Source organism: Stegostoma tigrinum, chromosome 34 (genome assembly GCF_030684315.1).
Source record: "Stegostoma tigrinum isolate sSteTig4 chromosome 34, sSteTig4.hap1, whole genome shotgun sequence".
Taxonomy (NCBI): domain Eukaryota; kingdom Metazoa; phylum Chordata; class Chondrichthyes; order Orectolobiformes; family Stegostomatidae; genus Stegostoma; species Stegostoma tigrinum.
The window spans coordinates 16,158,940-16,231,028 of NC_081387.1; the positions used below are offsets into that span (position 1 = coordinate 16,158,940).

Below are 72,089 nucleotides of genomic sequence, written 5' to 3' on the forward strand. Positions count from 1 at the left end.
TAGAGAAATCTCCAGCGTCCTGGAAGATCGCTATGCTGAAGATCAGGAAAGTAGGAAAAAAAACTGGACAGCAAAAAGTAGTATTTTTAAGTTTCTAAACTCTGATTGAATCTGACGTAGTTTTTCAGCAGCAACTTTGGGACACATTTCAGTTACTGACATTGCTGTAGATAATCCGTTGTTATTTTTTCACCCCTGCAGTCTGCTTCCACAATTTCCATCAAATTAAACATCGCGTTGTCACTTGTTGCCTCCCGTGTACGTCTCACTACATCAGAAGAAGACGAAATGCTTGCGGCAAAATTTCTTTTGGGAAAGAAAGTCAATGCCGAGTTTTGCTTTTATTGCTCTCAGAATAAAAAAGGTCCAAATAGACGAAGGTTACCTTTTATTCTTAGCTCCTAGATATAAAACATGATTGTTCATAGAACCCGTCGATATAGAATGGGGCCTATCGGTTTTTGCTATTTATTCAAAATGTCCACTCATTTAATCCGCCCTCCTCGCTATTTCCTTTCATTATTCATATGTTTTTTCTTTAAAGCTTATTTCGAACTCTCTCCCAGCAGCTGTTCGAAGAGGTCCCTCAAATTGACAGCTATTCGTTAAGTAAACGAAAACATTCCTCGCAGCTCAGAATCAGCAGGAGGCAAGCTTACGGGGCGATCAGTGACCCGGAAGCGAGAGGAGTTTGAGTGAATTGCGGACAGCCAAACCAAAATTGAGGAAACGAAGTCAATGTTTTGAAGAATTAGCAGAGAAGTTTGATGAAGACAATGCAATGGGTGCTGCTGTTAAGTAATTTAAACATCCTTTAACAACACTGTGGCCGAACTCTTGATACCTTCCTAAAGTATTAATCTCCAAATTGGAAACAATGCATTCAAAACACTACGCTGGGCGCAATAAAAGGAGCGATAAAGATGGCACGCTAACCTCAATGCATCCCTTATGGGAGGGATGTGATTGCACTGGGGAGAGTGCAGAGGAGATTTACCAAGCATGGTGCCTGAACTGGAGGGTCAGCTTTGCAGAGAGATTGGACAGATTGGGCTGCTTTCCTTACAGCAGAGGAGATTGAGAAGGGAGATGATTGAGACGTACACAATTATGAGGGGCATGGAGAGAGAAAAAATGCCTTGATGGAGGGATCAAGACGGCGGGGGAGGGGGGGTGGGTAGCGCATAGATTTAAAGTAGGGTGCAGGAGATTTAGAGGTAGTTGGGAGGACAAGCTTTTTCATCTATCCGTTGTAGGAATCTGGAATGCACTGCCTATAAGAGTGAGGGAGGCAGGAACCCTCATAACGTTCAAGTAGTATTTAGATGCGCACTTGCGATGCCAAGGCATACAGGACTATAGGTAAGTGTAGGAAGATGTAGCTATAATAGTTAGGTGGCTGTTTTTGACCGGCACGGACGCGATGAGACGAAGGGCTATATCCTGTGCTTTACATATCTATGACACTATACCTGTAACTCCGTGGAAGTCTTCATTTGCATTGCCAACAGCTGTTGTTTGCAGTGCTGAATTGTACGGGGATATCTGGCTGCGCTGTCCGGACGCTCCCTCTCTCTGTGTTTGCGTCACCACTGTGGATTTTTCTGCAATAGTGTGCGAAAGTCTTTCAAGCACAAGGGTAATTGCCTCCACTCACCAAGTACATCTACAATACGCAGTCAAGCTAATTGACATCAGAATCCAATACTGTACAAAATGTGAGCAGATTCAGCCTGTCCATTCATCTCTCATAGCAGCCGATTTCGCCTGCCGCATTCTAATTTAACACAAACTTACCAACGCGGAAAGTTGGAAACAACTTTCGCTTTTCTTTGAAGGTTTCAATCGGTTACTGAACAACAACAGAACGAATTGAGAAACTGAGTTATATTAAACATTACTTATGGGTGTATGTCACCTTCCGACAAGAGAAAACTATATTTGTAGTCACCTGCTCTGGACATGTTGGCTTGTTTCAACAAACGGCGATTAAATATTCCAACCTGCTCGAATTCTGAGCTGAACCCACAGCCTGTTGTAGTAAATGCGGGCGCTTTTCAGCATCCTCTAAAGTTGCACCAACGCTGCAGATAGACATAGAGGTTAAACAAAAAAAAACACTAAGAATGGTGGTATTGTTGATAACTGAATTCTAACCGTTTGTAAGGATAAAACGCATCGATAGATTACTCGCACATTAAACTCTGCAAGCTGAGGAAGATGTGACATGTTCCACGAACAGGCAACGTGAACTGGAAGGTTAGTTTTCAGACATTTCGTCACCATTCTAGGTAACATCATCAGTGACCCTCCGACGATGCTATTGATGTTACCTAGAATGGTGACGAAACGTCTGAAGACTAACCTTCCAGCTCAGCGAGCAAACTCACATCCAGAACCTCAACCTGAGCTACAAATCTTCTCAAAACTCGCTAGGCAACGTGAAGTCGAATATATATGGTAACGGACTTACAGAGACCGGTGTTTGGGATCGAACACACGAAGAGTTAGCAGTAGAATTCACAAAGCGACGTCGTCGGGAAGAAATACCAGAAATGCTGATCTGCACTTCACCCGCCGTGGGAATTATTCAGCATCATTTGATAGCCGTAAGGTAGGCTGTTTAGATCCCGAGTTGATATCAGCTCGCATCACCACCGCTCCTTTGATGCTATTCCTTTTAGCAAAAAAAAGTGATGCCCTGCATCGCACCGTTAGACCAGAAATTAGCTCATTAGGTCAGCATTGAAGAACTTTATTTTCCTCTCACTGGACGGATGTGGGCGTCGCTGGTTGGACCAGCATTGATCTCCCGTTCTTGAATCGCTGTTGAGAGGGTGCCTAATCGGATTTTGCTTCTGAAAGCTGCATTAATTAAAGGTCAAATTACAAAAGTTGACATTGTTCTATTCCCTCTTTGGTCGCTGTTACCACTCACAAATACTTAGCATGTTCTCATCCCTCCAGGAATGACAGGCTATTGCCCTGTTTTGCAATTTCAGAAAAACAACAGGGACAAGAGGAAATTCCACCAGGATGCCTCCCATCCAGTTCCGTTTCATGTTCATTTGTGAGTAGGGGCGTATTGTGCTTCGTTCGCATCAATTTGACCCTTCGTTTAGTTTGTTTGAAATTTATTCTGGGGACGTGGGCGCTTGGTTAACTCAGTTGGCTAGGAGTGAGTGCAGGAAAACCTCAAAAGGCGCTTTCGATCCTCCTCCCATCTGGTTGATGGAACTGGACAGATGTAAGCAACCCTGGAGTAAAGACCAGGCCGCTACACCGAGGGAGGGAGAGGTTGAGATAGAGAGGGCTAGACGGTCGTTGTTTTAGTCTATCTCGAGTTGCCCGAGACAAATTAATGGCGAACGTTTATCTTATATTTTTGCAATCTTTATGGGCAAGGTAATTCACAGTCCGACGAGGGAGACGGTTTCAGTGTGTTATTGTTTTAAGGTGGAGACCTGGTGATTTTGCCTAAGTCAGGATGATTTTATTTGGTATTTAGTGAGCCTTGCATGAACTGACTACCTTATGTTCCACCTAACCGTACTTGCAAACTTTAATAATATGGTGGTATCTCCCAATCAGAGATAAGGAGGGCCAGAGCAGTGGATTCAGCATCAAGGCTTGCTGACTGTATCCGTGAGCAATCCTGTAGGCTCCAGTTCCTTGAATCTTGAGGAAGTGAAAAATCCTGTTTATTTTCCCCTTTGCATGATTTATAAATGTATTGTGAGAGCTGAACAAACTTGCTCCGTGCAGTCTTCTAAAGTGTAAGTTATTTCTATGATTTGCATTTACAGTGTAAATAGCACTAGCTTTCAGTGGTTTGGCTTCACACGAATACTGTATTTATAGTCTAAATGTAGCCCTTGGCACGTGGTAGCTAGGATTCAACCAAATTGCTGACTAAAAAAATACTTCCTGATTTCACTCCGGAGTGGCCCAGTTGCAAGTTAAATATTGTGCCTAATTGTTCCAGATTTCCTCAATTCGGGAAATAATGTCTTTGTCTCTGTCCTACAGATATATTCTAGAGATAGAAACAGTTTAGCCAAGCCTTGTTTTTAGAATTCAAAGAATATTATTGAAAATCACCCAGTCTTTCCACATAATTTGAATATTTAAGTATAAATATCTTTCTGTTGAATCTATGATAAGGTCCTTTGAAAGCTGGCACTATTGTTTTAACAAATTGCAGTGGCTGAGATAACAAGACGTAGAGCTGGATGAGCACAGCAGGCCAAGCAGTATCAGAGGAGCAGGAAGGCTGACGTTTGGGTCTAGACCTTGCTTCAGAAATGTCCGAAACGTCAGCTTTCCTGCTCCTCTGATGCTGCTTGGCCTGCCGTGTTCATCCAGCTCTACACCTTGTTATCTCAGATTCTCCAGCATCTGCAGTTCCTACTATTTCTGAAACTACAGTGGCTGTTGTCAGAATGAGGCTTTCTACAACTGGAACAACTGTGGCAGAAGAAAATTACTGCAGATGCTGGAATCAGTACAGAAAACAAACAGTGCTGGAGGTCACTGTGGATCAGACAGCATCCATGGGGATAGAGCAAGCTAATGCTTTGAAGTATAGATGACTCTTAGTTAGATTTGACATGAAGTGTGGAGAGGGCAGCGTTTATGTTATAGTTTGGGGGGAGGGGAGGGTGTGGGCGTATTCACGGTAGGGTGCTTGTGGAGAAAAGATGTTGATAGTTCAGATTAAGTGACCAGCATGGCAGAGCAATGGTGTGTCGTCTGCCAGACTTGAAAGGACAGATAGTCCCACTGGGATGAGGGGGTGGGGAGACAGGACATAATAACAGAATGTAACAAGCTAGAAGGGAAGAAATGGTTCACAATCTGAAGTTGTTGACTTCAGTATAAAGACCAGAAGACTATAAAGTGCCAAACTGAAGATGTGTTAAAATGACCAGCTATGGGCAGGTCCGTGCACAGACCAGAGGTGCTTGCAAAACTGTCACCCTGCCTGCGTTTGGTTTCTGCAATGTAGCGTAGGCCACATTGGGTGCAGCAAATACAATTCTGTTATCATGTTCTCTCTCCCCTCCCCCCATCCCAGTGGGACTGAATGTCCTTCCAAATCCGGCAGGAGACAGGCATTTGAGAGATGGGTAATGTACACATGAATGCAGAAGATGTTGACAGGCTCTTAATGAGCCTCTGTTTGCAAGAAAGAGAATGGAAATACAGGCATTCTAGTTAAAGAGGACTGTGAAATGTTAGACAGAATACTGTAATGTGAAACAATTCATTGACAAGGAATTAACTAAACCCCACCTACAGGACTAATGTGGCTACAATAGCAGGTCAGAGACTGGGGGTTCTGAGTTGAGTAACTCATCTCCCAACTTCTCTGAAACCTGTCTGCAATCTACAAGGCGCATGTCTCCTGGAATACTGTCAGAAATTGTGAGCTATTGCTTTTTTCAGTTGTGTAGATATATCTGTACAATCGTTCGGTTCCCCGGACACTTCAACACCATGACACATGGGTTGAAAGCCAAAAAAACAGACAAACAGAATACCTTTAAAAATAAACCCAGTCAAAGAGACCACAAGCCTATGTCTGGCCATATGTGTGACACCCTAGCTCTTATGATTGGCACACGTCTCACCTCTGCTTCGTTTTGTTTCCTGCAGTTGATGCTGCAGCCTTTAGGCCTGTATTTCTGCTGTTTGAAGCATGAGAGATGATCTCATTGAGACATACAAGGGTAGATGGTAAAACAATCCACTTCTGGATCTATAAAGCCCGCAAGTGCAGCCTTGTAATATAGGCCTAGTCTATTGCATGAGAAAATAAATAAGCTATTCAAGTAAGTGTACACCTTTGGAATTCTCTATCCCAGAGAGTCATGCATGCTTACTACCTGAAGAGATTTTAGACTAGGATGGACTCATTCTAGGTGCCTGGAAAAAGTAAGGGTATGGGGAGCAGGTAGGAAGGGGGTGTTGCTGTTGAAGATCAGCATGGTCCTACTTGCTAACAGGGCAACCTTGATAGACCACATGGTTCACTCTGCAATGTTATGCAATCGAAGAATGAAGTGTTACTTGAAAAATATTTAACAGGCCTTGCTTGTAGTTTGAGCAGAGAAAAAAACATCTCAGGTGCTAACCACTGAGCCACTGTGCCATCCTGCTAAATGCCTCCTGGTGTTCCAATTTCTGTCTGCTATGAACAATAGTCAGTAGCGTGATGGGATAGTCTTCGCTTGCTTAGATGTGTTCAACTCCAACCACACACCAAAACCTCCATAATGTACTCATAATCCATTGATTAAATTTACAGTTCATTCCGTTTCTGACGTGGGCACACATAATGCTGAGGAGCTACATTTATACCAGGGTAACTTCTCAAGTAAGTAATTTTAAAAATATAAATATAAGTGAGGTGTGTTTGGCCAAAAGAACTGCGGATGCCATAACTCAGGAACCAAAACAGAATGGTTCTGAGGAAGGGTCACTGGGCCCAAAACGTTAACTCTGATCTTCTCTTCACAGATGTTGCCAGGCCTCTCATAGAACCCCTACAGTGTGGAAACAGGACCTTTGGCCCAACAAATCCACACTGGCCCTTGCAGCATCCCATCCAGGCCCATTCCCCAAAAATCCACACACCCCTGACCACTACTCGCAATTTAGCATGGCCAGTCCCCCCTAACCTGCACATCTTTGGAGTGTGGGAGGAAACCGGACCACCCGGAGGAAACCCATAAAGACACGGGGAGAATGTGCAAATTCCACACAGACAGTTGCCCAAGGCTGGAATCAAACCCAGGTCCCTGGCGCTATAGAACATAGAATATAGAATATTACAGCACAGTGCAGGCCCTTCGGCCCTTGATGTTGGGCCGACCTGTAAAACCAATCTGAAGCCAATCTAACCTACACTATTCCTTTATCATCCATGTGTGTATCCAACAACTATTTAAATGCCCTCAAAGTTGTTGAGTCTACTACTGTTGCAGGCAGGGCATTCCACGCCCTTACTACTCTCTGAGTAAAGAAAGTACCTCTGACATCTGTCCTATATCTATCACCCCTCAATTTAAACCTATGTCCCCTCATGCTAGCCACCACCATCCGAGGAAACAGGCTCTCCCTATCCACCCTATGAGGCTGCAGTGCTAACCACTGAGCCACCGTGCCACCCCACCGTACCCACTGAGCTTTTCCAGCTGCTTTTTTTTCTGTTGCTTTTGACCCGTTTGTGTTTACCAGATCTTTGAGAAGTGATCCATTTTGTTCTGTAGGTGAGCTTGCAGCTTGGATAGGTACCTGGGACTTCAATGTTGTGGCCATTTCGGAGACATGGATCGAGCAGGGGCAGGAATGGATGTTGCAGGTTCCAGGGTTTAGATCTTTCATTAAGGTCAGGGAAGGTGGTAAAAGAGGGGGAGGTGTGGCTTTGTTAGTCAAGGACAGTATAACGGGGGCTGAAAGAACTTTTGATGAGGACTCGTCTACTGAGGTGGTATGGGTTGAGGTCAGAAACAGGAGAGGAGGCGTAACACTGCTGGGAGTTTTTTATAGGCCCCCGCAAAGTTCCAGGGATGTGGAGGAGAGGATTGGCAAAACTATTCTGGGCAGGAGTGAAAAGAGCAGAGTGGTCATTATGGGAGACTTAACTTCCCTAACATTGACTGGAAATGCTATAACTCTAGTACGTCGGATGGATCAGTTTTTGTCCAATGTGTGCAGGAGGGTTTCCTGACTCAGTACGTCAAAGGGCCAACAAGAGGGGAGGCCACACTGGATCTGGTACTTGGTAATGAACCAGGCCAGATGTTTGATTGAATGGTAGGTGAGCACTTTGGAGAGAGTTTCAAATTTGCATTTGGCCCGTTTGTGTTTGCCAGATCTTTGAGAAGTGATCCATTTTGTTCTACTCCCCTGCCATTCCTCTTAAAACCCGCGCCTTTCCCTCTTCCAGTTCCCCATTGAGAGTTGCCAATGTACTGGCTTCCACCATCTTTGTGGTGCCTCAATGCAACTTCATATGGTGCAGGGCCAGTGTCCATTCAATTGGCCCAGAAGCTCAGGGTCACCCTCACCAGGCCGAATGAGCTTGGGAAACACTACTTGAGTGAAGACAATTGCACAGCCTCACTCAGGGCATATGCTGAGCCAATGATCACTCGGTCAGTTCGCAGCAAAACCCCAAAACAAAGTCAAGCCTCAGCCAAATGGCGAAAATTTTCTTCAGAATCTGGGCTGCCAAGCCATTGTAGTTGCTGCTGGTATGCAGACTCGAGACCACAAAGATGTCCTACTACGTCAAAGTTCAGTAAAATAGTTCATGGGATGGTATCCAGGAGAGTTCAAACCCTCGAAAGTGCACCTACATCTGGTTTGGAGCAGTTACATTGCTTAGCAATATCTAAATCAGAATCAATCAAGAGAAATGTTCTGGTTAAATGGTCATCCGGTTCTAAGGGAGGTAGATACTGGTGCAGCAGCATCAGTGATCACAGAACCTGCTTTTAATAAAATTCACTCTGGACTCCAACCCTTAACTTTACATAAGACCTTAGCTCGGCTGAGAATCTATACTGGGGAACCTTTACAGATTAAGGGGACAACTTCAGTTACAGTCAGTTATGACAAGCAGCTTGTTCAGTTACCATGATTGTAGTAAAAGGCTCAGGCCCAGGCTTGATGGAGCAAAACTGGTTGTGAGAGATTCACCGAGTTTGACTTAACATTTTTCAATTAGAAAATGGCTACCTGAGTGAGACCTAATTAGATACCCGAAGGTTTTCCAGGAAGGTCTAGGGGTTGTCAGAGGAGCCAAGGCCCCCTTGTGGGTTGACCAGGAAGCAATTCCCCTAATTTTGCAAGGGCCCGCCCCTAATGTCATTTGCCTTGTGTGCAAAAGTCGTGGCAGATATCAGAGCACTGGAAAGTGAAGGAATCATCAAACCAGTCCAGTATCGGGAATGAGAGATAACAAGGTGTCGAGCTGGATGAACACAGCAGGCTAAGCAGCATCTTAGGAGCAGGAAAGCTGACGTTTCGGGCCTAGACGCTTTATCAGAAAAGCGTGGAATGGGCAGATTGTGAAGGCTGACTGGTCGGTTCGCCTTTGAGGGAATTTTAAACAAAATTAAACAGACAGGTGGATAAATACCCAATCTCATGGATACAGGATTTATATGCAGGGAAGCTGTACTTCACGAAGCTGAACATGAACTGGACCTACTTGCAATTGCATTCAGCCCAGGATCCCCAGAAATGCACTACAATAAATGCCCATAACAGCTTATTCCAATATGCAAGGCTGTCATTTAGGATATCATCAGCCTGTTCAATTTTTCAGCAGACATTGGAGGACGTTTTGCAAGGTCTACCTCAGGATGCCACTTCCCTCAGTGACATTTTAAAATAAGGAACACTTTGAAATCTTAGATACAGGGGATGAGATTTAGTGTAAGAACCATGGAATGATCCCTCATAGGTAAGGGGCATGGTTGACGTGAGGTCAGGATCAGTGGTGTACAAAGTTCTGGAAGGTGCAACGGTCCCGAACAAGCAAGTGGACCATATGAAAGTTGCAAATTCGCAAACGGTGCGGGAACAAACTATGCCCTTCAGTCAAAATATTTGTAAATGCTGCCGGAACTTAAGGGTTCACACTGTCCGTCAGGTATTGGTAAGTCCTCAGAATTAGGGATGGACATGGCGGATGGAGCCGCCTCACACCTTTGACGCCGGAAGAAGAGAGTGAAATTTCTACAGAGGCATTCCGGGTCCATCAGGTGAGCTCCCATGTGTTAACGCTGCCTGTATCAGATGAGTCAAAGGAACCTGAACTGGTACTACCAGGTCCCTGGAGGCTTTCTGAGTAAAAGTTATGTTCACGGATTCAGAGGGGGAAGGTTATTGTGATTGTAACAAAGTCAGCCAAGTGGATCTTATGGAAAATGAGTTCCCTGATTGGAGCTGTTAATCAGATCCAATCAGTGAGCCCTGGCTGATGGATATAAACAAGAGCATCTGAGATATTGACACTCTGATGCTTGACTCTGTATGAGGCAGCACTATACTTGAGGACTGTTCATGCATAAATAAAGAGTGCCTTGGTGATAGGATACTGATCTCTGTGGAGTTATTGTGCAGTGGAGGCTCTGATGGGTCAGGCCTGCATTTACTGGATCTATTCTGCCACCAAGCAAAGGAGTAGACAATGAACCCAAAGTGCTTTTTAACCGAAGAGTCTCCCATGGTGAGTGGGCAGTGGGCTCTGGGTCTGTGCATTGACTTGGTGCAAAGAAAGAAACATTCAGAACTCAGTCACTGACTGTGTGCAAGGGGAAAAAATCAGGATGCCTAGAGAGAGTGAGGTGATTTGTAGTTTTAAACCTGTCTGGTTGGGTGACGTGGTTGATCAGATGTTGGTGCGTACAAAATATGCAATATGCCTTTTATGTTTCAGATGTGCTTTGTGTGTGAGGGTGAGCTCTTTTCGATTGAGTTCATTGTTGAAATATGTGGGTATGGCTAATTCAGTAGCATTTGAGGCTACTTTTTTTTAAATTCATTGATGGGATGAACTTATTGCCCATCCCTAATTCAGCTCAGAGTCAACCATGTTGCTGTGGGTCTGGAGTCACATGTAGGCCAGACCAGGTAAGGATTGCAGTTTCCTTCCCTAAAGGGCATTAGTGATCCAGAGGGGTTTTTCCTGACAATCAGCAATGGATTCACAGTGGTCATTATGTTCTTAATTCCAGGTTTTTGTTAATTGAATGCAAATTCCACCATGTGCCTTGGCATGATTCGAATCCGGGTCCCCAATACATCGGATTAACAGACCAGTGACAATACCACAAGGCCATCACTTTCCCTGTTGCAGATTGGCTTTCACTCACGCCAAGGGAGCATCTTGTGGAAGTATCCCTACCTCCTAGGCTGAGAGATCTGGGGTCAAGTCCCACCTGCTCCGGAAGTGTGTAATAGCATCTCTGAACAGGTTGATCAGGGAGAAAAAAAAATTAACTGGTGCCAAGGGAAGGCAAGGATAATGTGCTGGTCTGGTGAGCCTGAACCCAGCTTAATGTTTTAGGGGAGGTGATGGCCCAGTGTAACAGGAGAACTTAATTTTTTATTCAAATTAATGCCTCCAAGAACCTACTGGAGACCTGAGTGAAATCACAACCCATACATGTATCTAGCCTGGTACTGGTTCAATTTGTACAAGGCCACACCATCATCTCTTTCCCTTGCGCCACTGCTATTGTACATGAGCTTCGCCAAAACAGTTGGTTGGACCCAGATACAAGGCACTATAGAATATTGCATCACATTAAGACCACCATATCATAATGAAGCCAAATTCATTAATAAAAAGGCAACATTTGGTCACGTCCAACTTGTCTGTGATGATTGCTCCCAAATCTTAAGTACACATTCCCCTCAGTGACACTGACCTTGGGCATTTCTTCCTCTACCGGCTGCAGGGATGTGTCAGTGATGGACCAGACTGTGCTCCCATCTCTGATCTTGCTAATGTACCCACTGAGATGTCAATATCGGAGCTGGTGGAGGGTGCAGGAAAGGCTTGCTGAAGGATCTGTGGCTTCTTCCTCAGAGGAGAAGGTGCTACGGACAAGTTTGAGGCACTGTTCTCTTGCAGTTGAGAGCCTTGTGGGTGTCACAGGTACCTGCTTAAGACAAGGGGAAGACGGAGTTACACAGTAGGGATAGAAGCTTGAGCACGTTAAGGGTTCGTTCACAGCGTTGGCAATGAGAGATTTGTGCATCAGATCACAAATAAGCTCACTGAGAAACAGTGATAATGGCACTGCAGATGCTGGAGAATCCAAGATAATAAAGTGTGAAGCTGGATGAACACAGCAGGCCAAGCAGCAGCTCCTGAGATGCTGCTTGGCCTGCTGTGTTCATCCAGCTTCACACTTTATTATCACTGAGAAACAGGAAGCTTCAGTGAGATGAAAGTGGCTGGAAGAACTGTTAATTCGAGCATGAACAGCAGATGTGGTGACATGTCACATGTGCATGAGTAGCACAGTCGACAAGGAAGGCTTTGTTGATTGGGGGATGGAGTGGGAGACAGCCTCGAGGAAAGATACTGTGAGCAATGTTGAGAGTGATAAACCAGGAACCTGTGTGCAGTAACAGAGTCAGTGTGAGTGTGAAGTTTCAGAGAGGGAAAGTGGCACCTCTCCTTGTGCATTACTAAAAGTTATTCACCTTCCTGCATTATTGCTGCCCGCTCCTCTGGACTGTAAAATTTGCACTGGCTTCAGGAAAGGTTGGCAGCATCTGGTGCCATGCTGTACTTTGTCAATCCTAAGGAAAGGGATTGACCCTCCTCTTGTATAAGACTTTGGTTCGGCCACACTTAGAGTACTGTGTACAGTTCTGGTTGTCACATTACCAAAAGGATGTTTACGCTTTGGAGAGGGTGCAGACGAGGTTCACCAGGATGTTGCCTGGTATGGAGGGTGCTAGCTATGAAGAGAGGTTGAGTGGGATTATTTTCATCAGCAAGACGGAGATTGAGAGGGGACCTGATTGAGATCTACAAAATCATGAGGGGTGTAGACAGGGTGGATAGCAAGAAGTTTTTTTTTCCAGAGTGGGGGACTCAATTACTAGGGATCATGATTTCAAAGTGAGAGGAGGAAAGTTTATGGGAGATATGCATGGAAAGTTATTTACGCAGAGGGTGGTAGGTGCCTGGAACACATTGCCAACGGAGGTGGTAGATGCAGACACGTTAGCGTCTTTTAAGATGTATCTGGACAGGTACATGGATGGGCGGGGTGCAAATGGACACAGACCCTTAGAAAATAGATGACAGGTTAGACAGAGGATCTCAATTGGTGCAGGCTTTGAGGGCCGAAGGGCCTGTTCCTGTGCTGTAATTTTCTTTGTTCTTTGTTCCACCATCCCATCCAGCAGGACCTCTCAGGCCCAGGCTGCGAAACCATGGCATCAACTTTGTTGTCGCAGCCACCGCCTTTAGAATTGCGCAGCAGTTCCAGACGTTCAGTGTTTGATGGAACAGAGTTCAGAGGTAGCTTATCAGGGGTACCCTCAAAGCCTCACTGGTGAGAGGCAGCATTCCCACAGAAACCTGGGAGTCACTGGCCCAAGACCGTTCAAAGCAGAAGAGGAGAATCGTCTGGGAAATTCGCTTTGAGACTTTCCATCAGGAAAAGGCAGAAGCTGGGCGAAACGAGGGAAAGGAGCGCACTGCCACACCAATGCCCCACCCACCCCTTTCTGTGACTATTCTCTGCCCTAAGTGTAACTGAGCCTGTGATAGCCGTATTGGACTGCAGTCATCTACAGACTCATCCTGAGAGTGGAAGAGAATTATCCTCATCTGCGAGGGACAGCCAATGATAATGATGATGTTTGCTGATGTGTTCAACTGGGTTTTCACTACAATGATGCTGTCAGTTGGTACCAGAATCTGCCAGGATCTTCACCTCTACTAACTGTGCAAGCGAGTATCATGTAATCTGGATCCATAGTTAATAAGGTGAGCAACTGAGAATTGCTTGGGGATACTCTGTAAGTCTGGAGACCAACACCACACAAAATTCACATCCCACACTGAAAAATGGGAATATTCAGCCCAACAGCTTTTGAAATGCTGAAGTAGTTGTTCTCGTAATGCTCCAGTACAACCCCTCACCCTCTGCTCACTGCATCAAACATAAGCTGTGGTTGATCAAGCTCTACGTCCTGCTGAACCTGACCAGAAATTATCCTCACTTTCCAAGATTTCTGCTTTCACTTAATTACGGCATTGCTACAGTGGAGAAGGGGGCTATTAGACCTATCATATCTGCCTCAGCTGTCTGAATGGTTGTCACATTATGGTGCCATTCCCATGCCCACTGACCATTATCAATCACTGAATCCCTATAGTGCAGAAACAGTTCATTTAGCTCATTAAATCCACACTGATCTTCCAAACAGCATCCCATCCTATCGCCCTGTATTTTCCATGGCTAACCCACCTAGCCTGCACACTGTGGGAAATTTGGCATGGCCAATCCACCCAAACCTGCACATTTTTGGACCTTGGGAGAAAGCAGGAGCATAGAAACATTGAAGATAGGAGCAGGAGGAGGCCATTCAGCCCTTCAATCCTGCTCTGCCATTCTTCACAATCATGGCTGACCGTCCAACTTAATAGCCTACTCCTGCTTTCTCCCTGCAACTTTTGATCTCCTTCACCCCAAGTGTTATATCTACTCACCTCTTGAATACATTCAATATTTTGGCATCAACTACTTTGTGTTGTAATGAATTCCACAGGCTCACCACCCTATGGATGAAGAAATGTCTCCTCATCTCTATCCTGAACAGTCTGCCCTGAATCCTCATACCTGTGGTTCTGGACACACCCACCATTGGGAACATCTACCCTGTCCAGTGCTGTTAGAAATGTATAAGTTTTTACGAAATCCCCCTCATTCATCTGGGCTCTACGAAAACAACCCCAGCCTGGTCAATCTCTCCTCATACATCAGGCCACAGGGAGAATGTGCATGTATACACTGCATAGGTAGTCACCTAAGGCTGGAATCAAACCAATTTCTTTGGTCTATGAGACAGCAGTGTTAACCACTGAGACACAAAACATGCGTCACATTATTTCAAATGGAATAATAATATAGCGCAGGCTTGAATGCTTCAATTTAAGCTGTCCCCAACACTCTTACAAGCACTCACTGTTTGAAAGTGTCCAGCAAATTTCATTTCCTACTTTGTAAATTGTTTTCAATCTGCGCTGTAGTGCACTGGTCCCACGTTCACTTCAAACGTGAAAAGTCCTGATACAAAACTGTGCCAAAAACTATAATTCCACTAGGCAGACCAAGAGGACTAGACAGGCAATGCAGGAATATCCTCTGGCCATTCCCCTAGAGATATGAGGAGAATGGCGTACAGGGCAGGAGCAAAAAGTGTGGAAATGCAACAGTCATAGGGGATTCAATTGCACAGGGAATAGATGGACTTTACTGCAGCTACAAATGAGCAGGGTGCTATGGTGCTAGGTTCAAGGGTGTCTCAGAGCTACTGCAGCAAATCTTGGAGAGGAGAGTGAACAGCTAACGGCTGCGGTACACATTAGTACTTACGACACGGGTGACAAAAATGGATGAAGTCCTAAAAGTAGAATATAGGCAGTTAGGAAGCAAGCTGACAAGTAGAACCTCAATAGTAGTTAGCTCTGGATTACTGTTGGTGCCACATGCTAGTTAGAGTAGACATAGAACATAGAACACAGAACAATACAGCGCAGAACAGGCCCATTGGCCTGCGATGTTGCGCCAAACTGTGAACTAATCTAAGCCCCTCCCCCTACACTACCCCATCATCATCCATATGCTTATCCAAGGACTGTTTAAATGCCCCTAATGTGGCTGAGTTCACTACATTGGCAGGCAGGGCGCTCCACGCCCTTACCACTCTCTGAGCAAAGAACCTGCCTCTGACTTCTTTCTTAAATCTATCACCCCTCAATTTGAAGTCATCATCCTCGGAAAAAGATTCTCACTGCCCACCCTATCTAATCCTCTGATCATCTTGTATGTCTCTATTAAATCCCCTCTTAGCTTCCTTCTCTCCAATGAGAACAGACCTAAGTCCCTCAGCCTTTCTTCATAGGGCCTGCGCTCCAGACCAGGCAACATTCTGGTAAAGGGAGAGAGAAACATTCTGGTAAATCTCCTCTGCACCTTTTCCAATGCTTCCACATCCTTCCTGTAATGGGGCGACCAGAACTGCACGCAGTATTCCAAGTGAGGCCGCACTAGTTGCAGCATGACATCACAGCTCCGGAACTCAATCCCTCTACCAATAAAACCTAAAAAACTGTAAGCCTTCTTAACAGCACGATCAACCTGGGTGGCAACTTTCAGGGATAGAAAGACATAGCAGATGAACATATGGCTAAACAGATGGTGTGACAGGGAAGGTTTCAGATTCCTGTGGCATTGGAGCCAATTCTGGGGGAGGTGGTCCCAGTGCAAACTGAGGAAGGGTCACCGGACCCGAAAGGTTAACTCTGTTTTTTACCTTCACAGATGCTGCCAGGCCTGCTGAGCTTTTCATGTTTTTGTTCCAGTGCAAACTGGATGGGTTACACCTGGGCAGGACCGGAGCTGATGTCCTCAGGCCATATTTGTTAGAATGGGTAGGGGAGGGTTTAAACTGAATTGGTAGGGCAATGGAAATGGATGCAGGCACCCAAATGACGAGAAACCAAGAACAAAAGCAAAAGACAGAAAAGGGAATTAAAAAGTGATAGGCAGAACATTCAAAGGCGAGATTCAAAAACAATCAAAATCAGACCGTAGTGAAAATATTGAGAATGGGACATTACAAAGACAAGGCTTAAGGTTTTGTGCCTGAACACATAAAGCTTTCAAAATAAAGTGAATAAACTAATTGTGCAAATAGATGAAAACAGGTATGGTATGGTTGGGATTACAGAGATTTAGCTGCAGGGTGATCAGGGCTGGGGACTGTACATCCAACATTATTCAATGTTTAGGAAGAAGAGGCAAAAAGGAAAAGACAGTGATGCAGTCTTGGTTAAAGAGGATATAAACACGACACTGAGGAAAAATATTAGCTCAGTCAAGGTAGAATCTGTGTGGGCAGAATTGAGAAATACTAAGCGACAAAAAAAATTAGTGGTAATGTAATACACACAACCAACTGTAGTCATGTTGTTGGGACTAGTGTTAAAAAGGCAATCACATCGTAAAGGAACAAAGGTAATTATAGGTGAGGTTAATCTCCGTATAGATTGGGCGAGCCAAATTAGTCACAATACCACAGAAGAGGAATTCCTAGAATGTATACAGAATGGTTTTCTTGACAAACTGGAACCAACTGGAGAACATACTATTTTAGACCAGGTATTATTGCAACGAGAAATGTGTAATTGGTAATGTGAGAGACTCCTTGATGATAAACAATCATAATACCTTCATCAAGATGGGCAGTGAGGTAGCTAATTCTGGGACTAGGGTCCTGAATCTTAATAGGGGAAACTACAATGTTATGAGGTGTGAGTTGGCTATGATACAAAAAATGCGAGAGAACGCGGCCACCCACAAGTCCCCCTCCTAGCCACATACCGTCTTTGTATGGAACTATATTGCTATTGTTGCCAGGTACAAATTCAGGAACTTTCTTCCTGATAGAATAGTGGGTGTTCCTAACATTGCAATGTCTCAATGTTTAGGTGTCTATGTTATGCTCACATGTGCAGAGTGCATTTGTACCCTCATGAACATTGATGCTTGCTATCCATCTGCTTTTTTTCTCACTGGTGGCTGATGTTGAGTTTGAGCAAACATCAAGCTTCCAGTCACAAAGTCTGGAGAAAAGACAGTTGGAGAGTGAAAGAGCCAGTCTAAACTCACCAAACAAGAGGTAAAGTTATTAAACCAACAGACAGTTCAGTCAGGGGCAACTGAATTTTCAGCCTGCAACCTGGTGGCAAAATTCTTACCCATTACTTGGAAAACTCCCTTTGGCTTCCTGGGCTGGTCCCTGGCTGCAAAAGAAAGTCTGCGGAAGAATGAGGTAAAAGGCAACACTGTTTCAAATTTCCTTCCCTTTGTTTCTGCCCCAATAAACTTGGATTGATAATGTTAAATCTTTAAAAAAACCAACCTTCCCACTATTTCACTGAGAGACTAAACTCAGAGACTTCAACTGAGGTAATTTAGCAGAAGGTGCTCCAAATGGATAGGAATAAAGCTGGTCCAATAACCTTGGTTGCTAATAAAACAGCTCAAAAAATCCAAGTAATAAATGACCTTGATGAGATCTGTTCTGGCAGAGCTGGCATCAGTGGCGGCAGGAGGTGGCACGGGCACAGGGAAACAAACATACTTCTGCCATTTTAATGAAGAATAGTACAAAGAAATTACAATCAAAACTGCCTTCACCAAGTTAACACAGTTCCAAGTAAATGTATTATTTGTGATGAGGAGCTGCTGGTGATATAGAAGGGAAGAGATGCACTGATCTGCCACCCAGGGGCACAAAACACCAGGAATCAGAAGAGTGAGAGGGAAGAACACCACAAGTCATTGTTTTTAATTAAGAGCCAAGAGCAACCAGCATAGCAGCAAGTGTTTTGGCATTGAAATAATCAGAATATTTGCTGAAAGAGGTGGATTGGGCACAGTATTTTTCAATTGGGTCTGATAGCTGAGACAACGGAAATATATTCTTCCTGGTTATGGCGTGTTGCCACCTGCAACAGACTGAATTAAAGTTTGCTTGCCACATCCTGAGATATTTTCTGATCACCCTGTTCAGAGATGTTGTTGCAATGAGAAGGTAAATGCGAGAATAGCGACATATCTCTGCAAAATTTGCGAGAGGAATTGACTCAGCATTTACAATACTTCTTCTTATGCAACTGACAATGTCGCTGTGAACTTTGGAAAGGAGAAGTCAGTGTATGAGAAACTCAACTGACTCAAGCACAAACTCATGACTGACTGCTACAGGTGAGGTGTAAATGTAATATTATCCATAGCTGCCTCAAACATGGGATGAAGTTCTTACAGTTTAACAAGTGGACAATCAGCCTCAAAGTTTACAGCAAGTTTACTTCATCAGCCAAAAATAAACAGACTCCTGAACTCTAAATGTGTTTTTTGACATTTAATACAAAAGCACTTTGCACCTACTAATGTAGTGACTGTCACTTCTGTCCATAATTGAATGAGTACTACAAAGCTGGTTTGGAGTGAGGACAAACTTCTTATCAGAATCACAGAGTAATAGTATCATACAATATGGAAACTGGCCCTTCAGTCCGACTCATCTGTGTCAACCAGATGTCCCAAACCAATCTAGTCCCATTTACCAACATTTGGCCCATATCCATCCAAACCCTTCCTATTCATGTGCTCATCCAGATGAGGGGATAGAAGAATGTGTGAACATTTTTTTCACAAACATGTGTGAACAATAACTTGCACTGCTCTCAATTGACAATACTGTAAAAATGATCTGACTTGGAGGCTGTTCTACAGCATTACACATTGACAACCTGTAGGATGACTGTTGGGTTATAATCAAATCATGATATAGTCTGAAAGGAGAAGAGAATAGAACAATGATGGGTGGAGCTTATCAGACAAATGCCAGAGAGCAGTGGCAGCCTAATACTGAAACTGGGATAACACAGTGTGGAGCTGGAGGAACACAGCAGACCAGGCCACACCAGAGGTGCAGAAAAGTTGACATTTTGGGTTGGGACCCTTCTTCAGAAAGTACTGAAACTGGTCGCTTTTGCACTTTCTACTCCTGTATCCAATGCCGAGTATGAGTTTTCTGCTTAATGGCAAGCTGAGGTGCAAGATTTGAGTGATAGCATTGTAGAAATAGAGCTAGTAGTGCCATGAACTTCAGTATATACTGTGCAGGCTTCTATGAGTTGCTAATAAATTTTTTTAAAAAGTTGTTAAACAACAGCAAGGGACCAGTGATTACTTGGCAATGTATTTGCATTGTGAGAAACATCTCTAAGTAAATTTGAGTGTTAGTAATTTTGCACTGAATAACAATGATGATGACAAAGCTATATTTATACGTTTCGAGATCACCAGCTTGTTAAACCCAATGGAAACTATTGTCAGTTCTGCCTGGACTTTATGCTGTATGTTCAAGATCAGAGGGATAGTCAAGAATGATTGTGTTTTTTGAAATAGCCAGTGTTCTAGCCAACATTGCCCCAACAAGTCAACTGTCTCATGGGGGCTGATAGAACCGTATTAAGCTTTTCCAACGGAAGTGACCAATTTCAGAAGCGTCTTGTGAATTCTGTAAGGAGCTGTCTGAATGTAGTTTTATTTTTCTTTCACTTACTAAACCAGTAAGTGATGAGTGTTAGACCAGAGACTCTTTGATGGGCATGTGTGCCAGTGCTGTGAATGTAGATTAAAACAGAAATGTGCCCACGCAGTACGCAGTCGGCGATGCTTCTTCTTTTCTGATTTTACAATAAATAGGTCACTTCCAAATTAGGGCAGAAACGACTGGGCTGCAGAAACTTCAAAGCGTTTATAAACCGTCAAGACTTCCCTGGGTGGAGTTTCCCGGATCAGGCTATACACACCCCAGTGATTTACAGTAAATCTTGGTTGTTGCGAATACCTGTGTCGTTGTGTTCCAATAGCCGGTGAAATAGTAATGAATGACAATATAATAGTGCTCCTAAAGGAGTTATTACTCAGCAATGGCTTGGGCGCACGCACTCTCTTTGGGACAGTACTGTTCCTAGTGCTTTCTGGATTGGAGGAACTCCTGGAAAGGCAGATGCCGTGTCCGTGTACTTCCCTGGATTCAAATCATACATACACTGGTCTATTCTTTGGATTCCCTGCAGTAATATTGCTTTTGATCAGTCTACTGCTGCAATTTGAATTATATCAGTTCCGTTTCTGTTGCGAAAGAGGCTCAGGAAACACAGGGGCACACCAAGAGACTTCGATATTTGAGCGTCAGTGCTGTTTTCTTGTATGCAAGAGTTTGCTTTTGCTGTGGAAAATTTTAATTCCCCCAATATTATGGATTAGCATATTGCTTTTGGATGGCGATTACTATGCATGTGCTAAGATCGATATTACAGAAGTGGGCAATACGACGTGTGCCAAGTTCCAGTGCGATCGCGGCCTCGGCAGTTTCTTAACTGGGCAACGACATCATTGTGATTTGTCGCGGGTGAGTAAAAACTTCAGACATTGGTGATGATGGGCGAGTGACGCCTGTTGTTTTGGGGGGATACCAAGACTGAAGATGCTAGAGTCAGAGTCAACATGGTGTGGAGCTGAAGGAACACAGCAGGTTAGGCAGCATCAGGGCAACAGGAATAATGGGAACTGCAGATGCTGGAGAATCCAAGATAATAAAGTGTGGAGCTGGATGAATGCAGCAGGCCAAGCAGCATCTCAGAGCACAAAAGCTGACGTTTCGGGCCTAGACCCTTCATCAGAAACAAGAACACATTTTTACTGATGAAGGGCCTAGGCCCAAAACGTCAGCTTTTGTGCTCCTAAAATGCTGCTCGGCCTGCTGTGTGTTCATCCAGCTCCACACTTTGTTATCCCCATCATCTGCACCAGCTTTACAAATATTGTGAAACAGTAAGAACTTAATAAAAATGTTGTGTCTTGGGCGAGACCCGAGTGCAACTCATTTTGAAAGGAGAGAGATTTTTCTGTATTTTAATATTTTGCTGGATTTGAAGTAATTAAAATGTCACCTTACCTGGAACTCTCCGTATTACTATGCTGCTGACTTTCTTCATTGACCATACTATGTGTGATTGAGTTCCTTCTTTCAAAAGCCCAAACACCGAACTTTATTTCTTTTCTGCTGGCTATAGCCCCAGCATTCTGGCCTAAGATTAATAATAAATACTTATTCTAAGATCATTTGTTGTTTTAAACTCCTTTCCTTCGTAACACTGTTACTTTGTCAAGAAACTTCAGAGCATTTCAGAGTTTGATACATACAGTCACATAGGACAGAAACAGACGCCTCGGTCCAACCTGAACATAATCACAGAATCTCTTCAGTATGGAAGCAGGTCATTTGGCCCATCAAGTCCACATTGATCCTCCAAAGAGTATCCCACCCAGATCCATCTCCCTACCTTTGCCTGTAAACCTATATTTCCCATGGCTAACATACCTAATAAATATATCCCTGAACACTATGGACAATTTAGCATGGCCACTCCACCTAACCTGCACATCTTTGGATTATGGCAGGAAACTGGAGCACCTGGCAGAAACCCACTCAGACATGGGGAGAACATGCAGACCCTTCACAAGCAGTTGCCCAAGCGTGGATTGATCCCAGGTCCCTGGCATTGTGAGGCAACAGTACTGAAAAACTGAGCCGCTCTGCTGCCCTATAAATAAGGGCTCATCTAGGACTTGAGCCTGTGATCTCTCGCAGTTCTGCACCGTACAAGGCCCTAATAAGTGGTAATCACAAATTAAACTAATCCCACCACCTGATCCTGGCCCATATCTCTCCAAAACTTTCAATTCATGTATCTATCCAAATGTCTTTTAAATGTAATTGTACATGCATTGACTACTTCCTCAGAAAGTTCATTCCACACACAAACCACCCTCTGTGTATGAAATTGCCTCTCACATCTTTTGTGAGCTTCTCTTTTAATGATTCTACAGCATAGATTGAGCAATTCTGGATATATTGCCCCTTAAACTTTCCATGTAGTCCCATTGGATATATGAGTAACTTCTGCTTTCTTGGGGTTATGTTTTTTTTGGTAAATAGCTAATTGATAATTCCAAAAACACAGCTAAACACACAATTAAATGCAAAATACTGCAAATGCTGAGAATCTGAAACAAACACACAGAATGCTTGAGAAACTCAACAGGCCTGGCAGCATCTGTGGAGAGAGAAACTGAATTAATGTTTGGAGCCTGGTATGATCTTCTTTAGAACAATTTGTCTGTTCATTTCGGAGATCGATAATAGTTAAGATGAAAAATTGTACAGCTTTGAACTATGAGATTTAAATTGTGCTCAGACAGTGAGTCTTCATAATGTTTGAGTGGGTAATGAGGGAGTTAAATCGATTTGTAACATAGCTTTATGAATATGGAAGTTTGCCTAAAACATGACTAATTTCAAAAGATATTGATTGGATTGGGATATCTTGGGGATTGTGACAAGAAGCTGTGATGTAAATGGGGTGGAGGAACAAAGCATCGATCACAGTTTCAGAACAACAAATCTTTAATACCTGACCTGAAGTGTTACTGTGATAATGGGAACTGCAGATGCTGGAGAATCCAAGATAACAAAGTGTGGAGCTGGATGAACACAGCAGGCCAAGCAGCATCTCAGGAGCACAAAAGCTGACGTTTCAGGTCGGCCGGAAACGTCAGCTTTTGTAGTCCTGAGATGCTGCTTGGCCTGAAGTGTTAACTTGTCTCTTTCTCCTCTGGGGCTGGCAGATGTGCCAGATATTTTCAGAACTGAATTTGCAGTGACTACAGTGTTCTGCCTTTCATTATCATATATATTTCATTGAGTTGAAGTATTTGTGTTCTGATGCTGCATATAGACTTGTACATTTGAGAAATGAACTGCATTTTTTTCCTACCTTCCAAAATGCGTGATCTCACATTTATCTGTTTTGAACGCCATTTTCAAATTATTTGACAATTTGCATATTTATTCATGGCCTCCTGCTAGTTATTGTGGTCCTGCTCAATATTGACAATCTCACTGCAATTTTGATGTTATATGCAAATTTATTATTGTCACATGTACCTAGATACAGTAGACTGGCACTGAAACATAATGCCTCTTTGCAAGCTCTCTTATAATCATTCTACGTGTTTAAAACTCAAAAAAAAGAGTATTTTCTCTTCTTCCAAAATCCAAATTTCTAAAAGGAGTTGCGGACAGCAATGTTTCTAGCAATGATCCTTGTGAAACATCACTTCTCACTTTCAACTACTCTGAATGACTACAGTTAGATTCCACCAGATTGCAACCCACTAGCTAAACAACAATTCACCCATTGTGTGTCTGAACCAGCCTTCATATTGTCAGAAATTTGTGCAGTTTATCATTTACTTAAGATATTTATAAATTCCAGATGTTCTTTGAGATTTGCTCTGCATAGGAATTCCGTTATTTATCAGCTTGTCACTTGTAAGCTGTGTAGATGACAGTGGGAACTGTAGGATGAGCAAACTGATCATGGTAGAAGCAGTCATTCAAGTGGAAAGAGGAGATAGGATTGCAGTTCTGATAGGGCACAATGTACTTTGGCGAATAGATATTGTTGTTTGCAACTGTGATAATGTATTGCTGATCTGGTGTCAGGGTTAGGACATCCCCAATGGGGAGAAACTTGGAGTAGGAGGGCAGGAGTACAATTGTTGTCATCCACATTGGTACCAATGATAGCAATAGGGCTAGAAATGAGATTCTGCTGGCAGACTTTAAACAATTAAGAGCTAATTTAAAAGCCAAATCTCTAAGGTAATTATCTCTGGATTGGTATCTGAACGATGGACAAACTAGCATAGGGTGAATAAAGTCAAAGAGTTAAATGCGTGTACATTGATTGGTGCGAGAGAAATCATTTCAGCTTATGGGGCATTAGCACCAGTACTAGAGTAGAAGGGAATTGTTCTAATGGGACAGGCTTCACATGAAATGTGCTGGGACCAGTGTCCTGGAAAATCGAATTGCAAGGGCCATAGAGAGGGCTTCAAACTAATCAAAACAGGAGGGTTTGGAGGAGTGAAAATACAAACTGACAAACCCAAAGGATATGGTAGGATTATGGAACATCTGTTTGGATGATGACACTCAGAATGAGAAAGGAAGGAACAGATTGTACAAATGTGCAACACAGAAGCACTTAAAGTCAAAATGAGAAAACAAAAAGGTTAAAAGCAAAATTAATGGCTTCCTGCCTGAATGTGCATGGTATTTGGAACAGAATAAATAATGACCAAAATATAGGATAATGGGTATGATCTTACAGCTACTCATGAAAACATTTTTATAAGAAGATTAAAGCTAGGAACTAAATGTTCAGAGGTATGTGACTTTTGAAGTGACAGTAACTGGTGACCATAGACCATTGACTTCCACCTTTCTCAATCTATCACCATTTAGATAATAATTTGCCTTCATAGTTTCGTTACCAAAGTGGATAATTTCATAGTGATTCACATTATACTTGACCTGTCATGCAAATGCTCACTCGTTCAAATAGTCTAAATCACGCTGAAGCATCTCTGCAACCTCCTCACAGCTCCCCTTTCCACTCAGCTTCTAGTACCTGCAAGTTTAGACATATTACATTTCGTTGCCATATATAAATCATTAATATATTTTGTGAAAAGCTGGGCTCCAAGGACAATCCCTGTGATAGCTATTCGATACTGCCTGCCACTTGGAAAAGACCTGTTCATTCCTATTCTTTGTTTCCTGCCTCCCAGCCAGTTCCGTATCCATGTGAATACACTAACCCTAACCCGGATATGTTAATCTTATATGCTAATCTCTTACGTCGGATTTTATCAAAAACCTTCCGAGAATTCAAGTAAACTGCACCAATTGATACCCCCTTATCAACTCTACTAGTTACATCCTCAAAAAATTCCAATTGATTTGTCAAGCATGATTTCCTTTCTATACATCCACGCTGACTCTGTCCAATCCTGTCACTGTTTTCCAAGTTCGATGTTATTGAATCTTTTATTATGGAGTCGCACATTTTTCCTTCTACCTGTACCTCACTAACTGGTCTGTAATTGCCTGTTTTCTCTCTAATTCTGTTTTTGTTAAATAATGGAGTTAAGTTAGCTCACCTCTAATCCATAGAAACTGCTCCTGTGTCTACAGACCTTGTGGTCGGTTGGCTTGCTGAGCTGACATTTCATTACCCTGTTGATAACATCATCAGCGCAGCCTCCGATGAAGTGGTGGAGTGCTTCCCCACCTGTTATTTTAACTCTGGTATCGATTGAGCTGGACTACCTCGCTTCCAGTTTTCCTTTGCAATGGAGTGTATACGGGGTCTAGCTCTATGTGTTTATTGATGGATTTCTTAGTAGAGAACCAGGCTTCTGGGAATTCCCATGCCTGTCCCTGCTTTGCCTGTCCCAGGGTCCTGGTGTCGTCCCAGTCAAATTAATGGTTTTCCATATCCACGTGGATAGGAATGAGTGAGTATTGGTCATGTCTTTTTGTTGTCAGTTGATGATCGTGTACCCTTGTGGTTAATTTCCTTCCTGCTTGTCCAATGTAATGTTTGTCCCAGTCGCTGCAGGGAATGTTGTATATGACACTGGACCTGTTTCATGGGTCATGGGTCTTTGGTTCAGGTGAGCAGTTGGCATAGGGTTGATGTGGGTTTGTGTGCTACTCTGATGCCCAGTGGTCATAGAAGCCTTGTGGTCAGTTCACATGTGTTTTTGATGTAAGGCAGCATGATGAGTATGTCCATTAAAAGATGTCCACCACTGCATCCAATCTTCTAGGTTCACTTCCTTAAATACTCTGGGACATAGATTATTGGACCTTGGCAATTCATCAATCTTTCTTCCCTTAATTTCTCCAACACCATTTTCCTATTAATAGTGACTTCAAACAGTTACTCTACCTCACTACACTTTGTGCTCCTCAACTGTTTTGCAATGTTGTTTGTATCTTCTTTTGTGAAGTCAGAACAAAAATATGTACTTAATTGGTGTGCTGTGCATTTGTTTCCCAATAGAACTTCTTCTGTTTCTGCTTGTAAGGGATGTATACTTCTGTTCATTAATGGCTTATTTTCTCTCTTTGCATGCCTTCAGAAACTTTTACAATCAGTCTGAATGTTCCCCGCACATTTTCTCTTCAATTCTATTTTACACCTCTCAATCAATCCCTTTGTTCTCTTTTGCTGAAATTTAAATGGTTCCCAGTCCTTAGGTCTGTTACTCTTTTTGTCTAATGTTACAATCCTTCATTGGATCAAATACTAATTACATTACCCTTGTTAGCCATGGCTGGGCCACCTTTCTCATTTTAATTAAATGCCAGAAGGAATGAACAATTACTGCTGTTCCTCCAAGCACACTTTAAGTGTTTGCTGTTGCCTAACCTTGATCATCCATCTGAGTAATATTCCCCAATTTATCATAGCCGGCTCATGTTCGTATAATCATAGTTTCCACCATCTAGATTCAGGGCCTCAGCCTCAGAATCTACAATGTCACTCTCCGCAGCAGTAAAGAATTCTATCATATTATGGTCGCTGTTCCCCAAGGGGCCCTGCACAGCTAAATTGCCAATTATTCCTTTCTCTTTGCACAATACCCGGTTCCCTAGTTGGTTCCTTGGGACACTTAGGCTTGATATTCCCATATTTAGAAAAAAGATAAAGGAGGAGCTTGTAAGATTAGTGTGAAAACATAAGATAATCTGTTGAGATAGACCTGGATGCCTAGCTAGCATAGTACAAGATGAGTACATAAGAAATTCAGGACTGCTGAATCCTTACTGGTTGAGCCTGGAGAAACGAGCTCACATAGAAAGAGAGATTCAATACATGCCGCAAAACCGTCTGATTCAATGTAATCAAAGCAGGTGGAGTTGACCTGTAATGCTGTTCCTCAATCAGCTGAATTAGCACGACTTTGAGTAGGTTATAGAAAGATGAATGTGGCCACAAGGGCAGATTCATGCCTAGTTTTACGGCGGACGGCTGCATTGATAGGGTTAGCAGGGCTTCATTCCTTTCTGAGATTTGTCTGTTAAATGGATACCCAAGTACCATTAACATCAGGGGCTAAAAAAATTTCTGCTTTTGTTACATTAGGTGCGATTTGGGTTAAAGAATGACCTAGCTACAATCCACAGGTTTATAAACCAAATCATAGCTGTGGTTCATAATTTATTTGTTGATGTTGTAATATATAGTAACACCGAGGAAGGATGAATTGATATAAGTCTTGTGTGCTGTTTGTGAATCATATTTTTTGTGATGAAGCACTTTTCTGAAATGATGTTGCACCTGATAAGGGTGGAGGCAGGTAAAACCATTAATTTTTTTTTTTGCATTTTTGATTTGAACTGAAGCGGTAGCAGGATGGTTTCAAAATGAAGGATTGTCGAAGGACTGCTGCAATTTTTAAAAGCAAGTTGCCTGGCACTCATTTCAGTCGCTGTTTACACTGTTTTTATTTGTTCAAGCAGTGGGGGAGATTTAGTTGTAGGTGAGCTGGAGCCAAGGAGGTGTGTCAGCCAGCAACAAGTAGCTGGTTGACAACTGGTCACCATTCCCCAGACCAATGACAAAGGCCTTCTGCCTGCCGAAAAATGATGTGATTGGCTCCGATGTACCAAAGTTTGGTCAGAAGCAATTGGACCTCTGCAAAAGTCAGTGCTGTCCTTTCTTTCTACAGTACAAAAGTCCTCGAGCCTGAAGAAAGCAAGTTTATTTACCCTCAATAGTCATTATGAACTGTGACTTTTAGAGACTTATGAGAATGATCCAATAGTCTGTGCTTCCTACAAGCAAGCAAAAGTACCTGGAGAAGAAAGACTGAAAAACAGCAGAACACAACCAGCCCAAAAGATTATCACAGTGAACCCTGTGGACAGGGACCATTGAAATGCCTTCCTAGTCTTTTTTCTCTGCCCATAGTACCCGCTGTTTTTAATAAAAGAACCAAAAGAACTGCAGATGCTGTAAGATAACAAAGTGTGAAGCTGAATGAACACAGCAGGCCAAGCAGCATCTCAGGAGCACAAGAACTGACATTTCGGGCCTAGACCCTTCATCAGAGAGGGGGATGGGGAGAGGGTTCTGGAATAAATAGGGAGAGAGGGGGAGGCGGACCGAAGATGGAGAGAAAAGAAGATAGGTGGAGAGTAGAGTATAGGTGGGGAGGTAGGGAGGGGATTGGTCAGTCCAGGGAAGATGGACAGGTCAAGGAGGCGGGATGAGGTTAGTAGGTAGGAAATGGAGGTGCGGCTTGAGGTGGGAGGAAGGGATGGGTGAGAGGAAGAACAGGTTAGGGAGGCAGAGACAGGCTGGGCTGGTTTTGGGATGCAGTGGGGGGAGGGGAGATTTTGAAGCTAGTGAAGTCCACATTGATACCATTGGGCTGCAGGGTTCCCAAGCGGAATATGAGTTGCTGTTCCTGCAACCTTTGGGTGGCATCATTGTGGCACTGCAGGAGGCCCAGGATGGACATGTCATCTAAGGAATGGGAGGGAGAGTTAAAATGGTTCGCGACTGGGAGATGCAGTTGTTTATTGTGAACCAAGCGGAGGTGTTCTGCAAAGCGGTCCCCAAGCCTCCAAGATAACAAAGTGTGGAGCTGGATGAACACAGCAGGCCAAGCAGCATCTCAGGAGCATAAAAGCTGATGATTTGGGCCTAGACCCTTCATCAGAGAGGGGTCCCCAAGCCTCCGCTTGGTTTCCCCAATGTAGAGGAAGCCACACCGGGTGCAATGGATACAGTGCACCACATTGGCAGATGTGCAGGTGAACATCTGCTTAAAGTGGAAAGTCATCCTGGGGCCTGGGATGGGAGTGCGGGAGGAGCTGTGGGGGCAAGTGTAGCACGTCCTGTGGTTGCAGGGGAAGGTGCCGGGTGTGGTGGGTTTGGAGGGGAGTGTGGAGCGGACAAAGAGTCGCGCAGAGAGCGTTGTCTCTGGAAGGCAGACAAGGCTGAGGATGGAAAAGTGTCTTGGGTTGGGGGGGTCGGATTGTAGATGGCAGAAGTATCGGAGGATGATGTGTTGTATCCGGAAGTTGGTGGGGTGGTATGTGAGAACGAGGGGGGTCCTCTTGGGGCAGTTGTGGCGGGGGCGGGGTGTGAGGGATGTGTTGCGGGAAGTGTGGGAGATGTGGTCAGGGCGTTCTCGACCACTGCGGGGGGAAAGTTGCGGTCCTTGAAGAACGTGGACATCTGGGATGTGCGGTAGTGGAATGCCTCATCCTGGGAGCAAATGTGGCGGAGGCAGAGGATTTGGGAATGGGGGATGGAATTTTTGCAGGAGGGTGGGTGGGAGGGGGTATTCTAGGTAGCTGTGGGAGTCGGTGGGCTTGAAATGGACATCGGTTTCTAGCTGGTTACCTGAGATTGAGACAGAGAGGTCCAGGAAGGTGAGGGATATGTTGGAGATGGCCCAGGTGAACTTGAGGTTGGGGTGGAAGGTGTTGGTGAAGTGGATGAACTGTTCGAGCTCTTCTGGGGAGCAAGAGGCAGCGCCGATACAGTCATCAATGTAATGGAGGAAGAGGTGGGGTTTGGGCCCTGTGTAGGTGCAGAAAAGGGACTGTTCCACGTAACCTACAGAGGCAGGCATAGCATCGGCCCATGCGGGTACACATGGCCACCCCCTTTGTCTGTAGGAAGTGGGAGGAATCGAAAAGAGGGAACCCTGCAGTCCAATGGTATCAATGTGGACTTCACAAGCTTCAAAATCTCCCATTCCCCCACTGCATTCCAAAACCAGCCCAGTTCGTCCCCTCCCCCCACTGCATCCCAAAACCAGCCCAGCTCATCCCCTCCCCCCACTGCATCGCAAAATCAGTCCAGCTCATCCCCTCCCCCCACTGCATCGCAAAACCAGCCCAGCCTGTCTCCACCTCCCTAAACTGTTCTTCCTCTCACCCATCCCTTCCTCCCACCTCAGGCCGCACCTCCATTTCCTACCTACTAACCCCATCCCGCCTCCTTGACCTGTCCGTCTTCCCTGGTCTGACGTATCCCCTCCCTACCACCCCACTTATACTCTCCTCTCCACCTCTTTTCTCCTCTTTACTCTCCATCTTTGGTCCGCCTCCCCCTCTCTCCCTATTTATTCCAGTTCCCTCTCCCCATCCCCCTCTCTGATGAAGGGTCTAGGCCCGAAACGTCAGCGTTTGTGCTCCTGAGATGCTGCTTGGCCTGCTGTGTTCATCCAGCCTCACACTTTGTTATCTTGGATTCTCCAGCATTGGCAGTTCCCATTATCACTATTGCAGATGCTGTAAATCAGGAATAAAAACAAAGTTGCTGGAAAAGCTGAACAGGTCTGGCAGCATCTGCGGAGGAGAAAAAGGAGTTATCGATTCGGGTCCAGTGACCCTTTCCTCAGAACTGATGGTGGCTGGGAAAACATCAGTTTATATACAGAAAATAGGGAGGTGGGTGTGGTAGGGAGTAAATGATAGGATAGAGCCCAAGGAGAGAGAAAGACAGTTGGACAGACAAAGGAGTTGCTAACGATCAGGCTGGAAGGCTCTGCTCACAAAAAAGACCCTGAACTACCTGTTGCCTGCCACTGTAACGCACCACCCTGCTTCCTGGCCAACATCTCTGTCTCCGGCTTGCTGCAGTGAAGCCCAGCACAAACTGGAGGAACAACACCTCATTTTCCGCTTGGAGACCCTACAGCCCTCCGCACTCAATATTGAGTTGAATAATTTTAGGGTCTAAACTCCCCCATGTCCCAGCCTCCCACCCCACATACCAGGCCTTGTTACCACATAGCCTGCCACTACACAGTCCCCGTTGTTAGTCACTAATGGTCCCCATTAACAACTATTCACCCTCCCAGCCTGATCGTTAGCAACTCCTTCATCTGTCCATCTGTCTTTCTCTCTCTTTGGGCTCTATCCTATTATTTACTCCCTACCCCACCCACCTCCCTATTTTCTGTATATAAACTGATGTGTTCTCAGCCACCATCAGTTCTGAGGAAGGGTGACCCGAAACAATAACTCCTTTTTCTCCTCCACAGATGCTGCCAGACCTGTTCAGCTTTTCCAACAACTTTGTTTTTGTGCCCACTTTTTTATATCTGTGTGTGTGTCTCTGTGTATTTTGGAGGTTTTACAAGGTGGTTGAGTTTAACCATAGAGCTAGGTGTAAATAGTTCATAATCTTTTAAATGTAAGAAGAATCTATTTTACTTGTAATAAATAGATACTCTTGTTAAGCCCAGAAATCTTATCCATGCTTTCTGTCAACTTGGGTCTAAAACACAGCTCAAACGGGAAATTTTGCCGTCATTTATTAAACCTTCAAATTTGTGATGACTCTGAGAATAGTGGGGTTTTATTTCAAGCGCACTATCTCAGCGAGGTGAAGCATTATGAATTATGAACATTAATACACTCTTTAATCCAGACATATTCAAAAATATAGCAATGCAATCTGTCTGGACTCAGAGCTTTATTCTCTTTAAGTTTGTTTTGTTTACCCAAGTGTTACAATCTCCAGAGCGGCTACCAGTATTTTAGAGAAACTCATAACTATAAGTTTAAGTTAAAAAATGAACTTTAGAAACTAAAGCAAATGACAAAAAGCACTACTGACTTTTAATTTTACAATTTGTGAAATATGCTTGAGAAGAATATACACCTTTTACCATTATCACATAAAACAGTCTCTGCAGAATTAAACTGGTTATAGCAGGTAGCCCAGCAATCAGCACAAGATGTAACTTTGACAGATCACCTCCATGCATTTTCCTCAGATTTTCTTAAGTCCATTCCCTGCAGAATAATCTGATGATTCTTCTTCATCCCAGGCCATGCCAGGTCAAATCTCCAACAATCCATAGAAGACCGCAAGATTCATCTTTCTGATTAAAGATCACTTCTATCCTGCATCCAACTGCTAAAGCTCATAAAGCCAAGCAGTCTTTTCTCTCTGCTGTCCATCAGAATCTTTGTTGTTTGTCTGTGATACTGATTGATTTGTATGGATTGCCAGGAACCCAACCTAAAAATGTCTTCCTCTGCCTTCTGGTCCCATTGCAATGTCAAACACATCCCCTTTGCATCTAGGTAGAAATACTGATTAGTTACGTTCTTCATAATTCCAGTGTGCCTTGGACGTAAATGGACAGCCAACTATTAACTATCCAGTACTGTCAGTGTTTTTCTGATACTTTGAGAGACTTGACGAAAAATCAGAACGTATTGCCATTTGCTCCAAAATTACATACCTTGCACCTTCTGCTCAGTTAAGTAACCTGAACACCTAACAATCAAACTGCATTGACTTACTGCCAGGCAAACATCAAAACAAATGGCATCCCCCCTTTCATTCACCCCAAATTTAAAGCTATGGTCCCAAATGATAACAATCTTAAAACATGATAATTGCAGCACCTTTGCCATAAAAAAATGAAAAGCCATCATGGTGGTGTATATTTTTCATGCATGAGCCTAATTAGAAGATGAGCATATTTGGTTCATTCTGGAAAATTAATCGGGAACAACACTACTGTATTCTGATGGTCCCTTTGGTTGTTGAGCATCAGTAGGCGTAAATTGCAGACTCAGAAGAAATTCTCTGGCATAAAGCTTTGCAATTGTCTAAATTAGTTGTTTCCTTTTGTTCTGCTTTTAAAGATTATGTTCACTTTATGACAAATTTCTTGATGACCTTCAATTAAATACATTTTTTTAATCTCTCCACATGTCTTAACAGCTCATTGGTGGCATTTTAATTTTCGTGTTCTTGGTCTGCCTACTCGTCTTCTATAGTCTTTATTTCTACACTTGCAGCAAAGGTAAATATCATTACAAGACTGAATATATTTATATACGTAAGAAAAAGGAAACACAGATAATGATGGAAAAATTTACAGGCAAAGCAACTGAAAGCGCCCAAGAAAGTGCGAGCTGAACATGCTCAGAACAATTTCCGCTCAGTCTTGAGCCTCCATCAAATTCTGGACCGAGCAACCTGGCAAAGTCAAACCACCACTTAGTAGAATGATCATGATTGTGGAGAAATTAGGAATATTGCTGCTCATGTCAACCAGCAAAAATAAGATAAAATTGCACTCCAGCACATTCTGTCAGTCCTCGGAAATTACATACTGAATCAAAGAATCCCACCAGTATTCCTATCAAGTCCGCACCAACCCTCTGAAGAGCACCCTACATCTATATTTTATGATGGCCAATCCACCAAACCTGCACATCTTTGGACTGTGGGAGGAAATCAGGACACTCAGAGGAGACCCACGAATACACAGGGACATGTGAAAATTCCACACAGGCAGTCAGCCGAGGTTGGAATCAAACCTGGATTTCTCGCAATGTAAGGCAGCAGTGGTAACCACCATATCACTATGCTACCCTACTGAGTCCCTTGATCTTTCTGAGCATTGACTTGTTTAAGAAATAGAATTTTTCATTTTGGCCCTTGACGTGAGCTGTATGAGCTAAAGCAGAAAGGTCCTTTTCATTTTATGGTAACCCTCAATATATGGTAGCCCTGGCACACCCACCATTAACTGAATGGATCCACAAGCTCACTTAATCCCAATATAACATCCTCTGTTTATTTTCATGGTATCACATCGTCTTTGCCTTGAGATTGTCATGTTGTAATCACGAAAAGAGGTGCTAAACCAGAGCTGATCTTGCAGGATCTCCCTGTTTAGGAGCCTAGAAATTTGGACCTAAGTGTTGATTACTTTCACTTGAACTTGTCTTGAAGTGAAGTGTTGAGACAGATACTCACAGATTGGAAACCCAAGTCATGTTTTTTATGTGGACAATTATGTGTGCATTCCACTTACACAACTCCTTTCAAGATATGAAGTGGCGAACATGGAGGGGTGCTTTTCATGATAGCTCAGTGACTGATTAAAAAGCAGGTCCTGGTTCTCAGTTATGACATTGAATGTGTCATTTAAAGGAGGCATCTCAGCCTCAGCACCCCCTTGGCTCTCTGTAATGCAGCTGTTGCAGCCGTTTGAGCTGGCCTCATTACCCTGTGCCCTTCCATCCTGCAAACTATCAGGGAATCCCTATCAGAGACTTCCAGAGCTTAGTTGTAACAGCCAGTCACCTGAGGCTGGAATCGAACCTGGCTTCCTGTGCCTTGATCTTTCTGAGCATCAATTTGAATTTTTCGAAAATCACAAGTTGTGGCGGTGAAAGCTTTTACAATGTTAATAAAAACCAAGAACTGCAGATGCTGTAAATGAGGAACAAACACAAAGTTGCTGGAAAAGCTCAGCAGGTCTGGCAGCATCTGTGGAGGAGAAAACAGAGTTGACCCTTCGGGTCCGGCGACCCTTCCTCAGAACTCTCCCCTGAGTTCAGCAACTTTGCTTTTGTTCCTCTTTCAATGTTTTTGATTTCAACATCAGGAAATCGATTGCTTCTGTTTAAGGAAGTTAGATATGAGAAGCTGTCAAGAATTTCCTCCATCACATTATCAATAACGATTGATATCAGCCCAAGTGTCATGGAGTCGTTGAATTTTACAGCACAGAAAGAAATCCTTTGGCCCATCTTGTTAGTGCCAGTCATCAAGCAACTATCTACTTTCATCCTATTTCAAGCACTTGGCCCTTGTATGATGTGGATTTCAAAAGATTTTCTAAGTACTTTCTTAATGTTATGATGCTTCTTGCTTCTACCACCTTTTCAAGTATTGAGTTCCAGACACCTGGTATTTTCTGGGTGAGACTGTTCTTCCCTAAATCTCCCCTGAACCTTATACCCTTGACCTTAAATTTATGTCTCTTAGTTACTAATCCCTCTACTAGGGGGAAATGTTTCCCCCTATCTATACCACTCATAACTTTGTGCACCTTAATCAGGTACGCCCTCAGCCAGCTTTGTTCTAAGGGAAAGAAATCCAGCATATTAAATCTCTCTGTAGCTTAATTGCTACAACCCAGGCAATATCCTGGTGAACCTCTTCCGTACCATTTTTAGAAGAATCACATCCTTCTTATAGTGTGTGGACTAGAACGGTATACAACATTCCAGATGGGACCTGAATAAAAATGCCTACAGCTCCATCATAACCTCCCTGGGTCTTGCAGTCAAGGCCTTTACTGGCAAAGGCAAATTACCGACTTGCCTTTTTAACCACAGTAATGGAGTTGCACGGGAATTTGGTGAAATTGGGAATTCCATACACAGGAGAATGGGGACAAATAGTAGTTAAAGTGAAGGTGAAACTGTACATAAGAAAACAATCAGAGAAGTTAATTAGTTCTGAAAGTATTGTTTCAAGGAAAATGATGCTACAGTAGAAAAGTTTCCTCTGCCTGTTTTGTGCCATGAGCAATTCCCAGGCTGTCTCATATATCATATCACAGAATGCCTTAAAATAGTGAACTCACGTGTGAAATGTAGCTACAGTCATTGCAGAGAATATAGGAAGCTGAAAATTTCCTAAAGTACAGCTTTGCAGGGATTGTCAAAATGCAGCCAGACAGGTAAGGAGAATATGAAACAAATAATCAGTCAGACAAAAATTGCAGAAATCCGTGAGGACCATCAGTCAAATACAGGAACATACCTGAACATTCTTCCAATTTAATTGAATGATTTTTTTGTTGTCACATGTATTCAGAAAAATACAGTGAAAAATGGTAATTGGAAATTTGAGGCAGGTATCTCCAAAACACAGGGGAAATTTTGAAAGGCCGATGTATGTGATTGGTTTTTTTATGAATCAGAGGAAGGTTAGCATGTGTTGGGTTTGTGAGCTGGCCACCATAGGGTTTCATAGTTCAATCAATCAGAAGTACAGTATGCATATGACTGATATAATAAACTCTCACACAGACAAATCAGAGCCAGTGAGCAGGTCCCAACTCTCCACAGGCAACATTCCTTCTCTCCATCACAGTGATAGCAGAGTGTACCTTGGAGGAGGTGCACTGCTTGTCCGAGTCTCCTTCATTACCCCCTTTCCAATATGTGCTATCCTCCACCCTCCAGCAATGGCTGAAAATCAGTGGTTACCAGAGGGATAGAAAGAGGGAGACTGTACAGAAATTCTCTCAGAGAGTCCTTCAATTGCAGGAGATAACTGAGAGCTCCATCCATTTAGCATGACTGCAAAATACCAAAGTAATAAGTGTTAAAAAATCAATGGGAAGGCTATTAGGATCTGATGATCACATTGAGAGTTAGACAAGCGGCTGCTATAGAGCTTTAATATCCAATTTAATGAAACACGTAGATCGTACAATTTATTGCACAGCCTGCTAACCCCATGATGGAGTTGTGCATTCACATCACTTTATCCACAAGTTCCAGCACCAGCTGCTAACTTCATGCTGTAGCCAGATATGGGAATCTCTCTGTGTTTGCATGGCAGGTTTAATGTTCAGCTTTCACCGGTAACTGTGTTTTCTGGCAGGAAATGTCCAGCAGACTTGGTAACCGCTCATCTCAGGAAGAGAGCACCGAACCAGGTCCAGGTGGTACATGGTGGCACAACGGATCAGGCCCCTCAGCAAGGAGCAAACCAAGGAAAGAAAAGCACCTAATGCAGTCTTTACTGCCATATATTGCACATCATTGTAATTTCGTTCATTCAGCTCATTTGTGAAATAGTCATCAGCCAAAATTCAAGGAAAATATTCCTCTTTTATACTCTTCAAAATGCATGAATTCAAACTTAAACTGTACACCTGAAACATGAATAATGTGACTGTGTGGTGCATTTACGTTAGAGGTGGATACATCCAAGATGTGGTACATGGCCTGAAAAGGAGGGTCGTACAATTCAGGAATGAAGCGGCAGTGTGTAACGGCATCGGAGGGGAAGATGATTTGGGGTGACAGAACGGCTATCAGCATGAGACAGCCCAAAAGGGGTTTGACTGAACTGGGGAAACTGCTGAAGCCTAGAACAGAATACGAGTGAGTTTATGACATAAGTGAGGATGGAGGATGGAGAAGTCCAGTGGCTGACAGCGATCTAGGGAAAGGTAGATTAGTGGGTTGGGGTGGGATTTAGTATGAAACGAGCATGTTTTCAGTGGGATGAAGGGAATGAGTTGGAAATAGAGTGAAAGAATATCATTAAAAAGGTTAGAATAGAATTGGTGTGGTAAATTAAACAGGTACGACTGCAAAAACAACCCGTGAGTATTTTGGATGAGTGCAAGGTGGTCTCACGTTTGGTCAGGCAATAGTAATCAATGCATACTTACAGAAAGCATTGGCTCAGGATGAACAATCTTTCATTAACAATGCCCCAACACTAGCTGCTATTTCTATTGTAAATGCACAGACATTCATCAAATCTACAGGCACTTTGAAGCAACTCATGAGACAACGGAAACACATTTCTCGCAATTTCTGTTCGTTCTGTTCACACCTGGACACTGGATAATCACCATGATATTGTAAAATTCTAAATTTAGTAACTGTTCAGGGACTGAAATGATCAGTAATAACTCCGTGAGATATAGATTCACGTGCTCACAATCACAGAGTCAGTGGAGGCAAAGTCTTGGAAACAAGTAACCTAAGCTTTATTACGAGTCTGCAGAATCGGGTGCCCCCCATTGCCTGAGGCACACACAGGCCAGGGAGCCTCCCCTTTTTATACATCATTTTTCCGGCTGGATCATCCCCTTTTGGCTCCGTCCAATCTGAGCTCCAAGGTGCACAATCTTCCCGTTACTTCCCTTGTCCCACCCACTTTATACATTGCATGTTACGCCCATGCTTTGCAAGCATGGGTGTAAAAGTTAATATGCATTCTCTCACTAGGCATGCGCTTCAACTATGTTTATTGTGCAAAGCTTAACCTTTTCACCCTCTGGGTATCTGCTAGCAGTTTTGGACCAGGTCGTTCTGGTTTCTAACCACTTGGCCCTCACCTCCTGTTCTTACTCGGCTCAGTACTAGATGTCTTTTTGTTCAAAGCTGAGTAATTCTTTTCACTGCAGTTTAATCATCCTTATCTCTCACAACTCTTTCTCCAAGAAATTGCTTCCTGAGATGAAATGAACAAGCGAGGACTGTGATGAAGGAAATAAAAGCAACACCATAATTTAACATCCCTGGGTAGAAGGAGTCGGAAGAAAGGAGTTAAGAACACGGGGTAGGGTTGGGGCAGAAACAATGACTCCAGGACCTTGAAAGTAAATGTAAAGATCTCCAATCACCACTGAAGCACTGCAAGCACAGTGTGAGCAGCAAGTGCAGAATCAGGATTGTTCTCAAAGCCAGATGCTTTCAAGTTACAGCATTCCATCCAGAGAAGGTTTCACTGTGCTTTGTGATCCATCTTGTCGCATAAACAATTATTCAGAGAAATTAGTTGGGTCTGTAATTATTCTTACAATGAAAGTTATGCAACAGTAGAAACCAGTTTCTCTTAGCTCTGTTGTATCGTGAGTGGACACCAAATCGCTGCATATATCCTTATTCTCAGAGGGTGATGAAATTATACTGAAATGGTGAACTTAAATTTGAGGTGGAGCTGGAACCAATGCAGAAAATACAGGAGGCTGAGCATTTGAAGAGATGGTCTCAATGCAGCCAGTCAGATCAGGAGAATGTGAAATGAATTGCCACTGGTCAGATACGAGTTGCAGAAATCCATGAGCACCATCCGTCAAATACAGCAGGAGTTCGAATAGCCCATTCAAATTAAGATATGTATCTCCACAGCAACATGCAAATACTTAAAGTGAGGTGTATGTGATCACTTTTATGAATCAGAGGGAGGTAAGCATGCGTAGGGCCTGTGAGCTGGCACCATAGGCTTCGTACTGCAATCAAACAATCAGAAGTACAATATGCATTTCACTGATGTAACATATTCTCACTGTGACAAATCAGAGCCAGTGAATTGTTCCCCATTCTTCACAATCAACGGAAAAAGCAATGTGTACTGTGTAGAAGGTGCACTGTTCTTCCGATTCTCCTTCATCAGCTCCTTTCAAACAGTTCCATCTCCTATCTAGAAGAAAAACAGAAGGGAGGACAGGAACCGCCAAACCCTGCAAGTGCCTCTCCTATACCAGAAACCACCCTGACTGCCACTGAGCCTAAATTGTCATTGGTACAGCAGTCTAAAAATGATAGCTCACCCCAACATACCAAGGGCAATTATGGCTTTGCAATAAATACTGGCCCAACCAGTGACAACCACATCCCATGAATGACTGGGAAGAAACAGGAGCAGGCACATATCCCCGCATTGTCAAGGTCCTGAACTATCAATTGTCTGCAATATACAGCAAATGCTGTAAATCTGAAACAAACACCAACAATGCTGGAGAAAGTCAGCTTGTCTGTCAGCTCCGGCAGAGAGACAAACAGAATTAACATTTTGAGTGCAGTTTGAATTGTTCAGAGCAGAAATAGGGGTGCTTTACGAATCCAGAAGAGACTATCCAGATTCAAGTGTTAGGTCTGTTTGTCAGAAAACTTTGTAAGCTCGAGAGCAGAGAGAGCATGAAGATCAATGATATGAGAAATTTTGCCTTTGCTCCTTGTTGTGCTGTCAGGCCCAAAGAAAGACCAGGAGGCAACAGAAGGGGAGAAATGGTACTAAGTGGTAAGTGGCCACGGAACATGTTGTGGGGCAAGAGAGACCAGTTACAGGTGGTGAATTGTATTTCAGCAGACCTAGGTGTCATTCACTGAACCGGACTACTGTAGGGAGTTGAAAAACAGAGCATGCAATACTTGCTTTTGCTCTGAACTGTACCCAGGGCGATATAAGTCAAGGCAATTATCACTGCAAGGGATGTCATAACAATTACAGAGACGTAGCTCAGGGATGGACAGGACTGGTGGCTTAATGTTCCAGGGTATAGATGCTATAGAAAGGATAGAAAGGTGAGCAAGAGAGGAAGGGAAGTGGCCTGTTTAAGGATTACATTACTGCTGTACTTAGGGAGGATATTCCTGGGAATACATCCAGTGAAGTTGTTTGAGTGGAACTGAGAAATAAGAAAGGGATCATCACCTTTTTGGGATTGTACTTTGGACTCGCCAGTAGAGAACAAGAAATTGAGAAATAAATTTGTAAGGGCTCTTGGTTATCTGTGAGAATAATAGTATAGTTATGGTAGGGGATTTTAATTGTCCAAACGTAGACGAAGACTCCCATAGTGTTAAGGACTTGGGTGGAGAGGAATTTGTTAAGTGTACATGAGAAAGTTTTCTGATTCAGTATGTGGATGTACCTACTAGAGAACATGCAAAACTTGACCTATTCCTGGGAAATAAGGCAGGTAGGTAACTGGGGTGTCAGTGGAGGAGTACTTTAGGGCCAGTGACCATAATTCTATTAGTTTTAAAATAGTGATGGAAAACTGGGTCTAAAAGTTAAAGTTCTAAATTGAGGGAATGCCAATTTTTGACAGTGTGAGGCAAGAGCTTTCAAAAATTGATTGGGGGCAGATATTCACAGGTAAAATGACAGCTGGAAAATGGGAAGCATTCAAAAATGAGATAATGAGAGTCCAGAGAGAGTATGTTCCAGTGAGAGTGAATGGCAAGACTGGTAGGTGTAGGGAATTGCCAACCGGACCTTGTTTTGTGTTTTGTTCCTGACATGAGGGATAATCAGGTGTGTTGGAGGTTACCTGTTGGAAAACACAGTTACAGCTAAGAAGCTGAGCATTAAACCTACCGTGTAAGTAGAGAGATTTCCATATCTGGATGGAGCATGAGATTAGCAGCTGGTGCTGGGACCTGCAGATACAGTGATGTGAATTCCAACTGTTTTGGTATAGAAAGTCTTTCAGGGTCATTCAAGTGCAGGAGACAACTGAGAGCTCTGTCCATTTAGGATGAATGTAAATACCAAAGTATATATTGGAAACAGTCAGTTGTGAGGGAGATGAGATGCTGCCACAGTACTTTATGTCCTAGATAATAAAAAGCAGAGATTGTACAAGCTGATTAGAACAGCCTGCTATCCCCGGAAAAGAGTTAGAATTCACATCACTGTATCTGCAAGTTCCAGCACCAGCTGCTAATCTCATGCTCCATCTAGATATGGAATTCTCTTTATTTGCATGGTAGGTTTAATGGTCAGCTTCTTACCTGTAACTGCGTTTTCTAGCAGGTTACTTCCAACACACCTGATCATCCTTCATGTCAGGAACAGAACACCAAATAAAGTTGAGGTGGAAGCAACATGAAAACTGGAGGAACCCGTGAGCCAGGTGCAACAAAAAAGAGGGCAATACCTATTGTAATTCTGTTCATTCAGTTCATTTGTGAAGTCAAACACAAACTAGACAGTTGAAACACGAATAAAGTGACTGCATGGCACAGTTACATGGGAGATGGATACAGCCAAGGCGTGGTATGTAGCCTGAAAAGGATGGATGCATAATTCAGGGATGGAACAAGTGTGTGTAATGGCATCGGAAGGGGAGATGAGGTGGAATGATAGAGAGGCATGAGATGGGCTGATTGGATTGGGAAAATGCCTCAGGACGAGAACAGCATGAGAAAGAGTTTACAGCAAGAATGGGGATGGAGCTTTTGAGAAGTAGGAGAAGTGCAGTGGCTGGCAATGAAGTAGTGGAAGGGGATTTTGCTGCTATTTAGGATGAAATGAGCATGTTACAGAGGGATGAAGGGAATGGGTTGAAAGAATATTGTGAGAAGGCTAGAGTAGATTTCTGTGGCAATTTAAAGAGATACCATTGCAAACAAATACCATATTTTGGATGAGTGCAAGGTGGCCTCACATTTTGTAATACAACAGTCAATGCATAGCCACAAAGAGAAATGGGGCAGGATTGACAATCTTCCATCACCACCACTCCAACACTAGCTGCTATTTCTAAAGTTGATGTATAGATAAACAGAAAGTCATCAAGTCGAAAGATACTTTGAAACAAATTCATGAGCCAACTGAAACATATTTCTGGCAATTCCTGTTCATCATGTCACACTTGTATAGAATATAGAACAGTACAGGCTCTTTGGCCAACCTAAACCTAAGATCTATCTAACCTCCACGGCTACCTTAAACTATTGTCCATATGCCTATCTAATAGACGTTTAAATGCCCCTAATGAGGCCGATTCCACTCCCCTCTCTGGCAATGCAGTCCACGTCGCTACCACTCTCAGAGTAAAGAACCTACCTCTGATGTCTCCCCTATCTCTACTTCCATCATTTTAAAACTATGCCCCCTCATAATAGCTACCTCCACCCCAGGAAAACACAAACTCCTTCATCCAAATCATTACAAAAATCACAAATAGAAGAGGACCCAGAACAGACAATGTGGAAATTTATCAAACACCTTACCCAAATCCATATATACCACATCTACTGCTCTGCCTTCATCCACGTGTTTGATCGCTGCTTCAAAGGATACAGTAAGGTTTGTGAGGCATGATCTACCCCACACAAATCCATGCTGACTGTCACAAATCAAGCTGGTATTAGGATTTGTTGATTACAGTGAGAGGGAGAGGTGAGATAACAAATTGTGGAGCTGGATGAACACAGCATGCCAAGCAGCATCTTACGAGCACAAAAGCTGACATTTCGGGCCTAGACCCTTCGTCAGAAAAGGGGGAGGGGTTCTGAAATAAATAGGAAAAGAGACGGAGGCGGACTGAAAATAGGTAGAGGAGAAGATAGGTGGAGTGGAGACAGACAAGTTAAAGGGGTGGGGTTGGAGCCAGTGGAGGTGAGTGTAGATGGGGAGGTAGGAAGGGGATAGGTCAGTCCGGAGAGGACGGACAGGTCAAGGGAGCGGGATGAGGCTGGTAGGTAGGAAATCGAGATGCGGCTTGAGGTGGGAGGAGGGGATAGGCAAGAGGAAGAACAGGTTAGGGAAGCGGGGACGAGCTGGGCTGGTTTGGGATGCTATGGGGGCAGGGGAGATTTTGAAACTTGTGAAATCCACATTGATACCATTGGGCTGCAGGATTCCCAAACGAAATATGAGTTGCTGTTCCTGCAACCTTCGGGTGGCATCATTATGGCACTGCAGGAGGCCCAGGGTGTAACTGCTGCCATAGGGCTTTAATGTCTTACATAATAAAAACTGTACAACCTGATTACTATAGCCTGCTATTCCTGCGATGGAGCTGGCATTCACATCTCTACATCAGCAAGTTATAGCACCAGTTGCTAACCTCCCGCTCCACCTAAATATGGGAATCTCTCTGTTTGCATGCTTGGTTTAAGGCTCAAGTTCTTACATGTGACTGTGTCTTCCAGCAGGTCCCTCCAACACACCTGATGATTCCCCACATGAGGAACAGAGCCAAGATCCAGTGAGCAATCTGGTGGAAGTTTGGATCTGATCCACAACCAAGGAGGAAGTGCAGATAGTGCCCAACAGGAAAGTACCCACTGCACTCCCTGATGAAGGGTCTAGGCCCGAAACGTCAGCTTTTGTTCTCCTGAGATGCTGCTTGGCCTGCTGTGTTCATCCAGCCTCACATTTTGTTATCCAGCACTATTTATTGACATGTATTGCAATTCTGTTTATTTTGTTAATTGGTGAAACAGCCAAAATTGAAGGAAAATGTTCCTCTTTCAAAGTTTTCAAGATGTGTGTATTCAAATACAAACTGGACACTTAAAACACAAATAATGTAACTTCATGGTAAGTTCAAAGAGGGGTGAATTCAGCCACTATGTGGGATGTAGCTGGGAAGGAGGGAGTGTGTAATGGCATTGGAGGGGGAGATGAATTGCGGGGTAGTCGTGTGGATGGGGAGGAGATTGCCCAAGAGAGGTTGACTGAATTGAGGAAACTTCTTTGGACTAGATCAGCATGGGAGAGAATTTGTGGCATGAGTGGGGATGGTGCTTTTGAAAAATGGCAGAAGTGCATTGGCTGGCAACGATGCAATGGAAGGGAAGAAATCAACACATCTGATGATCCCAAAGTGCAGGAAAAGAACTCCAAACAAGGTCCCACTGGCAGCACTGTGAAAACTGGTGGAAGCCTGGATTAGCACCCTGAGCAAGGAGCAAACAAGGATGATGACCAAGAGGAAGGTCAGTCTGCCACGGGGATGCAGGCAACGTAACTAAAGACCTCTCACACTCTGGTTATACACTTTTTCAACAGGCAGAGGACACAAAAGTTTTTAAAAATGTACCAACATGATCAAGAACAGTTTCTTCTACACAGCTATCAGACTTTTGAATGGATCTTTCAAATATTGAAGTTCATTCCTCCCTGCACCTTCTCTGTAGCTGTAATTTTATATTATGCTTTCTGCTGTATTACCCTGATGTACCTATGTATGGTGTGATCTGCTTCAATAGCATAAAAAAAATTTCACTGTATATCAGTATATGTAACAACAATAAACGAAAGCAAAAGCAAAGCAACCATTGCACTGTTAAATGACATGTATTGCACATTATTATAATTCTGTTTATTTCAATAATTTGTAAAATAGAATCATCAGCTGAAATCTAAGAAAAATGTCCCTCTTCCATTGTCTTCAAAATATGTGTATTCACACACAAACTAGAGAAACAACAACATAGGGATAAAACTTCTGAACAGAAATTTTTGAAAACATCTAGACTGTGGAGCAGTTGCAGTATAAGAGCTCTTGCAGCGCAGTGGTAGTCGAAACAATTCCACAGAATCCAGCATCCTGTCACCAAGTCACCCATCAGTTATATGTAGAAAGTCCTCAACATTGATCCAGCTTCCTCAAAGCCAGCTCTCAGAATTAACAAGATGTCTGATAGATGATGTCTGATGCTTCTGTTTATATCTGTCAGCCAGAGCTCCCTGATCAGACCACATTAGCAGCCCTAATCAGCGAACTCAAATTCTACAATGTCCGCGTGGCTGACCTCATTGGAGTCATTCCATCCCTTCACCTCCCAACCCCAACACACCTTGAATCTGAGGATAGAGACCAGTTCTTTTTTTGTGTGTCTACTCCTGGCGCATTTCAACACAGAGGCAGATTCCTCCAACTCTGCCTCTGATACAACAGCATGTGGTGTGTGGTAGCTCGCTACTTGTACAAGGAGCATCTTGGAAGAAATCCATTCTCTCCTTCAGGCAGCAAAGGCATTAACGTGGGGACATCCGTCAGGTCCTTCTCAGGTTCCAAAATATTTTCAACACTTGATGGAGAGAGGAAGTCCACAGGTTCCGACAGAGTTGGAAATGTTTTCGAGGAGTTGGGCACATTTTGTTCTCACACCGTTTGTGAGTTTGCAACTTTCACACGGTCCATGTGCTTGTTCAGCACTGTCATGCCTACCCAAACTTTATAGTCACTAGGCTTGACCTCACATTGACCATGCTTCTTATTCACGCAGGGCCTTTTGTGTGGTTCCTGCACCAAACTTTGTTCCCTTAAATAAACTGTATCTCTTGCATGGCAGAATCTTGAATCCAGCATTGGCATTCCTGATGCTGTTTCACCACCCCACTTATGGGAAGGCCAGAATTAACCTGATACAGAGCTCTCTCCCTATCAGAAACTCGAGTGGATCTTTCTCTGCAGTTGCTTGAGGGCTGGTCCAATAATCAAACAGAAACAGAGTAGTTTGATATCTAGTGATGCTATAGGCTGTTGTTCTAAGCTAGCCTTCAAAGTTTGGGCTGCAATTTCTGCCAGACCATTGGATGGTGGATAGTACAGAGCTGTCCTTATATATTGAGAACCATTCAACTTTAGGAAATACTAAATTCCCTGCTGGCCTGTTTTCTGTGACTGAAACTTCTAGGAATCCGTGCATTGCAAAGGTTGCCCACAGTTTTTCTATTGTCGTTCCCATGTTTGATGAATCTACTCTGTCTACATCCAGCCTCTTTGAGTGGGCATCCATGATGAATAAAAACATTGAGCCCCTGAAAGGACCTTAACAGTTGTCATGTTTCTGAGTACAGGGTTCACCCAGCCATCCCCAGGAATGTGGGGAGCTGCTGGCTTTAATTTTTGCTCTTTTTTAGCATTCTGTACACTGCCCCACCAATGCAGCTATTTCTGCAAGCAATCCTGTCCACCACGTGCATCACGTCTCACCATTATCTTCATTTTGGAAAGCCCTGGACCACACTGGTGGAGTTCAGCCAGTATCTGGTGGCAACTTTTGCTCAGGACAACAGCTCTTGCTCCCCATGATAACATGCCTCTTCTACTGTGATCTGGTTTCACTGGGTCCAAAGACATTTTCATTTTGGTTTTGATGGCTCTTTGGTTTCCCCCATCACCACCAGCTGTTTCAGTTTTGCCGGGACCAGATCTGCATCCAAAGTCTGATGTTGTCAGTTTTGTCTGGAAATGTGTCCAGAAAATTTAAAACCATTACAGGTTCTTCCAGGGGTGGTATCAATGGTGGTGTATCTACCAGCAGTAGGTGGCTGAATGCATCCATATTCACTACTTTACCTTCTGGATGGTATTCAAATTAAAAATTATACGCACTTTATATTGAAGCCCACCACTGAATTTAGCCTGAAGCTATGGCTGGCACTGCTTTAAATAGAGCTATCAGGAGTTTATAGTCTGCTATTGTTACAAATTTACTTCCATTACGGTGTTGATAGAATTTCCTGATTTTCAATATGAACGCCAAACCTTCCTTCTCTATCTGGGTATATTTATGCTCTGCATTAGCCCAATTCTTGCATACACTATTGGACATTCCTCTCTGTTGGGCCACCTATGACCTAATACAATGTTGTACAGGGAAGCATTGCATGTCAATACCAAATCTCACTTGGGTTCATAGTGTGCCAACACTTTCGAAGATGTTTCTTCATTTCCCTGAAAGCGATGGCTTGGTTATGCGACCATTTCCAAGGCTGACCCTTTTTCAAAAACTGACGCAATGGTGCCAGGATGCAAGCCAGATGATGTATGAATTTTCTGGAATAATTCACCAACCCGAGGAAAGACCTAAACTCCAGTCTAGATGTAAGAGTCCGGGCACCTTTGATCACTCTCATTTTATCTTACAACAGGCGTAACCTGGTCTTGTTGACTCTTTAGCCCAAGTAGGTCACTTTGACTGCCTGGACCACATATTTTAACCTTCTAAGGTGTAAGCCTGCCTGGGAGAAACATCTAAAGACTCTTCAAGTTCTCTAGGTGCTTCTTATTAGTTTTCACTGTCATCGAGATAAATGATGACCTGGGGTAGACATTGAAAAATATTCTCCATCTCTGCTGATGATACAGACTGACAATACCGCAAATGGCAATCTTGTATATTATCAGAGATAATGGGAACTGCAGATGCTGGAGAATCCAAGACAACAAAATGTGAGGCTGGATGAACACAGCAGGCCAAGCAGCATCTCAGGAGCACAAAAGCTGACGTTTCGGGCCTAGACCCTTCATCAGAGAGGGGGATGGGGTGAGGGTTCTGGAATAAATAGGGAGAGAGGGGGAGGCGGACCGAAGATGGAGAGAAAAGAAGATAGGTGGAGAGAGTATAGGTGGGGAGGTAGGGAGGGGATAGGTCAGTCCAGGGAAGACGGACAGGTCAAGGAGGTGGGAGGAGGTTAGTAGGTAGATGGGGGTGTGGCTTGGGGTAGGAGGAAGGGATGGGTGAGAGGAAGAACAGGTTAGGGAGGCGGAGACAGGTTGGACTGGTTTTGGGATGCAGTGGGTGGAGGGGAAGAGCTGGGCTGGTTGTGTGGTGCAGTGGGGGGAGGGGACGAACTGGGCAGGTTTAGGGATGCAGTGGGGGAAGGGGAGATTTTGAAACTGGTGAAGTCCACATTGATACCATTAGGCTGCAGGGTTCCCAGGCGGAATATGAGTTGCTGTTCCTGCAACCTTCGGGTGGCATCATTGTGGCACTGCAGGAGGCCCATCATGGACATGTCATCTAAAGAATGGGAGGGGGAGTGGAAATGGTTTGCAACTGGGAGGTGTAGTTGTGAACTGAGCGGAGGTGTTCTGCAAAGCGGTCTCCAAGCCTCCGCTTCGTTTCCCCAATGTAGAGGAAGCCACACCGGGTACAGTGGATGCAGTATACCACATTGGCAGATGTGCAGGTGGACCTCTGCTTAATGTGGAATGTCATCTTGGGGCCGGGGATAGGGGTGAGGGGGGAGGTGTGGGGGCAAGTGTAGCAGCCCAGTTCGTCCCCTCCCCCCACTGCACCACACAACCAGCCCAGCTCTTCCCCTCCACCCACTGCATCCCAAAACCAGTCCAACCTGTCTCCGCCTCCCTAACCTGTTCTTCCTCTCACCCATCCCTTCCTCCCACCCCAAGCCGCACCCCCATCTACCTACTAACCTCATCCCACCTCCTTGACCTGTCCGTCTTCCCTGGACTGACCTATCCCCTCCCTACCTCCCCACCTATACTCTCTCCACCTATCTTCTTTTCTCTCTATCTTCGGTCCGCCTCCCCCTCTCTCCCTATTTATTCCAGTTCCCTCTCCCCATCCCCCTCTCTGATGAAGGGTCTAGGCCCGAAACGTCAGCTTTTGTGCTCCTGAGATGCTGCTTGGCCTGCTGTGTTCATCCAGCCTCACATTTTATTATCTTGTATATTATACCCTTTTTGGTCTGATTCCAACCTCCCCAGTCACCAGGGCTCACATTCTCATACATTTATGTCCACTCTAACCACTTTACTTTCCTCCAATCATCTTACTCAAGCACTAGGCTGCTTGCCATTTTAGTAGGCAACCCTGCCTTTTACTAGAACATTCTCTCCATGATTTCAGCAGCTACACAGTTTTTACTTACTGTTTTCCACTCAAGTAACTTGTACAATACACATCCAACTGCAGACATTTTGTGTAAACGTAATCAAGATTTCTCCCATACTTCCCAACAGGATCAGATAGAAATCACTTGATGCAGCCTCTCTTTATTTTTTCATAAGAGCTTACATCTCCCATAAGATGGCAGCAGAGTCGGGCTTCTGAACCCAGGGTTCATCTGCTCTGTCTACTTTTCCATTTGCTTCTTTTGTTTTTTTAACTCTCTCTTATCTTTTATTTTGTTTCTCTTACTTCTTGGTGAAGAGCTCGATCGCAGCAACTGCATCAGTAGTGATCAGTAGGCTCAGCAGCACGGACCCTTGGCAATGGAATTGGAGGCAGGCTCAGTTCCAAGCGGTTTCTGTACTGTTGGGCCGGTCTTAGCACTGTCTCAACTTTCTGTTGATGGCTTAAGGTGAGGAAGGGGGTTCCAGGAGGCCGCTGCGGCTGGGTGGATACTGGCATTCCTCCTGGCCGCAACCCGGTGGGTATTTTGACTGGGCTGCTTCAGTAGTGGCTGAAGCAAAGATGTGCACAGGGCTGGGTTTCCTTGAGGCTTCTATAGCTTCTTCACAGTGGCCTGGTTGGCTTGATCCAACCTTGGATTCCTTTCGGCGGTTTTGCTGGTTGTTTTCATCAATGTTGGTCTGGTTCTCCTTGTGGCATCTTCAGTCAGCCCGAGAGTCCATGTGGCGTATTCTTCGGCACAGGGTCCAACCCAGGATTCCAACAGGGGCATCAGGTCCTCAAATTCAGAGCTGACAGCTAGACTAAGTGGAATTTGTCTCTGTTTTTTAATTTTCTATTTCCTTGTTGTGGCAGGAGCATTGTTATTCTGAACTTTTTATTTCTTTATCTTGCTAACTTATTGCTGTGATTCTGAACTTTTGAATTTCTGTAACTCTGGACTTTTTTTTCCACAAATCCTTTTTGCCACAAGAGTTTGTACACAAGAATCTGTACCTAGGTTCCTTGGTACCAAAGATGGTATTACAAGTGTCAACTTGTAAACTTTTCACCGGACTCATGTTAGTCCTGTGACAATACAGCTAATTCAATTCAATTTGTAACAGGATGTGGGTACCATGAACAAAGCCTGTATTTGTTCCACGTTTTCTAATACCTGTGAAACGAGTGAGTGGCCAACTATTTCAGAGGGCAGTTAAGAGTCAACCACATGTTGTGCGCCTGGAGTCACATGACAGTCAGGTCAGCTAAGCATGGCAGAGTTCCTTCCCTACAGGGAACAAGATGGATTTTTACAACAATTGATAGTAGCTTTGTGGCACCATTACTGATATTCCAAAGATATTTACTCGACTCAAACTCCGCCAGCAGTCATGGTGGGATTTAAGCTGGTGCCCTCCAGAACCAGGTTACTAGTGTGGAGCTGGATGAACACAGCAGGCCAAGCAGCATCTCAGGAGCACAAAAGCTGACGTTTCGGGCCAAGATCCTTCATCAGAGAGGGGGATGGGGAGAGGGTTCAGAAATAAATAGGGAGAGAGGGGGAGGCGGAGAGAAGATGGAGAGAAAAGAAGATAGGTAGAGAGGAGAGAATAGGTGGGGAGGTAGGGAGGGGATAGGTCAGTCCAGGGAAGACGGACAGGTCAAGGAGGCGGGATGAAGTTTGTAGGTAGGAAATGGAGGTGCGGCTTGAGGTGGGAGGAAGGGATGGGTGAGAGGAAGAACAGGTTAGAGAAGCGGAGTGGGGCGAGGGGACGAGCTGGGCTGGTTTTGTGATGCAGTGGGGGGAGGGGAAGAACTGGGCTGGTTTTGAGATGCTGTGGGGGAAGAGGAGATTTTGAAGCTTGTGAAGTCCACATTGATACCATTGGGCTGCAGGGTTCCCAAGCGGAATATGAGTTGCTGTTCTTGCAACCTTCGGGTGGCATCATTGTGGCACTGCAGGAGGCCCATGATGGACATGTCGTCTAAGGAATGGGAGGGGGTGTTGAAATGGTTCACGACTGGGAGGTGCAGTCGTTTGTTGCAAACCAAGCGGAGGTGCTCTGCAAAGCGGTCCCCAAGCCTCCGCTTGGTTTCCCCAATGTAGAGGAAGCCACACCGGGTACAATGGATACAGTATACCACACTGATGTGCAGGTGAACATCTGCTTGATGTGGAACGTCATCTTGGGGCCTGGGATGGCGGTGAGGGAGGAGGTGTGGGGGCAAGTGTAGCACTTCCTGCGGTTGCAGGGGAAGGTGCTGGGTGTGGAGGGGTTGGAGGGGAGTGTGGAGTGAACAAGGAGTCATGGAGAGAGCGGTCTCTCCAGAAGGTAGACAAGGGTGGGGATGGAAAAATGTCTTGGGTGGTGGGGTTGGATTGTAGATGGCGGAAGTGTCGGAGGATGATGCGTTGTATCCAGAAGTTGGTGGGGTGGTATGTGAGAATGAGGGGGTTCCTCTGGGGGCGGTTGTGGCGGGGGCGGGGTGTGAAGGATGTGTTGCGGGAAATGTGGGAGACGCAGTCAAGGGCGTTATTTACCACTGCGGGGGGAAAGTTGCAGTCCTCCCCCCACTGCATCAACAAACCAGCCCAGCTCGTCCCCTCTCCCCACTGCATCCGCAAACCAGCCCAGCCTGTCTCTGCTTCCCTAACCTGTTCTTCCTCTCACCCATCCCTTCCTCCCACCTCAAGCCGCACCTCCATTTCCTACCTACCACCTCATCCCGCCTCCTTGACCTGTCCATCTTCCCTGGACTGACCTATCCCCTCCCTACCTCCTCACCTATACTGTCCTCTCTACCTATCTTCTTTTCTCTCCATCTTCAGTCCGCCTCTCCCTCTCTCCCTATTTATTCCAGTTCCCTCTCTCCATTCCCCTCTCTGATGAAGTGTCTAGGCCCAAAATGTCAGCTTTTGTGCTCCTGAGATGCTGCTTGGCCTGCTGTGTTCATCCAGCTCCACACTTTGTTATTTTGGATTCTCCAGCATCTGCAGTTCCCATTATCACTGATACAATACTAGTTTAACTAGATTTGTCATCCAGTGACTCAGCTACCACCTACCCCTGACAAGGATGAAAGTAAGACTGGGAATTGAGAGGGCACTAGCCTTAATTTTCCAATCCTACTTACATATATAGATTTGGAAAGCTTCAGAGATGGTAAGAACTGCCAATGCTGGAGTCCGAGATAACACAGTGTTGATCTGGAGGATCACAGCAAGCTGGGCAGTGTCAGAGGAGCAGGAGAGCTGATGTTTTGGGTTGGGAACCTTCTCAGAAGTTGGGGAGGGGAAGGGGCCCTGGAATAAATGGGGGGTGGTGTTTGCCTGGGAAAGGTAGGTGGGATGGTGATCGCAGGTATGTAGTGGTGGGGATTGGACAGGTCAAGGAGGTGGGGATGAGACGGAGGGTTGGTCTTGGGATGAGGCCTGGGAAGGGGAGATTTTGAAGCTAATAAAGGTGGGATGGCGATAGGTGAGTGCAGGTAGGCAGTGATGGGATTGGTCAGTGAGGTGAGATGAGCGGATAAGTAGGAGAGAAGATGGACAAATCAAGGAGGTGGGGATGAGACGGAGGGTTGGTCTTGGGATGAGGCCTGGGAAGAGGAGATTTTGAAGCTAATAAAGATGGGATGGCGATAGCTGAGTGCAGGTAGGCAGTGATGGGATTGGTCAGTGAGGTGCGATGAGCAGATAAGTAGGAGAGAAGATGGACAAATCAAGGAGGTGGGGATGAGAGGGAGGGTTGCTCTTGGAATGAGGCCGGATGGTGGAGAGATTTTGAAGCTAGTAAAGTCCACATTGGGATCATTGGGTTGTAGGCTTCCAAGGCGGGATATGAGGTGCTGCTCCTCCAGTTTCCAGGTGGTGACATTATGACATTGGAGGATGCCCAGGATGGACATGTTCTCCAGGGATTGGGAGGTGGAGTTGAAGTGGTTCACAACTGGAAGGAGTTGTCATTTGTCACAAACCTTGATGACAACACCTCCCAATCATGGACCACTTCAACTCCAAGTATGACATGTACCACCTGGACCTCACCCAGTGTCACAATGATGCCACCCAGAAATTGGAGGAGCAGCATCTCATATTCCGCCTTGGAAGCCTACAACCAATGGTCTCAATGTGGACTTTACTAGATTCAAAATATCTCCATCCCCACCCTCATCCCAAGATCAACCTTCCCTCTCATCCCTGCCTCCTTGACCTGTCTGTCTTCTCTCCCACCTATCCACTCGTCCTACCGCACTGACCAATCCCCACCACTCCCTACCTGCTCACCTATCACCTATCACCTACCTTCCCCAGCCCAACCCCCCTCCCCTCTCCAATTATTTCAGAGCCCCCTTCCTTTCCCCCATTTTCTGAAGAAGGGCCTAGGCCTGAAATGTCAACCTTTCTGCTCCTCTGATGCTGCTTGGCCTCCTGTGTTCATCCAGCTCTACACCTTGTTATCTCAGATTCTCCAGCATCTGCAGCTCCTACTATCTCGTGAAAAATATTGTTGAGTGTGGTCATTGTTCCATGGCATTTTGGAATACAGGGTTTCAAAAACAAAGGGAAAGCCAAAAAGATAAGCCAAAGACTTCCCCTTCGCATTTCTTTCTTGTTACGGCTCACAACAATCTTTGCCATCTCCGCTGGCTCTCTGTGAGCTCCTACAACTGGTCACAGCGTTGGGAACTAACCACCATCTCCATCATGGCCACCTCCTCCACGTGTCCCACTCCGGGCCGTCCAATAGCGACAGTGTTGCCACAGGCAACTGCCTACCGCCTTCACATGCCACACTTCGGGCCCTCCAATAGCATCACTGTTGCCATGGGCGACTCCCTGCCGGACCCACCAATAGCGTCAATGTTGCCAACGTTGACTCATCTCCACCGCCATGTGGCCTGCGCCAGGCCCTTTTACCGCCGACGCCATCTTGAAATCTTGACGAACTTTGCTTGAATGCTTGAAGAGGGAAATGGTGAGTCAACAAAGGTAATAATGATTTTTTGTGAAAAAAAACCCGAAAGATCTGCGGGTGCTGGGAACCCAGAAACTGCTGGTAAAACTGATCAGGTATGGCAGTATATGTGGAGAGAAATCAGAGTTAATATTTTAAATCTATTTCTTACTTTCTAACTTAAACAATGATGGGTAAGGTAAAGTAACTTTCTTCCTTTTTCTCCTTTATGTCTCTATTTTGTAGCTAAGATTTGTACCTAGGTACTTTGTAACTGAGATTGTGCCAACTTTGTAAATTTTTCATGTACTCCTATACTTCTGTACTTGAGGACACGTGACAATAAAGGAAACTATAATTGTAACATTTCAGGTTCAGTGACCCTTGGAAAATCCAAAATGTTAATTCTGATTTTTCTCTCCACACGTTCTACTGGGCCTGATGAGTTTTGCCAGCAGTTTTGTTTCTGTAATTGAATGTAATAACAATGTCTCTGATGTGAAGTTTTGAGAAGTATTTAAGGAATATGATGTAATCAAGCTTTGAGTGAAGTCAAAACTTACAAAATGGAAGGAACAACAGTGGCATTGGTATATAATTGTCTGAACAACCAAAATATCGGAGCTTCTGCCATCTCAACATATAAATGGAGTCCTTCATCCTTGGGACCATATTCATAACTGTTTTTCTGTAATCTTTTCAAAGCCTAGTGACAGAACCAGATGTAGGGGATGCAGGATCCTGCACGTTAAATTATTTTGAACAGCATGGTCGATAGTTAATGAGGTGAATTTGATAAGATGTGACAGAAAACCTCATTGGGTCTTGCAGATAGAAACACCCCATGAAAAGCTGATGAAACTGATGCTCAGCAGTGATAAAGTAAGATACAATTCATTAAAGGGATGACCAAGTGCTCAATTGAAGTAGTGGATTTTACAGAGTGCCTGAAAGAAGGAGGGGGAAATGGAATGAAAGAATGAGAATGACAGGGAAGCGATTCATTGTTCTCAGATTCAAGTATTGTTAGATCTCTTATTTTCAATCAGAGTCCAAGTTGCGCATTGAATTCAGGTAACCTTTATTTGTGATTTATCGCACAGTTACGGCATACAGCAAAAAAAGTCCACGAAGCTTCAAAATAGCTTCATTTATACACTTCAAGCTTAGAGCGCGCATGCCCACCTTCACCCCCACCAACCACCACCTCCAACCACTACCATCCACCCCAGATTACTATTAGTCAGTGGCATCGCATTCTCCACCTGTAATTGATACAGCATCCTACACAGTAAAAGTCTGTTAATCACTGAGGTGGACAAGCTTGAGGGTCCAGCCCCCCTCATGATCTGTCGTCTGCAAGGTGTTAGAAAGGATTCTGAGGGATAAGATTTATGACCATCTGGAAGAGCATGGCTTGATCAAATACAGTCAACATGGCTTTGTGAGGGGTAGGTCATGCCTTACAAACCTTATCGAGTTTTTTGAGGATGTGACTAGAAAAGTTGATGAGGGTCGAGCTGTGGATGTGGTGTGTATGGACTTCAGTAAGGCATTTGATAAGGTTCCCCATGGTAGGCTCATTCAGAAGGTCAGGAGGAATGGGATACAGGGGAACTTAGCTGCTTGGATACAGAATTGGCTGGCCAACAGAAGACAGCGAGTGGTAGTAGAAGGAAAATATTCTGCCTGGAAGTCAGTGGTGAGTGGGGTTCCACAGGGCTCTGTCCTTGGGCCTCTACTGTTTGTAATTTTTATTAATGACTTGGACGAGGGAATTGAAGGATGGGTCAGCAAGTTTGCAGACGACACAAAGGTCGGAGGTGTCGTTGACAGTGTAGAGGGCTGTTGTAGGCTGCAGCGGGACATTGACAGGATGCAGAGATGGGCTGAGAGGTGGCAGATGGAGTTCAACCTGGATAAATGCGAGGTGATGCATTTTGGAAGGTCGAATTTGAAAGCTGAGTACAGGATTAAGGATAGGATTCTTGGCAGCGTGGAGGAACAGAGGGATCTTGGTGTGCAGATACATAGATCCCTTAAAATGGCCACCCAAGTGGACAGGGTTGTTAAGAAAGCATATGGTGTTTTGGCTTTCATTAACAGGGGGATTGAGTTTAAGAGTCGTGAGATCTTGTTGCAGCTCTATAAAACTTTGGTTAGACCGCACTTGGAATACTGCGTCCAGTTCTGGGCGCCCTATTATAGGAAAGATGTGGATGCTTTGGAGAGGGTTCAGAGGAGGTTTACCAGGATGCTGCCTGGACTGGAGGGCTTATCTTATGAAGAGAGGTTGACTGAGCTCGGTCTCTTTTCATTGGAGAAAAGGAGGAGGAGAGGGGACCTAATTGAGGTATACAAGATAATGAGAGGCATAGATAGAGTTGATAGCCAGAGACTATTTCCCAGGGCAGAAATGGCTAGCACGAGGGGTCATAGTTTCAAGCTGGTTGGTGGAAAGTATAGAGGGGATGTCAGAGGCAGGTTCTTTACGCAGAGAGTTGTGAGAGCATGGAATGCGTTGCCAGCAGCAGTTGTGGAAGCAAGGTCATTGGGGTCATTTAAGAGACTGCTGGACATGCATATGGTCACAGAAATTTGAGGGTGCACACATGAGGATCAATGGTCGGCACACCATTGTGGGCTGAAGGGCCTGTTCTGTGCCGTACTGTTCTATGTTCTATGTTCTATGATGTTTTCCAGCCTCTTATCTTTCTCCTTGACGCTTTTCACAAGGATACTGCATTCATGTGACAGTTGCCAGCTGTACTGTGTTAATCACCAATTAATTGGATAATCTTTTAAATTCCTCATTGCAGAAAATAATATTGATTTTTGAACATTTTCAATGAAGTTGTGTGGTTGCACCTAATGTTAGAATTCTTTAGCTAACAAAATTGATTGTTCAGTCGACATTCCAATGTTTGCTAATCTCTGCATTCATTCCTCTATGCAATGACAAGGGATGAAGGGGCATTTTTACTGTATTAAACTAGTTTGAATCTTATCGTGATGCATCACCTGCAAACTTGAGCTCTGTTTTAGCTGAATCAAATGTTAAATGCTACCATCCATGTACAGAGATGCTATTGCTCTATTTGCAATTAATCAAACGTTAAATGTTATTATCTATATCTTTGTGCACATTCATCAATCTTGAAATGTTGTTGTCAGCCATGTTCTGCTGCATTCTGGCAAGCATTTTGTGCTGGTCAATCATGAGCAATCCTAATAAACATGGTCCTATGATTTTTAATGAGGACAATTTTTTTTTACAGTTTGGTCCATGTGTGGAATGAACTTCAAGAGGAATTGGTGGATGGGGGTACAGCTATAATGTTTTAAAAGATATTTATATAAGCACTTGAATTAGAAATGTTTGAAGGGATATGGTCAGAAGTCGCATGACGCCAGGTTATAGTCCAACAGATTTGTTTAAAATTATGAGTTCTGGAGCACTGCTCCATCGTCAGATAAAGTCTGATTTTGCCCACCCCATTCCAACACAGGCATCTCCACATCATAGAGGGATAAGGGCCAAGTGCAGGTGGATGGGCCTAGTTTAGTTTGGGATTATGGTTGTCATGGACTGATTGGGCCAAAGATTCTGGTTCTGAGCTGTGTGGCTGTATGTGACTCTAATTCTCACAATTGCCAAGTGGTGTTATAGTTTGCCTGATCAATGTTCTGAATGATTGCATTGATTAGGGTGTTAGTGTAAATGGAAATATTTTTGTTTAGAAACTTAGTCATTTATAAACTTAACCATAATTTACTTCAAGGAAGAATTGCCCGACACTACCCATGTTTATCTTCCCCAGGTGAAACGCTGTGGGTTATATGAATAATGGCTTTGACCATGAAATCCAGACATGGTATCTTTCAGCCAGCAGGGAGTGCTGCTGGACAAGTTGGACTCAAAAATGAATTGACGCTCATCTGTAGCCATGAATCTCAAAATCCCTGTGCTCACACAGGTTGCGGGATCTCTGCAGAAACCTGCCAGCTCATGTCAAAAACTAATGTCTGCCCACAGCTGGGACCTTCTTGTACAGTAGCCCTACATTCAGTTGAAATGGTCTTGCCGCACAAGTGCAATCTACTTTCAAATCAACAAATAAAAGCATTTTAATTCATCATGGGACTTGGGTGTCACTGGCTGGGCCAGTATTTTTTGCTCATCCCTAGTTGCCCTTGAGAAGGTGAGTTGCCTTCTTGAACTGCCACAGTGCACATGCTGTGGGTTAACCCACAATGCTGTCAGGAAGCAAGTTCTAGGATTCAACCCAGCGGCAATGAAGGAACGGTGATAGATTTTCGAGTTAGGATGGTGAGTGGCTTGGACGGATACATGCAAGTGGTGGTGTTCCATATCTTCACGGCCCTTGCTCTAGATTGACGTGGTCAGCAATTTGGAAAATGCTGTCTAGGGAGCTTTGGTTTCCTGCTTTGTAGACGTTTTACAATGTTGCTACTGAATGGCAGTGGTGGAGGGAGTGGATGTTTGTGGATGTTGATAAAGCAGACTGCTTTATCCTGGATTGTGTTAATCTGATGCCTGAAGAGATGGGTGGGAGAGTGTTGCTATTAAAATATCAATTCTAACCAGCCTGACAAAGGGCGATGGTGAGAGACGTGGAGCAGAGTCAGTGACTGCAATGGATAGCAGCAAAATTAAGATCACTTTGCAGCAAAGACACTAGTAGGAAAGGATCAGCATGGGTTCAGCACAGAGTGAAGATTTGCAGTAAAAGAGCAGGAAAAAACCAGCAGGAATGGATCTGCTCAAGGCATGCAGTCTGCACAGCAAATTAACAGTCTCTGAGCAACCAACAAAGGTGAGGATTGAGCGAGAACCCAGAAACAATTGGAGAAATTAATTTTTTTACTATGTGGAGAAAAATAATTAATAGTCTATGAAGAGAGAGCTAGAAATTAGGGCTAAATGCACAACACTGCCAAAGGGTACATTTTGTTGAATGGCCTTTTTCTGTCCTATATCAGTGTATGATGCTGTGAAATTTATCTTATAGATTGGCAACTATCTTGAGTAGTAGAATACAGATCTGGTTAACTTCATGAAGAATGTCACTTGACTATATACAATTAATGAGCGGATCATCTCATTGTATCCTGGACCTTAGATTATTTGATCTGGAATGTGAAAAAAAAGGTCACAGGACTTAAAATGTTAACTCTGTTTTCTCTCTACAGATGTTGCCAGACCTGCTGAGCTTCTCCAGTGACTTCTGTTTCTATTTGTTACGGATCTCCAACATTCTCAGTTCATTATTTTATTATCTGAGATTATCCTGTTCACCCTCTCCAAGTCATTTAGAAAGTGGCACACTTCCGAATTGCACTCCATTTGTCCAGGGGGCACTGCGTGGCCAAATTGCATCGAGCAGATTGTTATCACATTATCCAACTGCTCTCATTGTTATGCCCAAGTATTATCACCTTCACACCAGCAAATAGGCTTCCTCTGCACAAGGAAGGGCTAGTCCATGAGTAAAGGGCAGGGATAGAAGGGCACTCAGCCATTTCCTTGCCATAAGTGCTTGAAAATGAATGCTTAGGCCAGACAAAACATCATTTACTATACTAAAAACAAAACCAAATCAAACGTTTAAACTAACAAAATGCTTTGTCAATAACAGGGTTGGGCTTAGCGCCTTGAACCTGTTCCACCATTAAATGATATGGCTAATCCATTCCAACTCCATATGCTCCTTTTGGTACATATCCCTCAATAACTTTGATTAGCAAAAATTCATCTAGCTCAGCTTTACATTTAACAATTGATTCTGCATCAACCATCAGTTCCAAACATTTACCACTCTTTGTTTATTCTTTCAATTTATCATAGACTGTTTCAAACCTAATCATTAACTTGAACAACTACGCCAGAAACCAAACTAATGATCCGAAGTCTAGTCACAGAGGCACGAATTAGGAGCATGAGTGGGTCAAATCTGCTCCATGATTAAATAAGAGCATGGCTGATCTGATGGTGGTCTCGAATTCACTCCCCAACTTCGTCTTATAAGCTTTGACTCTCTTGTCAGTCAAGAATCTGTCCAACTTTTGCTTTAACAGTATTCATTGACACTGGCTCCATTACTCTTTACATGGAACTGTACAGCCTGAACAGGCCCTTCAGCCAAGATGTTGTGCCAAACATGATGCCAAATTTTATTAATCCCTTCTGCCACCATATTCCTCCCTTCTTGCATATTCATGTGCTTATCTAGAAGTCCCTCAAACCCCTCTATTGTATCTGCCTCCACTGCCACCCCTGGTAGTGTGTCCAGACTCCTCCTACTCTCTGAATAAAATAACTTGCCTTTTGATCTTTTTTGAGCTTTCACCTCTCACCTTAAATGCATGCCCCACAGTTTTAGACATTTCAACTCTGGGGAAAAAGATTTGGACCATCAGCCCTATCTATGCATTTCATTATTTTATGGACCTCTCTCAACCTCTGCTGCTTTAGAGAAAACAGGGACATGGGTTGAAAAAACCTCTTGCATTGATTAAAGTAAAAAATCTTAAACCAAAGTTCAGACACAATGCTGTTAGCTTATACTTCAAGTTTCAAAAAGAAACTAACCAAAGCATGTGAGTTATCCAAGAACCATTGGAAGAGTGCTCACCAAACAGTGAAAATTAGAGTAGATGGAAAGTCCAAAGTTTGAAATTTGCTTGTGGATGCCATCATGTTAGGTTATCTGTGTGGATCAGTCAGAAATGTGGTTCACTGGACCTTGTCAAAATGAAACTCAATAAAGTCAATTATATGCTGGGTTCTCTGGACAGGAGAAAGATTTGGTGAGTGTGTTGCATCAATATTTACAGAGATGTTAGGATAATGGTGATAGCCAGAAGAAATTTATATTTATACTAATGAAAGAAGTAACTTAAAATAACAGAACTGGAGAATGAATCAAATTGAAAATTCAAAAGTTGATCCTCTAGCATCAGATTAAATTAAACTGAGGTACTTGAAGGTTAAATTACACATTTTATTTTCCATAAAACTATCAAAGTTACTTACAAAGGCCACTACAAAACCATGAAACTATTTTTGTGAAACATCAGGAGGAATGCCCTTGGCTGTTTACCATGTTATATAGGGGATGAGTTAGCTATAAAACAACATCCTTACAAACTCAATCCAGAGAAGTTAGCTCAGACAAGGGAAGAGATTAAGTTTACAATGAGCGATGATATTATTGAAGTGAGTCATAGAACCTCGAACAAAAACAGAAATTGCTGGTAAAACTTAACAGGCCTGTCAACCTCTGTGGAGAGAAACCAGAGTTAATGTTTCAAGTCCAATGACTTGTTCTGAAGAAGGATCAATGGACCCAAAATTCTAACTCTGCTTCCTCTCCATTGATGCTTCAACATCTGCTGGGTTTTTCAGCAAATTCTGCTTGTTTTTTTTCCCCAGTAACTGTAGTTCTTTGGGTTTTTCTCTGTCTTGGAGCCGGGAGCTTACCAACATTATGATCCCACTTCCAAATGTGTTGCAAAGTCAATGCGGTAATGAAAGCAGACTCAAATAGTGTTCTATAATTGGAAGTGTGCATGATCCTTCACCCAACCTACAAGGATATCAGCCAGTTCCATTGAATGATAGAGCCAAAGCAATATCAGCCTTTGTAAAACTGATTGGACTTTACCAATGCAAAGCCATGCATTTGTAACATAAAATACATCAGCAACCCTGCAATGACTGACCAATAAAATAAGTAAAGGACTCTGTTACTGTGTAGTTTACATTAACAACTTAGTTGTTTGCAACCAAACCTGGGAAGAATATTTTCCCCTGTTGACCTGAATTATTTGGCGACGAAGAGCCACTTTTTTATAAATTTGGCAAAAGGGAAGAGACATATTTGCTGCAAACTGTGGGACAAGATCAAGTAGCACACTGAGAAGTGGAAATAAGGGCTACTTTGGAATTTCCCAGAGGTGGTTAAAACACAAAATTCTGCAATGTTGGCACGAGTGGATTATACTAAACCTCAGTACTATTTTGGCTCATTTAATGAATTTGTTAAAGTTAGAACATTTGACTGACACAAAAATGCCAGACTGTCTACAAAAATCTGAAAGGTTTGCTGACCATTGCATTCATTTTGGATTATAGGGAGCCTGTCAAACTGATAGTTTCTGCCAGTGATATCAATGTGATCAGTCCAAATGGCATGACTTTGCATAAATGCCACTTCCCTGGTGATTGCAGCTGTTTTAAGTTCCTCCTCTCTGAGTAGAACCTTAATACACTTGCTGTCAGTAATTTCAAGAGAAATCTACGTAAAATTTGAAGCTTGATCCCTGTCCCAATCACTATGCTAAATTGACTTTAGCATAAGTGATCTCTGTGACACGGGAACAACAGAATAGGAGTAGTCCATTCAGCCTATCGAACCTGTTCCATCATTCAGTGAGATCATGCATGGATCTATGGCCTAACTATATATACCTGCCTTTGGCCCATACCACTTATTAACTTTGCTTAACAAAAATGTATCTATTTAAGATTTTAAACCAACAACTGTTCCAACATGTACTGCCATTTCGGGAAGTGAGGTCCAAACCCCTACCGCCCTCTGTGTGTAGAAGTGCTTCCTAACATCTTTCCTGAATAGGCTGGCCCTAATTATCAGCTATGCCCCTAGCCCTAGAATCTCCAATCACTGGAAATAGTTTATCGTTATCTACCCTGTTTTAGTATCTTAAAGACTTCGATTGGATCACCCCTAATCTTCTAAATTCTGGAGGAAGCAGGCCTAATTTATATAATCTCGCCTAATAGCTTCACTCCTGAAGGTCAGGTATTATTCTTGTAAACAGAGATAATGGGAACTGCAGATGCTGGAGAATCCAAGATAACAAAGTGTGGGGCTGGATGAGCACAGCAGGCCAAGCGGCATCTCAGGAGCATAAAAGCTGATGATTCGGGCCTAGGCCCTTCATCAGAGAGCCCTAGGCCCGAAACGTCAGCTTTTGTGCTCCTGAGATGCTGCTTGGCTTGCTGTGTTCATCCAGCTCCACACATTGTTATCTATTATTCTTGTAAACCCATGCTGTCATCCCTCTAAGGTCAGTATGTCCTTCCAAAGGTGTGGTGGCCAGATCTGCTTACAGTACTCCAAGTGGGATCTAACCAGGGATTTGTATAGCTGCAATTGATGTTTGCACCTTGTACTCTGGTCCTCTACATATAAAGGCCAGCATTCCAATTGCTTTCTTGCTTATTTTCTGCATCTGTTTGTGACATTTTAAAGGTCTGCACGCCTGAACCCCCAGATGTCTTCAGAAATCTGCTGTATTTAACTTCATATTCTTTAGAAAGTACCCTGATCTATCCTTTATAAGTCAAAAATAGTTTATCTCTCATTTTCTCATATTGAACTTCATCTGCCACAGTTTTGTATATTCACTTAGTATCTCAATATTCCATTCTAACTTTATACGCTCATCTACACTGTCTACAATGCTGCCTAGCTTTGAGTCATCAGCAAAATTGAACAGATGTCATTGTCCTCGTCATCACACACACTGTGACACAATCAATGATCACTGTGACATAATCAATGATCACTGTGACACAAGTAATGATCAGTGTGACACAAGTAATGATCAGTGTGATGTCAGTAACAGTGCTGATCAGCCTTAATTATGAATAATCCAAACAACAGGAAAACTGCATTCGATAACTTGATACTAACAGGGTTATTTCTTCAACATTGATTTTATTTGAACAGAATAAATGTGTAATCAATACTTTGGTTAAATTACGTCCTTCTAAATTTCTTTGCAGTGTTTCTGAATGTCCCAGTTTAAGTGGCCATCAAGTCTGCTCCAGCTCCTGCTCCAACTCCAGCAGCTGCTCCAGTTCCAGCTTCTGCTGCTGCTCCAGATCGAGTGCAGGCCATTGTTCCTGCTCCAGCTGCTCTTGCATGTCCTGCTCCAGCTCCTGCTCCAGCTCCAGCTCCAGCTCAAGCTCCAGCAGCTGGGCCAACTCCAGCTCCAGCTGTAGATCCTGCTCCTGTTCTTCCACCCGCTCCCTCTCCCGCTCCCATTCCCACTCCCCCTCCAGTTCCAGTTCCAGCTTTGAAATCAGCTCTGGGGGCCAATTCCCACCAATTGCCAGGTTGCCAGGTGTCAAAGTCCTGCCCCATGTGGCACCAAGTGCCACCGAGCGGTCTATCACTGACTTACCATGAGCCACATCACAACAGTTGCCAGGATCCATGTCATAAAGCAGCTAAGGTCCCTCCCACTCAAGGCCTCTCCTCTACCTTTTGCCACTTGATGACCTTCACACTGAACAAAAATGGGCTTCCCCTCATAACGAAAATTATAGCTACTCCTTCCAATGCTTACTTCATTCAAGGAAATTATATCCTGATTAGTTTGCTGCACAGTGCTTTGGGCATGTCCATCAGTTTTCAATCCAAGGTACATTACTTTGGACTAGTCAATTGAGTGAAGATGTAGCAGTCTGTAAACCAAGTACCGCACTGACAATCTGTAAATGGGAGTGTAGAGTTCACAGTCTGTGAACAGAATACAGAGCTCACAGTCCATAAACCAAGTGCACAGCTCAGTCTGTAATCCAAGTATAGGGCTCACAGTCTGTAAACCAAATATACAAATCACAGACTACAAACCAAGTGAAGAGCTCAAAGTCTGTAAACCGAATACAGAACTCACAGTCTGCAAACCAAGTGTAGAGTTCACAGCCTGTAACCGGAATATAGAACTCACAGGATACAAACCAAGTGTAGAATTCACAGCCTGTAAACCGAATATAGAACGCACAGTCTGCAAACCAAGTGTAGAGTTCACAGCCTGTAAACCGAATATAGAACTCACAGGATACACACCAAGTGAAGAGCTCACAGCCTGTAAACCGAATATAGAACTCACAGTCTGCCAAACAAGTGAAGAGCTCACAGCCTATAAACCGAATGTAGAACTCACAGTCTACAAACCAAGTGAAGAGATCACAGTCTGTAAACCGAATACAGAACTCACAGTCTGCAAACCAAGTGTAGAGTTCACAGCCTGTAACCGGAATATAGAACTCACAGGATACAAACCAAGTGTAGAGTTCACAGCCTGTAAACCGAATATAGAACGCACAATCTGCAAACCAAGTGTAGAGTTCACAGCCTGTAAACCGAATATAGAACTCACAGGATACAAACCAAGTGAAGAGCTCACAGCCTGTAAACCGAATATAGAACTCACAGTCTGCCAAACAAGTGAAGAGCTCACAGCCTGTAAACCGAATGTAGAACTCACAGTCTACAAACCAAGTGAAGAGATCACAGTCTGTAAAACGAATATAGAACTCACAATCTGCAAACCAAGTGTTTAGCTAACAGCCTGTAAACCGAATATAGAACTCACAGTCTACAAACCAAGTGTAGATCTCACAGCCTGTAAACCGAATATAAGTCACAGTATACAAACCAAGTGAAGAGTTCACAGCCTGAAAACGGAATATAGAACTCACAGTCTGCAAACCAAGTGAATTGCTCACAGCCTGTAAACCGAATATAGAACTCACAGTATACAAACCAAGTGAAGAGCTCACAGCCTGTAAACCAAATATAGAACTCACAAGATATAAACCAAGTGTAGAGCTCACAGCCTGTAAACTGAATATAGAACTCACAGTCTGCAAACCAAGTGAATTGCTCACAGCCTGTAAACCAAATATAGAACTCACAGGATACAAACCAAGTGAAGAGCTCACAGCCTGTAAACCGAACATAGAACTCACAGTCTACAAACCAAGTGAAGAGATCACAGTCTGTAAAACGAATATAGAACTCACAATCTGCAAACCAAGTGTTTAGCTAACAGCCTGTAAACCGAATATAGAACTCACAGTCTACAAACCAAGTGTAGATCTCACAGCCTGTAAACCGAATATAAGTCACAGTATACAAACCAAGTGAAGAGTTCACAGCCTGAAAACGGAATATAGAACTCACAGTCTGCAAACCAAGTGAATTGCTCACAGCCTGTAAACCGAATATAGAACTCACAGTATACAAACCAAGTGAAGAGCTCACAGCCTGTAAACCAAATATAGAACTCACAAGATATAAACCAAGTGTAGAGCTCACAGCCTGTAAACTGAATATAGAACTCACAGTCTGCAAACCAAGTGAATTGCTCACAGCCTGTAAACCAAATATAGAACTCACAGGATACAAACCAAGTGAAGAGCTCACAGCCTGTAAACCGAACATAGAACTCACAGTATACAAACCAAGTGAAGAGCTCACAGTCCGTAAACCGAAGATAAAACTCACAGTCTGCAAACCAAGTGAAGAGCTCACAGCCTGTAAACCAAATATAGAACTCACAGTCGACAAACCAAGTGAAGAGCTCACAGCCTGTAAACCAAATATAGAACTCACAGTATACAAACCAAGTGAAGAGCTCACATTGAGGTATTTGATCAGTCGAATTGCCTTTGGAACACAAAGTGTGACACTTCTCTTTTAAAAAACACAAAGTTAGCATCTAGACTACCTTCTTAAGATACTTTGAGAGATGACTGATCTGGTCTGATCTGGTCGAGAACTGTGGAAAGGATATTGCCTCATTTGAGTGATTCCAGAACTAGAGGACTTGTTTAATTTGAGTTAGAAGTTAGAAACCTGTCAAGGCCGAGATGAAAAATTTTTGCTTTCGTCAGAGGGTTGTGTGACTTTGGAAATCTCTGCCTCAGGAAACAGTGGAGATAGATTGGTGATAGCTGAATATTTTTAGAGTACAGGTGGACAGAGTGCTGTTAGACAGACCAGTCAAAGTTTATCAAAGGAAAGGAGAGTGCAGAATTCAGAATTCAAGCAGATTAACAATGCTCTTATTGAAGGGCAGAGCAGAGTCTATTGGCCTTATGGCCTCCCTTTGCTCTAATTTGTATGGTAGTAAGTTCAAATGTTAAAACCTCCCACTGCATGGATTATATGTTACACACTGATGCCAGATTTTGGATTTGTGGTCCACACTTCCTGGGAACTGCCATGACTCTTCCAAAGAAATGAGCTCACACACTGCTATATGGGGTAGCACAGTGGTTAGCACTGATGCCTCATAGCACCAGAGAACTGGGTTCGATTTTGCCATCAGGAGGCTGTCTGTGTTCCCATATCTTCATTTGTTTGTCCCTTTACTCCAGTTTCATCTCATAGTCTAATGATGTGCGGTTAGGTGATTGACCATGGTAAATGATCAGCCGACTTGGGGTTTGAGTTTGGTAAGATGCTCTTTTGAAGTTCGGTGTGAATTGGATGAGCTGAATGGCCTGCATGCACACTTGTGATTGTGTGATTCTATCATCCTTCCAAGGTTCTCAGAGCATTCAGTGATAGCTGCTGGGGGACAAAGAATATCGCTTCCAAGCATTTAGCTTGACACCTTTAACTGATCTTTAGTCTGACTCAGAATAAAAGCACACTTTTACTGGGGGCATAGTGTAACAGACCACAGTCTTCCTTAAGTTGGGGTTCCGGTGCCTGGTCCATACTGGCAGAGCCTTGCAGTGGAGGCCACAGCATATTTGTTTCATCATATTGGAATGCCGTGTCCTTCGCAACTGAAGCCCGCAAAGTGGCAATGACATGGAAGAAGGTGAAACAGGAAATTAAGAGAAATCTTCTCAGGAGGAAGAACATCCTGAATATCAGGCTATTCACCTGGAGGGCCATCTGAGATAGCATTGTTCTGATATGCTTTGCAGAGCCTGAGAGGCCAGAGACAGTGTCAGTGAGACCTGCTTTCAGGCTCAATGCGTAGGGTTTACATTTCATGCAATTGTTTCAGAATGTGTTGCTCATCTGGCAAACAGCCACTGCTTAGTGCAAAGGATAAATGGTGTTGAAATTGTATTTGACCTTGCTATTTTTGTAATCCATGTTCTTTTATTTTGCTGAACAAATGCCTCATTATCGATATGATTAAGATGTTTTCAGGTGACCCTACCCCTCTTGAAGTATCTGCACATGAACTGGCCTTCATGATCCTCATTGAAGTGGTACCATTGAGACAGAGCACTAACATCACAGAGTGGTAACATTAAATAGCTCTTAAGACATTGATGAAGATATGACATCTGAGTGATCCATAGTGAAGTCCCTCACAAATGTATCTATAATCACAGGAATCCCGAAGGACCTTGGTTTGACCATTCCATCATTGTTAACCCTTCTATATTTGACAGTGTGTGTATACTGTGAGGAGGCTTGGAAATGCCTGAACATCCTCTATGACAGCGTATGATGTTTCGTGCATCTTCGCTTTGCAAACATCTTTGCTGAGTAACAGTAGGCATGTGAGTTCCATGTGGCACATATCCCAAACTTAACAGAGTATTGTGCTCCTTTGAAAAGCTGATAGATAGGATAAACATTTCCCTGTTGAGATGTGTGTAATCATCAGTTAATCTGCACCCCCAATCCATAACGTAGGTGTTAGTGTGGAAAGGTGTGTGCATTGGCTGCAGTCCTCGTTGTCATGGTTCAAGGTGATTGGGCATCTGAGACTGTCTGTAGACCAAGAGTTGGTAGCTTGTGAGAGATGAGCACTACTTGGCCATTTCATCCTTGGGGCTCCAGAAGAGGCGATTGAAATCTCACCTAGGTGTGTATTAACCAGGTCCATCACTGAAAATTATATGATGAGAGACAATATACTTATAGAAGTGTTAGGTTCTTTACATTGATGTCCCCTCAGTATGTTTCCTTCCCCTCTCCCTACCATTAAGCCTAAATGCAGGTCCGATGTCTGCAGCGAGGGTGGAGGGAGTGTTCGCTGCAGATGGCCTTGCTTAGTTTGAAAATTTGGCTCGTCATTCACCATTGCTTTTGGGCGCCGGCCTTCTGGCTGTCTCCTGCCGAGATGTAGTTTCACCCTCCTTGGCTTGTACTGCTGCAGGTTTTGAGATCAAAGCTAAAGGGGAGGTCGAGATGTGGGTCATCTCTGGTATGTCCTGAGGACAAGCTCCATGAGAACAACTTCCAAGGATGCATTGCTTTCCAAGATCAAGGGTTAAGGATATATCCACAGGGCTGGAAAAGATTTTGAAATCGGAGGGGAGGAACCCAGTTGTCATCATCCACATTGCTACCATTGACATTGATAGAACTGGGAAGGAGATCCTGATCGAAGAATTTGAACAGTCAGGACCTAAATTGAAAAGATGAACAACCAAGGTAACAATCTACTTAAGATGATGACAAATGTACATGAGGTGACTGAATTCGAGCAATTAAATACATGGCCGAAATGCTAATGCAGAAGGAATGTCTTTCAATGCCTGCGCAATGAGGAATGGGTTTCTGTGCCTGGAGCTGAGAGAAATGGGTTTCATTCCCTGGGAGACTGGCACCATTCCTCGGGACAGAAGGAAATTGTTCTGATTGAATGGCCTTCAATTGAATTGTACTGAGACTTTAAGCAGGTGAATCGAATAATGATTTGATTTGATTTGATCTAAATCAATGTGTTTTATTGTTGCCACATGTGCAGAGATACAGTGAAAAATGTTGTTTTGTGTCCTATATAGACAGATCATACTACGTAAAGTGTATCAGGGTGGCAGAGTGCATGGTTATAATGCTACAGAGAGAAAGAGAGAGAGAGAGAGACATCAACATTAATATGTGATAGGTCCATTCAAAAATGTGATGACAGCCAGGAAGGAGCTGTTCTTGAACCTGAACATACATGTGTTCAAACTTATATATCATCTGCCCAATGGAAGAAGGTGGAAGAGACTATAACCAGAATGTGAGGGGGTCTTTAATTATGTTGGTTGCGTTCCTGAGGCAGTGAGAATATAGATGGAGTAAATAGATGAAAGGCTGGTTTGCATGATGGACAGTGCTGAGTTCACAACTCTCTGTAGTTTGTTGCGGCTTTGGGAAGACCAGTTGCCAAACCACATTGTGTTGCACCCAGATAAGATGCTTTCTCTGCTGCATCTAGAAAAAAATCGTAAGAGTCATTGTGCACATGCTGAATTTCCTTAACTCCCTGTGGAAGTATGAACATTGTTGTACTTTCTCGATTGCTGTGTTGACATGGGACCAGCATGGTTATTTGGTGATCTTCACTCCCAGGCACCTGTAACTCTAGACAATCTCCACCTCAACACTAATGATGCAGACAGGAGTATGAGGTTGTAGAGAGTGCTATATATGAAATCATTTGGGGGAATGGGTTCTCGAGGAGATACATCGACTAACAAAGCAAAATGCTACAACAACACTGCAGAGCAGCTATTTACTCAAACATACCTGAAAGGAGGAAGGAAAAGCAGATGTACACATATATAATTATGTACAGTTTCAGTTGTGACAATACTCCCATGTTTTTAAACTTCAAACTCCAAGTAATACACGCCAAAATCCATTTGTCTTCTTGGTTGTTTGCTGCATCTGTTGCTAACTTATGTTGTTCACTTCAGAATATCCAGATCCTGTATTGCTTCAATTTTTTTGGGCATTTCTCCATAACTGCCCTCAAGAAGGATCACTGGATCCAAAGTGTTAATTTTGATTTCCCTCCCCAGATGCTGCCAGACCAGCTGATATTTTCCAGTAGCTCCTTATTTTGTTTCTGATTTCCACCGTGTGCAGTTTTGTCAGTTTTTTAAAACTTGAGTTACGTCTAATATTGGACATGATGGATGGAGTGTTATAGATGATAAATGTGATTGAATCATGAGAGATTGAGCAAGAACTATGAGGACATCAGAAACAATTTGTTGCATCTTTTCACTCGTTCTGGTTGCAGTGAGATTCTCATTAGACAGCTACAATTTTCCTGTTAAATGTGGTCGTGCTTGTGTTACAGAGAAGGGAACGTTAAATGAAAGAAATCCCTGATATTCGCTTTATAAATAACAAGTACCAATTTAAATATTTAACCCTAATAGTGAACAAATTAACAGAACTACTAACAAACCGAACAATTCCCCCCTCCACAAAACTCCGAACTGTTCCCGAACTGAACAAATTTGCAATAAGCATAAGTCCTACTTACATAACCCAAGTAGTAAGAAAAAAAATTAAAATTTAATCCCTCAAAGCCCACATTCAATGGGTGTTCCAGAGCGCTCTGCCTTCTTCACAGCCTCCAGTCATAAATATGTTTCTTCTGCTGTTCTCAAGTCATAAACACCTTTCTTCCGCTGATTGTGCTGTCAGGAATGTTCTCTCTGTGAAGAAACCTCACTGGAAGTATAGTGGTACCTTTTATGAGCTTAGAGAGCTTAGCAATTTCTTGTCAGAACTAGATGCTTATTTTCAGATGGCAGTTTGCTGTCACATGGATTTTCAAAAACCCTCTCCTTATACACCTTGGATGACATACCAATGTTCTTACAATAGCATTAGTCGAAGAATTGTTTTAAATTCAATTGGCTTTCAATCACTGAGTTCCCAGTTTAGATTAATTGTCTGATTTCAGCTCATTGCCAAACCATCAAAACACATGTAATGTTTCCATTCACACAGCCAACTGATACATGTTTCCATTCAAGAACTGCCTGTACATCTTCAGCAATTTTTCATACATTTTTTCTGTAGAAATCTCTAATCTTAGAAAAGCACTCAATCTAGGTTCCTGCCTGATAAGTCACAAATACTTTGCACAACTTTGTAATATTTGTCCAATTACCTTTTTAACTGCATATCTTGCTTCATTCATGTGTAACTTTCTACCTTATAATAAGCCATAAGCAAACTGAATATCAAGAATTCTTGAAAAGGCATTCAGCATGAGAGCTGCCAACTTCAGGTGACCACTAGCTTTAAACAGCCTCTACCTTGGTAACCACACCAAAGCAGCTCAGGGCACCGGTCACACATGCCCAGCATCACATATATTGGTGTACAAAATGTGCCAGCCTCTAAGAACAGTCATGGCATGTTTCCAAATCAGCTATATTATTTTACCCTTTGCAATCTTACACCATGGGCCACAATGGCAGCCATCATAGCAATGTTGCAGCAAGGACACAGAGTCATATTCGTAGAAAGAGAGAGCATGGAAACAGACCCTGCGGTCGAACCAGCCATTGTCAACCATAAT

General features: G+C 43.6%; 1 protein-coding gene across 1 annotated transcript; it reads left to right on the top strand.

The window, feature by feature from the left end:
• Positions 1-9,487: 9,487 nt before the first annotated feature.
• LOC132206235 (uncharacterized) lies at positions 9,488-44,528 on the top strand. Its single transcript, XM_059639611.1, has 4 exons — positions 9,488-9,673; positions 12,946-13,063; positions 20,222-20,766; positions 43,546-44,528. Exons 1-4 carry the CDS (start codon positions 9,488-9,490, stop codon positions 43,603-43,605), a joined length of 909 nt encoding a protein of 302 aa, XP_059495594.1. The 3' UTR covers positions 43,606-44,528.
• Positions 44,529-72,089: the final 27,561 nt, after the last annotated feature.

Excerpts from the sequence above, each read along its gene's own strand:
- LOC132206235 (XM_059639611.1), top strand. The coding sequence starts at position 9,488 with ATGGTTGACGTGAGGTCAGGATCAGTGGTGTACAAAGTTCTGGAAGGT. Across the intron at positions 9,674-12,945 it reads ACACTGTCCGTCAGGTATTG|CAGGACCTCTCAGGCCCAGG; the intron begins GTAAGTCCTCAG and ends CATCCCATCCAG. Across the intron at positions 20,767-43,545 it reads ATCATTGTGATTTGTCGCGG|CAGGTCCCTCCAACACACCT; the intron begins GTGAGTAAAAAC and ends TGTGTCTTCCAG.